At 39.1% G+C, this 59,527-nt stretch overlaps 4 protein-coding genes across 8 annotated transcripts; 2 read left to right on the forward strand and 2 right to left on the reverse strand.

Moving 5' to 3' along the window:
* Window positions 1-6,257: 6,257 nt before the first annotated feature.
* Window positions 6,258-8,358, forward strand: purbb (purine-rich element binding protein Bb). Its single transcript, XM_017693722.2, has one exon. It carries the CDS (start codon window positions 6,280-6,282, stop codon window positions 7,195-7,197), a length of 918 nt encoding a protein of 305 aa, XP_017549211.2. The 5' UTR covers window positions 6,258-6,279; the 3' UTR covers window positions 7,198-8,358.
* An 8,799-nt stretch (window positions 8,359-17,157) lies between these two features.
* On the forward strand, window positions 17,158-33,288 carry erap1a (endoplasmic reticulum aminopeptidase 1a). Its single transcript, XM_017693719.2, has 19 exons — window positions 17,158-17,388; window positions 17,524-18,042; window positions 19,664-19,802; window positions 20,344-20,478; window positions 20,565-20,685; window positions 21,711-21,865; window positions 21,966-22,079; window positions 22,588-22,719; window positions 24,514-24,645; window positions 25,033-25,116; window positions 25,280-25,437; window positions 25,524-25,603; window positions 25,693-25,876; window positions 27,314-27,470; window positions 27,728-27,912; window positions 28,117-28,278; window positions 28,406-28,546; window positions 29,033-29,114; window positions 32,532-33,288. Exons 1-19 carry the CDS (start codon window positions 17,369-17,371, stop codon window positions 32,679-32,681), a joined length of 2,850 nt encoding a protein of 949 aa, XP_017549208.2. The 5' UTR covers window positions 17,158-17,368; the 3' UTR covers window positions 32,682-33,288.
* oclna (occludin a) lies at window positions 33,285-43,654 on the reverse strand. Its single transcript, XM_017693721.1, has 9 exons — window positions 43,572-43,654; window positions 43,172-43,233; window positions 42,114-42,750; window positions 41,310-41,477; window positions 40,116-40,237; window positions 39,091-39,273; window positions 35,298-35,469; window positions 35,011-35,052; window positions 33,285-34,058 (listed from the first exon to the last, which is right to left on the reverse strand). The coding sequence occupies exons 2-9, from the start codon at window positions 43,222-43,224 to the stop codon at window positions 33,960-33,962; spliced, it is 1,476 nt and encodes a 491-aa protein (XP_017549210.1). The 5' UTR covers window positions 43,225-43,233; window positions 43,572-43,654; the 3' UTR covers window positions 33,285-33,959.
* Window positions 43,655-45,448: 1,794 nt separating this feature from the next.
* On the reverse strand, window positions 45,449-54,723 carry marveld2a (MARVEL domain containing 2a). Of its 5 annotated transcripts, XM_017693715.2 has the most exons (9): window positions 54,576-54,723; window positions 53,980-54,034; window positions 53,865-53,893; window positions 51,721-52,886; window positions 51,364-51,399; window positions 51,102-51,265; window positions 50,618-50,789; window positions 50,243-50,293; window positions 45,449-46,174 (listed from the first exon to the last, which is right to left on the reverse strand). In XM_017693715.2, the coding sequence occupies exons 4-9, from the start codon at window positions 52,867-52,869 to the stop codon at window positions 46,055-46,057; spliced, it is 1,692 nt and encodes a 563-aa protein (XP_017549204.1). In that variant the 5' UTR covers window positions 52,870-52,886; window positions 53,865-53,893; window positions 53,980-54,034; window positions 54,576-54,723; the 3' UTR covers window positions 45,449-46,054. The 5 variants fall into 5 exon arrangements, with proteins under 5 accessions (XP_017549204.1, XP_017549205.1, XP_017549203.1 ...); XM_017693716.2 differs by lacking the exon at window positions 53,865-53,893; XM_017693714.2 differs by lacking the exon at window positions 53,865-53,893 and having other exon boundaries at window positions 53,947-54,034.
* Between the last annotated feature and the right edge of the window lie 4,804 nt (window positions 54,724-59,527).

The following is a 59,527-nucleotide window of genomic DNA, read 5'->3' on the forward strand; positions in this document are numbered from 1 at the left end:
AACTTCTGTGAAATCAAAGCAACACTGATTGACAATCAATTTCACATGCTATTGTGCAAATGGAATAGACAACAGGTGGAAATTATTGGCAATTAGCAAGACACACTCAATAAAGGAGTGGTTCTGCAGGTGGGGACCACAGACCACTTCTCAGTACCTCTGCTTTCTGGCTGATGTTTTGGTCACTTTTGAATGGTGGTGGTGCTTTCACACTCGTGGTAGCATGAGACGGACTCTACAACCCACACAAGTGGCTCAGGTAGTGCAGCTCATCCAGGATGGCACATCAATGCGAGCTGTGGCAAGAAGGTTTGCTGTGTCTGTCAGCGTAGTGTCCAGAGGCTGGAGGCGCTACCAGGAGACACGCCAGTACACCAGGAGATGTGGAGGAGGCCGTAGGAGGGCAACAACCCAGCAGCAGGACCACTACCTCCGCCTTTGTGCAAGGAGGAATAGGAGGAGCACTGAGAGAGCCCTGCAAAATGACCTCCAGCAGGCCACAAATGTGCATGTGTCTGCACAAACGGTTAGAAACCGACTCCATGAGGATGGTATGAGGGCCCGACGTCCACAGATGGGGGTTGTGCTCACAGCCCAACACCGTGCAGGACGCTTGGCATTTGCCAGAGAACACCAGGATTGGCAAATTCGCCACTGGCGCCTTGTGCTCTTCACAGATGAAAGCAGGTTCACACTGAGCACATGTGACAGACGTGACAGAGTCTGAGATGCCGTGGAGAGCGATCTGCTGCCTGCAACATCCTTCAGCATTACCGGTTTGGCAGTGGGTCAGTAATGGTGTGGGGTGGCATTTCTTTGGAGGACTGCACAGCCCTGCATGTGCTCGCCAGAGGTAGCCTGACTGCCATTAGGTACCGAGATGAGATCCTCAGACCCCTTGTGAGACCATATGCTGGTGCGGTTGGCCCTGGGTTCCTCCTAATGTAGGACAATGCTAGACCTCATGTGGCTGGAGTGTGTCAGCAGTTCCTGCAAGATGAAGGCATTGAAGGTATGGACTGGCCCACCCGTTCCCCAGACCTGAATCCGATTGAGCACATCTGGGACATCATGTCTCGCTCCATCCACCAACATCACGTTGCACAACAGACTGTCCAGGAGTTGGCGGATGCTTTAGTCCAGGTCTGGGAGGAGATCCCTCAGGAGACCATCCGCCACCTCATCAGAGGCATGCCCAGGCATTGTAGGGAGCTCATACAGGCACGTGGAGGCCACACACAATACTGAGCCTCTTTTTGACTTGTTTTAAGGACATTACATCAAAGTTGGATCAGCCTGTAGTGTGTTTTTCCACAAATCCAGGCCTCCATTGGTTAATAAATTTGTTTTCCATTGATGATTTTTGTGTGATTTTGTTGTCAGTACATTCAACTTTGTACAGAACAAAAGTATTCAATGAGAATATTTAATTCATTCAGATCTAGGATGTGTTATTTGAGTGTTCCCTTTATTTTTTTGAGCAGTGTATTTGATCACCTACCAACCAGCAAGAATTCTGGCTCTCACAGACCTGTTAGTTTTTCTTTAAGAAGCCCTCCTACTCTGCACTCATTACCTGTATTAATTTTACCTGTTTGAACTCGTTACCTAACAAGACACCTGTCCACACACTCAATCACACTCCAACCTCTCCACCATGGCCAAGACCAAAGAGCTGTCTAAGGACACCAGGGACAAAATTGTAGACATGCACAAGGTTGGGATTGGCTATAGGGCTATAGGCAAGCAGCTTGGTGGGAAGACAACAACTGTTGGCGCAATTATTAGAAAATGGAAGAAACACAAGATGACTGTCAGTCTTCCTCAGTCTGGGGCTCCATGCCTCTTGGGGTAAGGATGATTTTGAGAAAGGTCAGGAATCAGCCCAGAACTACACGGGAGGACCTGGTCAATGACCTGAAGAGAGCTGGGACTACAGTCTCAAAGATTACCATTAGTAACACAATACGCCGTCATGGATTAAAATCCTGCAGGGCACGCAAAGTCCCCCTGCTCACGCCAGCACATATCCAGGGCCATTTGAAGTTCGCCAATGACCATCTGGATGATCCAGAGGAGGCATGGGAGACGGTCATGTGGTCAGATGAGACCAAATTAGAACTTATTGGTATCAACTCCACTCATTGTGTTTGGAGGAAGAAGAAGGATGAGTACAACCCCAAGAACACTGTCCCAAACGTGAAGCATGGGGGTGCTTTTCTGCAAAGGGGACAGGACGACTGCTCCGTATTGAAGGGAGGATGGATGGGGCCATGTATCGCGAGATTTTGGCCAACAACCTCCTTCCCTCAGTAAGAGCATTGAAGATGGGTCGTGGCTGGGTCTTCCAGCATGAAAATGACCCGAAACACACAGCCAGGGCATCTAAGGAGTGGCTCCGTAAGAAGCATTTCAAGGTCCTGGAGTGGCCTAGCCACTCTCCAGATCTGAACCCAATAGAAAATCTTTGGAGGGAGCTGAAACTCAATGTTGCCCAGCAACAGCCCCGTAACCTGAAAGATCTGGAGAAGATCTGTATGGAGGAGTGGGCCAAAATCCCTGCTGCAGTGTTTACAAACTTGGTCAAGAACTATAGGAAACATCTGACCTCTGTAATTACAAACAAAGGTTTCTGTACCAAATATTAATTTCTGTTTTTCTATTGTATCAAATACTTATTTCATGCAATAAATCATACAATGTGATTTTCTGGGGGGTTTGTTTTCTGTCTCTCACAGTTGAAGTGTACCTACAATAAAAATTACAGACCTCTCCATTCTTTGTAGGTGGGAAAACTTGCAAAATCGGCAGTGTATCAAATAATTATTTTCCCCACTGTGTGTGTGTGTGTGTGTGTGTTTTGGGTACAATTTATTCATTCTGGCCACTGGATATCCAACATGGCACCACATAGAATTGTTGCTCTCCATAAAGATCACCTAGGCTATAAGAAGATTGCTAACAACCTGAAACTGAGCTATAGCACAGTGGCCAAAGTCATACAGTGGTTTTCCAGGACAGCATTACATCCAGAGGTTGGCTTCAAAAAATAGATACACGTGTGCTGCCAGCATTGCTGCAGAGGTTAAAGAAGTGGGAGGTCAGCCTGTCAGTGCTCAGACCATATGCTGCATAATGCATCAACTCAGTCTGCATGGCCGTCATCCCAGAAGGAAGCCTCTTCTGAAGCTGATGCACAAGAAAGCCCGCAAACAGTTTGCTGAAGACAAGCAGTCCAAGAATTTGGATTACTGGAACCATGTCCTGTGGTCTGACGAGACCAAGATAAACTTGTTTGGCTCAGATGTCCAGCATGTGTGGTGGAGCCTTGGTGAGGAGTACCAAGACAACTGTCTCTTGCCTACAGTCAAGCATGGTGGTGGTAGCATCATGGTCTGGGGCTGCATGAGTGCTGCCCTGGGGAGCTGCGGTTCACTGAGGGAAACATGAACATTCTGAAGCAGAGCGTGATCCTCTCTCTTCGGAAACTGCGCCGCATGCCAGTTTTCCACCTCGATAACGACCCCAAACACACGTCCAAGATGACAACTGCCTTGCTGAAGGTAAAGGTGATGGACTGGCCAAATATGTCTCTAGAACTAAACCCATTTGAGCACCTGTAGGGCATCCTCAAGCAGAAGGAGGAGGGGTGCAACCTGCTCTGTGATGTTAACCTGTGCAGCTCTGGTGAATTCCATGCCCAAGAGGGTTAAGGCAGTGCTATATAATAATGGTGGTCCCACAAAATATTGACACTTTGAGCATAATTTGGACATGTTCACTGTGAGGTGTACAACTTGTGTTGCAAGCTATTTAGACATAAATGGCTGTCTGCTACTTTCAGAGGACAGTAAGTTTGTACTGCTATACAAGCTGTACACTTACTACTTTAAGTTATATCCAAGTTTCATTTCTATAGTGTTGTCCCATGAAACAATATAATAAAATATTTGCAGAAATGTGAGGGGTGTACTCACTTTTGTGTTTTGTGAGATACTGTGTGTACATACATTGTGTGTGTGTGTGTGTATATATATATATATATAAATATATATAGGGCATTCTTTTCAATTTATTTTTTTGTGTTTGATTTTCAGTAAGGTTGAAATATTTAAATTTCAAATTAATTCAATTTTTAAATAAAAAAAATTGTATCCTGCATTTCACTACTGAAACACAGACTTTTAATCAAAGAGTGGGCCTTATTTTCACCATGCCTCTGCATTTTAGCTACTCTGACAATGATCTTGTAAGATACCTTATTAAAAACTCTAGTAGCACAGCTGTGTCTGATCCACTAAGAACAGCGCAACACACACTAACACACCACCACCACATCACTGTTACTGCAGTGCTGAGAATGATCAAGCATCCAAATAGTACCTGGTCTGTGAGGGTCCAAGGAGGCCCTGACCAATGAAGAACAGGGTAAAAGGGGGCTAAGAAAGTATGCAGACAAACACATGGAGTACAGTCTGTACTTGTAGAACTACAAAGTGCCTCTATATAGTAAGTGGATAAAATGGACAATGAATGTAGAAATGAGGAGGTGGTCATAATGTTATGCCTATATATACATATTGCTTGTTTACACAGCCAATCACATGGCCGCAACTCAATGCATTTAGGCACGTAGAGGTGGTCAAGACAACTTGCTAAAGCACAAACTGAGCATCAGAATGGGGAAGAAAGGTGATTTAAGTGACTTTGAACGTGGCATGGTTGTTGGTGCCACACGGGCTGGTCTCAGTATTTCAGAAACTGCTGATCTACTGGGATTTTCACATACAACCATCTCTAGGGTTTACAGAGAATGGTCCGGAAAAGAGAAAACATCCAGTGAGCGGCAGTTGTGTGACAGTAACTCCTTGTTGATGTGAGAGGTCAGAGGAGAATGGGCAGACTAGTTCGAGATGATAGAAAGGCAACAGAAACTCAAATAACCACTTGTTACAACCAAGGAATGCAGAATACCATCTCTGAATGCACAACACGTTGAACCTTGAAGAAGATGGGCTACAGCAGCAGAAGACCACATCGGGTGCCACTCCTGTCAGCTAAGGACAGGAAAATGACACTACAATTCACACGGGCTCACTGAAATTAGACAATAGAAGATTGGAAAAATGTTGCCTGGTCTGACAAGTCTCGATTTCAGCTGTGACATTTAGATGGTAGGGTCAGAATTTGGTGTAAACAACATGAAAGCATGGATCCATCCTGCATTGTATCAATGGTTCAGACTGGTGGTGGTGTAATGGTGTGGGGGATATTTTCTTGGCACACTTTGGGCATTGTTTAAATGCTGCAGCTTACCTATGTATTGTTACTGACCATGTCCATCCCTTTATGTCCACAGCGTACCCATCTTCTGATGGCTACTTCCAGCAGGATAATGCACCATGTCACAAAGCTCATATCATCTCAAACTGGTTTCTTCAACATGACAATGAGTTAACTGTACTCCAATGGCCTCCACAGTCACCAGATCTCAATCCAATAGAGCACCTTTGGGATGTGGTGGAACGGGAGATTCGCATCGTAGATGTGCAGCTGACAAATCTGCAGCAACTGTGTGATGCTATCATGTCAATATGGACCAAAATCTCTGAGGAATGTTTCCAACACCTTGTTGAAAGTATGCCATGACATATATATAGGCATGTATGTGCGAAATGGACCATGAATTATAAATTAATAATAGTCATGAAAGTATAATTTTAAAAAGCCTGCCTATGTAACTTTACGATAAATATTTTCGTATAAATACAATACTGCACTCAAGAGCAAATCCTTTTTATATATAAAATTCAGCAATATTATACTGGGGTCTTCGCAATATGGTGGGGTGGGGTGAATAACAGGACTTTCCTGACATACCTACGTCATTCACTCAGCCGCTACACTAGCAGTGTAGAAGGCACTTTACACCGACCAGGCTGATCTGTGGTCAGTTTTCGCTTCGACGACGACGGTTTAACTGTAACGCTTTGGAGAATGGAAGCTGGTCCTGTAGCAGACCTTAGAGGGGCATTTCTCCTTCAGATGCGCCGAGAGCAATTACAGGAAGTGCTGTCAGAATAGTTAAAACCAATCGTAGACCACGACCCGCCCATGAGTTACGAGCGACAGGAGCTCTGACCTATGAGCGGCTTCGAATGTCCGGCACTGACAGGTGTGTGACCAATGGGATTGCAGCGATTCCACATCGAGAAGGGTGACGTCGTCGGCGTTCTCTGTCCGCCGTACGCAGGGAGAAGTTGGCTGGTGGCGGTGAAGATGGCGGATGGAGACAGCGGGAGCGAGCGCGGCGGCGGCGGCAGTAGCGGTGGAGGGGGAGGAGGTGGCGGTGGTAGCGGGGGCTTCCAGCACTTCCAGCGGGAGCAGGAGACCCAGGAACTGGCGTCCAAGCGTCTCGACATCCAAAACAAGCGCTTTTATCTGGACGTCAAGCAGAACTCAAAGGGCAGGTTCATCAAGATAGCCGAGGTGGGCGCCGGGGGCTCCAAGAGCCGCCTGACTCTCTCCATGTCGGTTGCAGCCGAGTTCCGTGACTACCTCGGTGATTTCATCGAGCACTACGCCCAGCTGGGGCCCAGCACCCCGGAGCAAATCGCCCAGTCGTCCGGCGGCGACGATAGCGGCCCGCGACGAGCGCTGAAAAGCGAGTTTCTAGTGCGGGAAAACCGCAAATACTACCTCGACCTAAAGGAGAACCAGCGGGGGCGGTTCCTGCGGATCCGACAGACCGTGAATCGAGGCCCTGGCTTTGGCGTGACAGGCCCCGGCGGCGGCCTGCAGGCCGGCCAGACTATCGCGCTGCCCGCGCAGGGCTTGATTGAATTTCGCGACGCCCTGGCCAAGTTAATCGACGACTACGGCGGCGACGACGAGGAGCTGAGCGGCGGCACGTCGGCCGGGGGGTACGGTGAGCTCCCCGAGGGCACGTCCATCATGGTGGACTCCAAAAGGTTCTTTTTTGACGTCGGGGCCAACAAATACGGCGTGTTCCTGCGTGTGAGCGAGGTAAAGCCGAGCTACCGGAACTCCATCACGATTCCTTTTAAAGCCTGGAGTAAGTTCGGCGGCGCTTTCTGCCGCTACGCCGAGGAGATGAAGGAGATCCAGGAGAGACAACGGGATAAAATGTACGAGAGGAGAGAGGAATCAGAGGGCGAGGACGTGGATGACGACTGATCCCAGTCAGCTACAGAGCTCCGATGAGATTCTGCTCCTAGAAGTTGTTACGAGATTGCAGAAACGACCGCGACAAAAAAGTGCATGACGAATCGGACTTAAAACAATAGCCTACTAAAATATTGTGGCGTGATGTTCATTTGACAGAAAATACTAGATAATAAGGTCTGTGAAGTTTATGTGATGAGGTTTGGGGGATTTTGGAGAGAAACCCGTCTAAAGCCATGGGGCGAGAAGTTGTTACATGATGTGAGAGGTAGGATTTATTACTGAAGCCGCCCCTGTCCTAAACCAGCAAGTTTAATTGTCTTAAGTGACACTTAAACTTTTGTAATGGCAAACACTAATGCTGCTGAATCTCAGAGGCAGTCAGCACACATGAACCCAAGCAACTGAAAAGTGCACATTGTTCAGTATAGTTCAAAAGCAAGGTGGGAGAGTAGACTGGCGTTCACTATAGTCTCAATGGTGGCCATAGACCATAATATAGCCTTGACCATAATATAGTCTGTGGTGGTCATAGTCCGCACTATAGTCTTGATTGTGGCCAAGACCAAGATAGTCTGTCAGAGTGGACCAGGTGAATTTAACAATGCTGACTTACAGGTTTGTAAGACTTACAAAGAATGCAGATAAGGTATAGGCCTAATGGATTATAAGCGTGTAAAATGTATCAAACGCATCTAAACTTATCATTGACATTGAGATGATGAACACTCACTGCTAACTGCAATGATGTGAAAACAGTTGATGAGAGCATTGTTTTTTCCAACTCTGGTCCAGATCTTCATGAGTACATTGGGATTAATTTGTCATTTCCTCCCTCTAGATAGGACAGAACAGCTGAGGCAATGCAACAAAACCACACTCCTTTTTTTATTTAAAGAGCAAAAAGTGCATAGATGAATGTTTTTCTTTTCTTCCCTTTTTCATTTTTTTGTTTAGAAAAAAATATAAAGACAGATTATTCTTTATGACAGAATTACTGAACAAACCAGCATATTTTTAATACATAAAATAATAGAAGTTATATGTGTATTGCAGAATAATTAAAGCCTAAGAGGCAAGTTTTTAAAAAAAAAAGTTAAAATATGGGATTTGAAGACTGTCCAGTGTATTTGTTTTTCAAAAAGTGTTGGAGTATAGCGCATATATGTATGTATGTATGTATGTATGTATGTGTATATATATATATATATATATATATATATATATATATATATATATATATATATATATATATATATATATATATATATATAATGTATATGTAAGTAAGTAAAGAACGTAAATATGATGTATCTCAACAGTTTATTTCGGACTACGTAAATCTCATCCCTTCTTGCACATCATCTGCGTTTACATTGTATTCATTGCTTTTTACATTTTTTTTTTTGTTTGTTTAAATGACTCCATTTAAAGGGGTAGTTCAGCCTGACAACACTATCATGGCTAATATTGATTGAAAATTCATGCTGCTGATTAGCATGACGTCATGCTAACTGGCAACACTAGTTTTCGTTCATTGAACAGATTATACATACCCTTTAATTTGACACAATGATATGAAATGGCACTCAAGTCTGTCAAATGGTCCTTTATTAATTATGTTGTTGTGCATGCCTGTCCCACATTGCCTTTTATTTAATTTATTAAGTTCTATAAGCATAGTGTATGTAGCGTTAATGATGCTACATTGTTTTGTTACTATTTTTTTCCTTTCTCCAGAACATGAATTCAATGGGCAAGCAAACAAAGATGTCAGTTCCTTTCTTAATCATGCTTCACAATTTACCAGTTGTGTAGGGGTTTTTAAAGATCTCACCATGTATATTATTATCTTGCAAGGTATATGTGAGTTACCATAGTAGACAGGTCGTGAATAGTTAAGGTGTGTTATGTTCATTTCTTTTTATACATTTCATTGTCGCACTTTAAAAAGAAGAGCCGAAATCCCAGCAGACATGGTGCATGGTTTATTGAGAGTGATGTAAGTTTTGATATATTTTTTTTTCCCCCCTCCTATTCACCACAAGGAATTGTGATGCTCTTTGGGCAGGGGAGGGGGGGGAGCAAAACAGTGTTTTTGCGCATATATATATATATATATATATATATATATATATATATATATATATATATATATATATATATAAAAACCATCTTTCATCATCCCTACTGACGTTTACTGTTTCATGTTAAATGGCAGCTGTTTCAGTCATTGTGTATCCTGCTGTAAATGATCAAGATCCTTTTCAGTGATGAATGAACACGTTCGCTTTATGCAGAAGATGCAGTCAAGTTCAACGGTGAGCAGAGCATGGTTCTGGGCTCTGGGCATCGGTGCCCCTGTTGTCTTTGCTCTGTTTTCTGTGCCCCGTCCATTTGACTTCTCTCTGAATCTACAATTGCAGCAGCTGTTCCCTTGCAGCAGTGAGCTGACTTAGCAGGCTGGTTATGTGAGAGGCATAGGCAGGCAAGCATTCCTGCCCTGGTGGCTGACTGATTCAGCTGTGCCGTTAGCTCTCAAGTGAGGAAAGATACAAGGGCTCGATTGTGGAGGCTGCTGCACACACACACACATACATACCACATGCACGCCTTCTGAAACCTTAACTGCATTAATAAGGTGGCCCAAATTGCACAGTGAAACTGTAAAGCTGTTCTTGCTATACCTTACAAATGAGAGGCGCTTGCAGCTGACAATGTTCAGAATGAGCTCTTTGGCATTTGTTGAAGAATGACAGCACAGCACAATAAGGTGCAGTGGGCTAGATATGTGAGAGGGTTTTTTTTTTCTCTTTTCTCAAGATGGGGCAAACCAAATGAAAGTGTGACAGCACCAGCAGCTGTTGGCAGGATGCTTTTACTCTCTTCTCAGCTGCTGGGCCACTCTTGTTTATTTTTTGTGCCCCCAAAGGGGAGCCACCGTCCAGAGACTGACTGCTATTTTTCCCCTCTAAGCCAGCCTCACTGATCCTTTTTGAACAAAAGAAAGGAAATGTGATCATTCTGTGGACCTGTGACTTCTCTGTGGTTGTAGTAATGTATGTAACTGAACTAATGCAGTTTTGTCAGTCTGTGTGAACCTATTTTTAAGACCCAAGTCACCATAGTAAGATGCTAGAACTATCAGTGCAGTTCAGAGGGGGTCTTGCTGGTTGCCTTTTAAGCAGGCATGGTTGCATTGCTGCTTTTAAAGTAACACATTTGGGTTATACTGCAAGACCTCTGTTAAACAGTAGAAACAGGCATTCAGCTAATTAGTCAACTGTATGCACTACAGTTAATTTGAGATGCTATACTAGTTAGGGAACTTGTTACAAAACCATGTAATGTCATTTATCGTTAGAAAGGAAGTGATGGGAGGCAGTACACACCCCAATTGATGGGCTTTTGACTATGTTTTTCGCCAGTTTCTTTACCATCTTTACCATAGTTGGTTCATTTGTCTTCCTTTGTCTTGAGATCGGGCAGTGTGCAAGCTCTGTTGGGTGTTTCCATCTGTTGAAGCAGTTTCTTCATTCCTCACTAGAGACAATACCACTGTTGGCGATTATTTGTTTTAAGTGTCTTGCTATTTCAGGTAATTTCCCAAGTCTTAACAGTTTCTTGAAGGACTGTTTTGGACATGCAAGTTTGGACTCCAGCAATTCATGGAACATTCTTTCTCAAGGCTAAGAAATAGTTATTTTTCAATTGATCTGATGATGTTAGTAGAGATTCTAAATGTGAACAGCAAGCCCATGTCTGGTTTCTACTCAGGTTTTAGGCATCCTCAAATGTATCTCTACATACTCATCATATACCTCCCTTCACTGTTGATGCTGAAGTGGTTAGGAGGCAGACTAGCTCAATATTCCTGCAACAGGAAGCCTCTATCTCAAAGACTCAGTTACACTTCTGCTGGTTCCCCACCAAGACCCTAATCGCAGCCTGCCTCCTACACACCACATGCTGGGTGGCCAACCATTTCCCCATGCCTACCCAGTTTTTCAAAATTGAGATTTACAATTCTATATTTAGAAAATGCTATGTATGTTTGTAACAGAATAAAGGCAATTATAATTGATGGAAAACAATCCTATTTTCCACTTGCTGCTGTTTTTTGCTTGCCATGTTCATGACTGACATTTCGGTTTCATTATGTGTTCAAAATCCAATATGATACGTCATCAGTAGATAAAAGAAATGAACAACACTCTTGAAAGGTTAGGGTTCCTAAATGGTTCTTGGCTTGGATTCACACTTGTAGGAAAAATATAATTATTATTGAATCTATATGATAGGTAGAGGTTCAAAGAAGATCTTAAAAGAAGGTCTCATTTAAAAATATAGTTCATTAGGGATCCACAATTACCATTGCCCAGTCATCCGCAAAGAGCTTAGGGGCTGCATGTTTTCATTTCAACCAAGCAGGAGCACACCTCATCAGTTGTGTAAAGACTGAAACTAACTGAATATACAAGAATCAGGCGTATTCCTGTTTAGAAGGAACGAAAACCTGCAGGCAGATAAGATTGGGCGCCCTTGTTCTATGGCAGTTTAAAAACACTTTTATTTTTAAGTGTAGAGAAGAAATGTAATATTGCATCTTTTGTATTTGCTGGTGGTTTATATGCTTTTCTCACATGTCCACCAGAAGATGTTGGGCACTGTGCTCCAAATGTCCTCCAATCTCCTCAGATGGCCTCAGGTTCGCCACTACTGCCATCACCCGTAAGGGCTGCAGAGTGCATCAGTGGAAGCACTGGGCGCTGTTGGGCATGTATCACCGCACTGGGCCTGATGTCAAATCACACTGGGATTAGTTCACACAGGAAGAGTGCCATGCTGGCATCATGTTAAGATCTAAACACTAACACAGCTTGTATCTGTATACCTACCATGTGGGGATCAGTGAATGCAAGGGTTTTGGTGATTTGGGGGTTAGGTTGGAGTTTTTCACAGCTATGACTAGTGAGGAGTAAAATCATACTATTAATATACTAGAGGGGCCTACTTGTTGTCTTTTGCACTTGCGCTTATAGTGTCATTATATGTAACGTTATGAAGGACATTGCTTCCACTAATTGAACAAATTTGTGGAAGGCAGTCTGATGACCACAAGCTGAATGTGCTCAGAGTTCAAAACAGATGGATTATGAAAGCACATAGTCATGGTCTCAGAATGAGGTTTATCTACATTATACAAGCAAAACAGAGAACGAGGCTACTACCATTTCTTTTTTAGAGCAAGAAAATCTTATCGGAATACTCCACAGCCTGATATCTATCTGGTGGATATCAAAATCATACCTTCAGTTTTCATGCAGAATAACTCTGAAGCATTTCTCTGTTCATAGAAAAGAACAGAAAACCCAATCACTCAAAACAGACTTTCACTAGAAGTCAGAGCAGATAGAGATTAGAAAGAAAATGCTGGACTATTCCTAATGTCGTAATGCTCTGAAACCACTGGCAACCAGATCAAGTTCCCTTGGAGACTGTGAATGGGAGTAAAACTACTACCCCAGCAAATGCAGATGGAGGGGGAGAAGGGGGGTTGGTTGTTGCATGATGGAGGAATCCTGTGTTCACAGGAAGAAACCCTGAGCTCAGTGCACTGCTGGGCTGCTGAGCTATATTTAGCCTGTGTGTTGCCATGTGCACTGAGTGTGCATGGCAACACTGAGACACGCAGCATCATTCTGCGCATGTGAACATGTGAAACTGCAGGAGGACCTAATGATGAAATACAGATGAGTGTATTTTGGAAAAAAGATGCAAAGGCATATGTTAAAAAATGAATCAGTCTTTGTAAAAACTACAACAGATCACTTCTTAAAAACTAAACTGCCAATAGTAAAGAGTCTTTGGAATCATGCAGTATTTAGGCATTGGTGTTCATTACTATTCATATCATCATTAAAATGAAATATTTCCATTATCCATGGGGTATTACATGAATATTAAATGTATGTGAATGACATACACACACACACACACACACACATATATATATATATATATATATATATATATATATATATATAATATGGTACTTGTGCTTCTTGCGTATACATGGTCATAAGTGAAATTCCAAACCTGCAATTAAGACTGCATCACAAACTCAGCGTGCTGCTTTCCCATAAATCATGTAATATGTTACATCACATTTTAAATGTTGTGTTTTTTTTACAATATAGACAACGCAAATATAAACAGAAGTAGAAGAAAGGGGTTTTCAAACTTTTGTATATGACTACCTATATTTCTGATATTGTACGTATTAAAACTGGACATTTACAATATATGTAGAATATATATTTAATTTACATATACCTTCCCTGGGCTTTTTCTTAAAGAAAGGCTTCATTTTATCTATACTCATTGTCCATTTTATCAGCTCTACTAAGTTCAATTTGTAGTTCTACAATTACAGACTGTTGTCTGTTTCTCTGCATACTTCCTTAGCCCTCTTTTACCCTACTGTTCAATGGTCAGGACCAAGACAGAGCAGGTATTATTTGGCTAGTGGATCATTCACAGCACTACAGTGACACTGACATGTTGGTGGCTGTCCACTCACCATCCACTCTATTAGACACCTCATTGGTCTAGATGGAAAGTCAGAGATAATAGCTCATCTGCAGTTTGTGTTAGTCATCCTCTAGTGCTTCCTCAGTGGTCACAGGATGCTGCACAATGTGTCGAACCTTAAGGTGGATTGGCTACAACAGCAGACTATGTCAAGTTCCACTTCTGTCAGCCAAGAACTAAGGCTGTAAGGCTCTCCAAAACAGGACAGTTAAAGACTGGAAAAATCTAGCCTGATCTGATTAATCTCAGTTCTGCTGAGACACACAGATGGTAGGGTCAGAATTTGGTTACAGCAGCATGAATCTATGGACCCAACCTGCCTGAGTCAACAGTCTAGGCTGGTGAAGGTGGTGTAATGTCAAGTTTATACAGTGCTTTTTACAACAGGTGGTGTCACAAAGCAGCTTTACAGGACCAAGCCCCAAGAGTAAGTCAGGGAGGGAAATGGTATGTGGTATTTTCTCAGCACACTTTGGGAATGTCACTACCAATCATCGCTGGAATGTGACAATTTAAGTATTGTTGCTGACCATGTGCCTTAATGTCCAGTCTCATTGCTTTCAGAATGATAATGCTCCATGTCACAAAGCAAAAGTTGTCTCAAAGTGTTTTCATGAACATGACAATGAGTTCAAGGTTCTTCAGTGGTGTTCATAGTCACCTGGTCTGACTCCATTAGAATATCTTTGGGATGTTGTAGAATGGGGAGATTTGCAGAAAAAAGTGCAACTAAAAATCTGCAGGAATTGCATGATGCAATCATGTCAACTTGGACCAGAATCACAAAGGAGTGTATGTGAATACGAGGAAACATAAGTACATATATTTTTCTTTGTTTGAAATTTTGGTCCTAAATCACCACATACAGTCATGAACAAAAGTTTAGGCACCTCAAATTATTTTTGTTGATTTTATAATTGAAAATAAGTGCATTATCCTCTATCAAGAACACACTTCTACACACTTTAACATTGAGTTTCACTTAGAAAATAAACAAAACGTAATTTAATTATACTAGTGAATTTAACACTTTAAGTTGCAGCCATTGCTGACACAGGGGATCAATAGCACACATCTCCATAAAAATGAGTGCCAGTAGAATGGGACAATCTGGAATAGCTTCAAATGAACCAGTGATCACAATGCAAAATGCCAAGCATTGGCAAGAGGGTTATAAAGCCACCTAGCCTTTACAGAAGAATAGAGATTATTACCTCAGTAAAGGGAAAACACACACATTATTAATAGTATTGATTTCAGAAGAAACATTTAGCAGGTGGATATAGTATATATACGATTACCTTTTCAAATGGGAGAAAAACCGAAAGTGAATTGCATGCAGAGTATGTCTCTGTTACAAGCTGTCTGTGCAGACAGGAACAGATCTGATCTGGCAGCAGTTTGAGACTCAGCAAAATGACCGAGCTCATAATGTTGCTGTGTAATCCTTTTTTTGGATGAGTAATCCTGTTTGTCTGTGGTCCTAGTGGACTGGGCAATGACAAGTATTCAAATTGGAATTTGTGCCTTAGGAGATACACTGAATGAAGCAAGCTACTGAATAATTTTAATGCAGCAATAGTCAGCCATGTGCTTTCCTCTGGGTTTTACCACTTTGATTCTCCACACGCTGTGGTAGGCTATTCTGAGCTCACGAACGAGTCCTAGAAGTGTCCTTTTAAAGCTTTTATGTTAAAACATGCTCTGTCTGTTTAATACACAGCCATCTCCTGGATGTTGTTTTTCCAGTAAAACAGGCAGACCAATTTCTTGGAAGCTTGGTGGAAAAAGCTCAGTGTGGTGTTATGACTTTCCTCAATGGGATTTGAACTTGTAGGGCTAATTATAGCAAGCTGCTCTCTGCTGACAAATATTAATCAGGAACATTTCTCATACACATGTACTTACTCATATACATAAAAATTTTCAGACAGTCCTTGCCATTTAGTAGATGTGAGAATCACTACAGGTCATACAATTCGATACTTCAGACATGATACGATTCTATTGGGCTATTTAAAGATTTGTGATATGCTTATTATTGCAAGTACTGCAGTGTGTCATATTTTGATTATACTATGAGTGCAATGATTCCCCCAAAAGAAATGTTTATTTGATCTTTATTTGTTTAAATGGTAGGATCAATCCTTTTTTCCCTCATTAAGGACAGGTGTGATATCTGTTCTTAAAGGAACTGTTTGGTAAATCTCATTTATATAAATTTCCACTTCGCAGATGTAATCAATCAGCCAAGATAGGGCTAAAAGTGCTGTCCACTGCTTTTAGAAAAATTTTGTTAATTTTTACAGTCACAAGTCAGTTGTAAGTCTTACTGTGTCCCAAACCAGCCAACAAGTCTGCACAACAACTTTTGAGCATGTATTTATGGAAAAGATTTGGGTGTATAGACTTCTAGTGTCTGTTAGCATTGTTAGACTTACATTTAGCTCCAGCACTAAAATAAAGAGGCACAATTTGGACACAAAACATGTCCTGTCTGTTTGACTACATCTGGGGTAAGTGAAAAAAACTGTAAATTAGATTTTTTGCCAAACCATTCCTTTAATAAAACTGAGGCCAAACAGAAACATTGGCCTTAACAGCAGCATTTCATGGCTTGAGACAGAAATTAATGTTAAAGTAATAGACAATCAATGTAATACTTAAAGTATTAAACAATATAATTGGGCCTCCATGTATCAATACTGTTGACTCCAATGTTAACTCCAAATATCACTCTACTATACTGTATCGATTTGTTTCATCCATATTAGTGCCATTTTGGGTGTCAGTGGGCCTTAACGCTTGACACTGTCACAAGCAAGTTCCAAAAAAGTAAAATACTCTATTTGATTGATTGATTGATTGATTGATTGATTGATTGATTGATTGCCTGATTATATTGTAATGTATTTTTGATATTCTGGTATGTAGATCCCAAATTATATTTTGAATCAATGATGGGAGAAAGTTATTTTGAATCAAGTAAACATGAACATAAAACGTGGCTAAATTTTAGCTTAAAGATACATATATGTATGTGTGTGTTTATATATATATATATATATATATATATATATATATAGAGAGAGAGAGAGAGAGAGAGAGAGAGAGAGAGAGAGAGAGAGAGAGACAGAGATTTACTTTTCATTAACCACGTACATATGCAGTGAGACAGCGCTCACACAAAATATATTTCAAATAAATAGGATATCAAATCATCGAAATGCATTTCCACATCAATACCTATACCTAGTATCAATACCTACAACACTTCAAGGCGGCACCATCACATAATCCACGTTTCCCTTTTTTAACGACAGATGGCGCTGTATCCATACCATAGACCTCTGGCTGTTTTTTTTTTTTTTTTTTTTAGTTTTCTGCAGAGGAAGAAACTCGAATTACGAATTTTACACTGTAAAAAGGTCTTTTTTAACAAATGACTCTTCCAGCCTTTAAAAGTTCGCTAATATTGATAACCTCGCTAGAAACCCGCCATTCCTACCTAGCCGCCGTCTAGCCGCCAAAAATAAAACGTTTCTGGAGGAAGCACGGCTCACTTTCACTTTCACTTAACACGACAGCGATGTCCGCGTTTTCATTAAGGTTTGTTTATTCTTTTCATTATAAACAATATTATATTGCCATACGCTACAGTAGTAAGACCTGTCGTTCAAATAGCTTAGATGTAGACTTTCCTGTAGTTCATGTTAACCTAATCAAACATGGTATCTCTTGCAGATTTCGAGAGAAAGCTGTCGATTGTCCCTCTGTTTCTCTTCTTGAAAAACAGGACAACAGAATAATGTTGCAGTTAAGCGTTCTCCTTTTGCTCTCCCTCGTCCCTCCTCTTGAGGCAAATGATAACGGAAACACCACATTTACCAGTTTGCCATTCAAGATGAGATTGCCAGACAGTGTTAGGCCACTTCACTACGACCTCCTGATCCATCCAAACCTTACTTTCCTCACCTTCACTGGAAGCGTACAGATCCAGTTGGAGGTCCGGCAGGAAACCAAACACATCTTTCTTAACAGCAAGAACCTCCACATCTCCAGAGCACTTCGTTTAGGATCCAGGCATCCCCATCTCCTTCAGCTCCAAGAGTCTGAACATTTTGAGCAGATTGCGTTGTCTTCTGAAAGTCTGACGTTTACTAGGGGACTGCATGTAATACAGTTGGATTTCTCAGCTAATCTCTCTGACACTTTTCATGGCTTTTATAAAGGGACGTACACCACACGCAATGGGGAGGTCAGGTAAGGCATTTTCAGTACGCTGAGTTGGCAGTTCAGCCACCTTGAATCTACCTTAACGGGCCATTTTATAAAGGTCCGCTTTGTAGGTGTACAATTAAATTAACAGGCCACCATCAGACTGTCACTGACCAGATATGACCACCGTGACCAGAAACACTATGTACACTTACTGACACACGTACATTATTATTACACCTTGTAGGGCCACATGGAAAACAAATATATTTCAAATGTATTTATCAAACATATTTTTGCAATTTTGAAAACGACTAAAAATATCGTTGTTAAATATGTTTTTATTTTAAAAAAATTAAATATATTCTAAATATACTCATCTGCCAGTGTATTTGTTAGACATACATTTAAAATGCATTTATTTCTATTTGTCAATGTATATTTTTTAATTGTATGTGGTTTTCACAATGGTTACAGATACAACTAAATAGTACTGACTTCTGGGTTTTGCATTGTACTTAACCATGTGTGTATGTGGTAAGACAGCACCTGCAACACTTGCTTTGCCATTTGAAAGGTTCATTCACTTAAAATTTAGTTACTGCAATAATTAATTTCAATGATATTCCAAACAGTAAAGTGCATTAGGCAATTATTTTGGCTAATTTCATACATGTTCAAGTGTATTTGATGAATACGTTTGCATACATTTGTTTTTGTATGGTACATTTATATGTGTAATATTTTCACATACATATTAAAATTAATTTCTTTTTAAATATATTTGGTTGATATGGCAGTATATTCTGAAATACATTTTAATGTTTGGATTGTATTTCGGCATGAACTGCAAAGTACTTGAAATGTAATACAAATACATAAAAAGACATACCCATATTTTTTCCATGTAAGGGTGTACTATTGGGACTGAAATTTGTTTATTGTTTTTCTCCACAACTTATTAGTCATTCACAGTTTCATCAGTTGTTGGTTTCTGACTACAGGACCACTGTGTTGGTGGATAATACTATTTGGCAGACTAGTCCAGCACCAGCTCTAAAATGTTTAAAAATTCCAGTAGTGCTTTGTGCCTTATACTCTTGCACTACACTTTCTGTAAGATTCTGAAACTGCTGCATTGTTTAATAACTGCAAATAATATCTGGTCCCTTTCTAATGATGGATGTGATAGAGGGTGGCTGGCAAATCGTGCAGCAACAGTAAAGAGTACAGTAAGTAACTGTACACCTGTATCGTAGGTGTTTTAGATAAAATGGCCAATGAATGTAGGACCAAATTAGGTGTAGAAGTTGATTTAAATTTTTTGAAGTTTGAATTGAAAATGATTGCCTCTGTCCATCTCATTCATTTTGTTTTATTCAAAGCATATTTATCTCAGTGGAATAATACTATTTAAATTGCTTTTTACCACTTGAAATCATTTATTTAGGTTGTAACAGTGTAGTAAACTTAGGGTATACTGGTTTTGTGTATAGACTAATATTTAGTTCTTCAATTAGTTCCAGTGAAGAATGACTGTTGGGCCTAATGTATTCTGAAACTGGATTTGCAGTAATCAATGTCAATGAAATTAGGGCTCTGACTCTTCGTAATCCTTGGGTTGATTTTGATGCATAAATTAATCATTGATTTATGTCCATTGCAGGGCATTGGCATCCACCCAGTTTGAGCCCACGCATGCTCGAGCTGCGTTCCCCTGCTTTGATGAACCAGGCTTTAAAGCCAACTTCTCTATTCGTGTACGCCGAGAGTCAAGGCACATTTCTATTTCCAATATGCCTAAGGTATTGCCTTAATTCCATCAAGACAATGTCATGGGTCAACACCAGTTGTACACTATATGTCCAAAAGTTTGCATACACCTGCTTATCTATCATATAAATAATTTATAATTGCCCAATAATAATTCATTTGTAATCCTCAATTCTTTTGGGAAGACTTTATACTAGAATATTAGTGTTGTCAGGTATGGATATTGAATGATTAGTTTTGAATCTATAAATGTTCATGTCAAAGATACTGTATACAGCTCTTTTTTACTTCAGAGAACATAGTTCTGCTTCACAGTCCAATGCTGGAGGGCTTTATTCTCCTCTAGCTGATGCTTGGCATTGGGCATGGTGTTATTTGGCTTATTTGTACATTTGCACAGCATTCCCATTCTATTGGCAAAACTTTTCAGTTGAGATCATTCAAGCTGGGTGTGCACAACTGAATGCTTCAGCAGTGGGTGCCAGCTAAAGTAGCTGTATTAGATGTAATTTAGAAGGGTGTAACTAATTAGAATGTATGTTTACTATGGTGCAATTGTTGTTTTTCTTGAAGCTGAAAACCGTGGAGCTTGCAGGTGGCTTGTTGGAGGATCACTATGATGTGACTGTGAAGATGAGCACTTATCTAGTGGCCTTCATAGTCTGTGATTTCCTTTCCATCAGTAAGAGAAGCCAGCATGGAGTTGAGGTATGCTTACTTTGCCATCTCTTGTAATGCTGCTTTAATTGACTGCTGCTAATTGGCATTTTTATGACAAAATGTTACTTGTGTAGATATCAGTGTATACAGTTCCAGAGAAGATCAGTCAGGCGGAATACGCCCTCAACACAGCAGTTACGCTGCTTGACTTTTACGATGATTACTTTGACATCCCCTATCCGCTTCCCAAACAAGGTGAGTAAAAATTTTGTGGACACTGTTCCAGAAATAATCAGTCAGGCGGAATAGGCCCTCAACATGGTAGTAACACTCTTGGACTTTTATGAGGCTGCATATTGTAGGCCTTAAAGGTGAGGTCTTCCATTTTGGCAACAGCAAGATAAAGCTAGCATTCGTGCTGCCTATGCTACTACACCTGAGCATTGGTGCTCACCAAAGTTAATTAAGCCACATATCTACCTTAAAATCCCTCAAAACCCAGAGGACACTTTGATGTTAGCTTCACATGTGCTATGCAAAGTTACTTCTCTAGCAGATACAGACTGCCACAGGTCCACACCTTGACCTTGAAAACCTTTAGCTTCACAACTTGCTCTTTTTTTTATTTGTTTGGCAGAATAAGTTGCTGTAGGTCTTGGGTTTTGTGTAATTTTATATGACTTTTTTTCTTAGAAGAATAAATCCACTGTCACAGTGCTTCAGTATATTCAGTGTCACAGCTCAGTTGTGTATCTATAGCTAGGTAGCATACGTAGGTGCTCTGCACGCACTAGATTGGCATGTAGAAACCTCCTGATTGGTTGGATGTTGGTGGTCCACATTATTTGATTTTCTTCCATTTACAGTTTGAGACAGCCACAGAGACTGTTTATTTTCTGTCTGAGCATATATTGCCAGAATGTAAAGATCATTTCAGCAAATATTATAAAAAGTATTTCACTGACAATGATTGACCACACCATTAATTCTCTTTTTGCTTTGAAAAAAATCCTGCCATTGTACAGATGTTTTGATGTGAGTAATATTTTAGACTGATATTAGATGATGTATTTATTGTGCTACAGAAGTACTGCATTTTTTCATTTTACTAAATTTGTAATCCTACATAAATAAAGACATTTCTCTGTAATACTAATCCAGATGGATCCAGTCTCAAATTATACATTTTGAAAATGTTTATGTATTGGCATCAGCAGATATTTACACAAAAAATCACTTTTAATTTTATATCAACTGTCATATTGAACTGTTATTCCCAGATCTTGCAGCAATCCCGGATTTTCAGTCAGGTGCTATGGAGAACTGGGGCTTGACAACATACAGAGAGTCAGGGCTGCTTTTTGATCCTGAACGGTCTTCTACCTCTGACAAACTGGGCATCACCAAGGTCATTGCCCATGAGCTTGCCCATCAGGTTGTGTATCTGGGATTTTCTGCTTGTCTTGATCTAAAGCACACTGTTCACAGCTATGTTTTGTTGACCGCTGCTTTCCCTTCATACCTCTTTTTCCCAGTGGTTTGGTAACCTGGTGACGATGCAGTGGTGGAATGACCTGTGGTTAAATGAGGGCTTTGCCAAGTTCATGGAGTTTGTCTCTGTGAATATTACCTATCCTGAGCTACAAGTGGTGAGGCTGAGAGAATTTTCTTTGCTTTTATACAATAAAAGAGTTTGATATAGTATGAAAACACTGTGAAAGTTTCAAAATGTACTATTCAACCCCCAGCCTTTAGCCTAAAGTAGTTTAGCTCCACTTATTGAAATTGAAGTTATAAGGAATGTGTCAGGCTGTGCTGCTCTTTAAATGCTACACAATACAGGGCAGCCAATCAGAACAAATACACATCATTTCTGGAAACCGCTTATCCTGCTGGGTTGCGGGGCCATTCAGAACAGATGTCATTTACATAAATTGGTCTTAAAGACTCTAACAAAAATGAATTATCAATGCCGCAACCCTATCTGCACTAAGCGGTTAACGACAACGATGATGATGATGGTGATGAATTATGAATTATGTTTTTGGTACATTTCTCATAAAAGTGTAAAAAATACAAGAAAATGTAGGATATGGGCTTTTTATTGATTTATTCCTTGATTTTATTGATTTATTTACAAAAGTTTTTCTGCTTTAGAATGACTACTTCTTGGAAAAGTGTTTCACAGCCATGGGGGTGGATTCTTTGAGCTCATCCCATCCCATCTCTACCCCTGTGGAGAATCCGGCTCAGATTAGGGAAATGTTTGATGATGTGTCCTATCAGAAGGTACTGAATCACATACATTCATATACTGTTCATATGCATTACCAACCATGTTTGGATGTTGCAAAAGTTATCATTTTTGCTGTCTATCACAGCATACTAAAGGGGAAATTACATTATGAACGTGAGCTCAAGTGTATTTACATCCAAATAGAGTGAATGCTGTAGGAATTAGAACCATTTTCATACATACACTATATAAAAGTATTCAATCATCTATCCAAATAATTGAATTCAGGTGTTCCAATCACTTCCATGGCCACAACTGTATAAAACCAAGCACCTAGGCATGCAGACTGCTTCTATAAACATTTGTGAAAGAGTGCTTCGCTCTCAGGAGCTCAATGAATTCCAGCATGGTACTGTAATAGGATGCTAACTGTGCAACAAGTCCAGTCGTGAAATTTCCTCACTACTAAATATTTCACATTCAACTGTCAGTGGTATTATAACAAAGTGGAAGCGATTGGGAATGACAGCAACTCAACCACGCAGTGGTAGGCCACATAAAATGACAGAACAGGGTCAGCGGATGCTGAAGCACATAGTGTGCAGAGGATGAGAACTTTCTTTTCATGCTCCCAACTTTGTGGGAACAGTTTGGAAATAGCCCCTTCCTGTTCCAACATGACTGTGTACCAAAGCAGGGTCCATAAAGATATGGATGAGCGAGTTTGGTGTGGAAGAACTTGACTGGCCTGCACAGAGTCCTGACCACAACCCGATAGAACACCTTTGGGATGAATTAGAGTGGAGACTGCGAGTCAGGTCTTCTCATCTCATTAGTGTCTGACCTCACAAATGCGCTTGTGGAAAGCATCCCAGAAGAGTTGAAGCTGTTGTAGCTGCAATGGGTGGGGTGACATCATATTAAACCCTATGGATTAAGAATGGGATGTCACTCAATTTCATATGTGTGTGAAGGCAGACAAGCGAATAATTTTGGCAATATAGTGTACATAGGCCCTCTTATTTTAGAGACAAAAAAGTAACTGGACAAACATAATAACTTAAACTGTTATTTTTAATACTTTAAAATGTTTTGCAATCAATGACTGCCTGAACTCTCAAAACCATAAACATCACCAGATGCTGAGTATATTCTCTAGTGATACTCTGCTAGGCTTTTACTGTAGATGTGCTCAGTTTGTGCTTGTTTTTGGGACGTTTTATCTACAGTTTTGATTTCACGTCTTGGATAGTGTTCATGTTCTGGCCAACAATTGTGAAGAAAAGGCAAGGGATTCTTCTGTCATTTTCTCTCATTTACCACAGTCACCAGTACACTCTTTATTTTTAAACAATGTATTAAATAGTTAATTTGGCCACACCTAATGTTTTTGCTGCCTCTTAGATAGGATTGTTTTGATTTTTCAGCCTCATGAGTGGCAGTCACAGCTCTTTGAACTTCATATTGAGAGTTAACAGCAAAAGATAACACATGCAAATGCAACTCTTAACTCTGCTTAAGACCTTTATCTGTTTACTTGTATGTGAAGTAATAAAGGAATAACACACTGAGTCATGAAAAAGCTTATCAGTCAATTGTCAAATTATGTTTGAGCCCTTAAAAATGGATGGCTGTGTAAAAAAATGTAATTCCTACACCACTTACCTGATTTAGATGTAAATATCCTCAAATTAAAGCTGAAAGTCTGTGCTTTGAGCTCATATTTATTGTGTAATTTTAAAGTAATCTCAAATATGCTATGGTAGACAACTAAAATACTGAAGATTTAGATCCTAATATTTATGGACCTGACTGTAATATAATATTTATTTACATACCTTCTTAAGGGAGCCTGTGTTTTGAACATGCTGAGAGATTTCCTGACCCCAGAAGCCTTTAAGATGGGTATTATACGCTACCTGAAGAATCACAGCTACCAGAACACTGTAAATGCTGATCTCTGGTACAGTCTGACAAATGTAAGTTGTTCTGCATTCAGAGACATAAAAGACAGATAATAAATGAATGAATCCTAAACTTCTGGGCACAAACCTCAGATGACCTCATCCAGATCTAAGTTACTGAGTTATAAGTTAATGGCTGAAGCCCCATGCATGTGTCCATCAGGCCCGATTGGTCATCTGTTCTCATCTGAATTGCATGGCCTGACAGTCCAAATGAATATGTGTAAGTGAAGTGTTTGGGATTTGATTACCTGTAGGTGTAATTAAACATTGTAGCTTTCAGTGATTTGAATGGATTGATTGAACTCAGCCGGGTGTGTCATCTAGTCTCTGTTGTTCCTGTTTACATGTATATAAACCATCAACAATAATCCAAGAAACTAATGATATGGCTTTTTTCAGATCTGTCAGTCAGACGATTTAGACTCTGGAAGACTCAAAGCAGATGGATTCTGTTCAGACAGCAAGTCCAGTGCCTCTGCCTCTGTATGTTATTCTTACTTACTTTGAAGAGGACATCACAAAATAAAGTTTAATTAAATAATCCTTCTTCTTTTGGCTGCAAAAGATTATCTGTAATACATAATGTCATAATTTTATTCATTAAAATCTTTTCATTCTTACCATGGAATTAAAACTGTATTAATAGAAATGGTATATGGATGATGACCTGAATGTGAAGGCTATCATGGATACCTGGACGCTGCAAGAGGGTTTTCCCATCATTAGTGTAGAGGTTAAAGGCCGAGAGGTCTACCTGAAACAGGAGAGGTACCTTAAAGGGGCAGATCCTGCAAAGAATTCAAGGTTGGTGAATAATACATTATATACAGTTTTTTCTACTGAAACTGCAGTATTATAATGTGTTTATTTTCTTGTACCTGTTAAACAAGTTTCCTTTGGCAAGTGCCTTTGACCTACATCACAAGCAGCTCAAGTTCTGTCCAGCGCTTTCTACTTAAAAATAGAAAAGGTTTGTACTGTGCCAACTGGAGTGAAACACAGAAAAGTATTTCTTTTATTCTTCTTTTCATTGTTAAAGTCTATCTCTGTCACTTCCAGATGTGTTATATCTGCCAGCAGAAGTAGAGTGGATTAAATTTAACGTGGACATGCGAGGGTATTATATTGTCCATTACGAGACCGGGGGCTGGGATGCTTTGATCAGGCAGCTTCAGCAGAATCACACAGTGTTAAGCGGAAATGACCGAGCCAGCCTCATACACAATATCTTCCAGCTGGTCAGGTGAGCCTTTTTCATATTTGGCTTGAAGTTGTGACCAATACACAATTTCATGCCTCTAAGCATGCCCCACAGCAGCATTAATAATGTCTGTGTAAAATTCTGACTCTGCAGTGAACGTGTAAATTAAATCTTCAATTAATTCTTCCAGCAATTAAGACAATTCCTATGTCTAAATTTGAACACTATGGACTACATACTTTACTATCTGTAGCATATTTTTGTGTAGGGTAGTATTGTCTTAAATTGTGAACAGAAATGACAAATTACTATGTATTACCTCCTCATTGAATTGTGTCTGTATAGCCTCCATAACCACACAAAAAAACTCTGGCCTTTTTACTCCTAAATAACATTGGCAGTTGTGACAAATAGCAATCTGACTGCAGCTGTATTTAATATTCCACACTTCACTTTTTGGTAGCTCTTTTACATTATCTAGGTATTTAATACAACCCCAATTCCAATTAATTTGGGACGTTGCATAAAACATAAATAAAAACAGAATACGATGATTTGCAAATCCTTTTCAACCTATATTCAATTGAATACACTATAAAGACAAGATATTTAATGTTCAAATATTCAAATATTTTGAATTTGACGCCTGCAACACGTTCCAAAGAAGTTGGGACAGGGGCATGTTTACCACTGTATTAAATCACCTTTCCTTTTATCAACACTCAATAAGCGTTTGGGACCTGAGGACAGTAATTGTTGAAGCTTTGTAGGTGGAATTCTTTCCCATTCACATTTACTTCCCCTTACTTTCCCATTCACATTTACTTCCCCTTACTTTTGTATTACGTTTTAGAATTAAATTAATGGTGGACAAAAAAACATTTAAGCAGGATGACCTCCTAACATAAGACAAACAGAAATGCACAGAAACAATACAGGTGGAGTGTAATAGTCTTCGCTTTATGTTTATTTGAAAATAGAATACAGACCTGCATCATTCACAGTGATAACAACAGCTTCACTTGCATCTGTCAGTTATAACTTAAGATTGTTGATAAAGCAAACATGCTGTTTGTGGTGTGAGTTTTTTTCTTTCCTATTTCCAAGTTTAACACTTGCCTTGCTACAGTGTTCTCCCCTCAGGAGAGCCAAAAAGAGCTGACTCCTCTCTCCCTCTGTGCTGCGGCGAGTGGTTAATGCTGCCTTTAACAGATAAATAAAGCTCATAGAGATGACCACAAATAAGAAAATAACTTTGATAAGTGTTTCAATGAAATCCTGCTTATTACCACGTTATTTTTAGAATGTTCCTGTAATCTGGTTAATGTATTTCTTCTGTAACTCAATGTATTTACTTTTTTGCATTGTGATTGCATTTCCCAGTGTGAACACAGTATTTGCACTAAAGTGGCTTAAACACTATAAAAGCACTTAATGTATTCCTACTATGGAATCTGATGTCTCATTTATTTATCTCAGCATTGGAAAGGTCCCTCTTGACAAGGCCCTGAGCCTAAGCCTGTATCTGAGGTACGAAACTGAGATCATGCCAGTGACGCAGGGCTTCGGTGAACTGGTGCCTCTCTACAAGCTCATGGAGAAGAGAGATATGGCAACATTAGAGCACCAGTTAAAGGTTGGTAGTTCAAGAAAACCTGATGATGCAGAAACAATTTCTATTTTCTGAATCACTTTTATTGAAAAAAGGAAATGACTAAACAGTAATGGCATATCTGAATCTTTGTTCCTGTCATACAAAAAAGCTAACATAGCTAACAGTGAGTGAAAGCTAACTGGAGTCTACTAGCTTTTATTCATTTTAGCATTATTTCTTTAACAATACACTAAGGACTGTTATTTGTTAAACTGACCCCAATGTAACTCTGTTTGCAGAGCTACTTAATGAATCTGTTCCAGAGACTGATTAATGCCCAAAGATGGAGTGATGAGGGCTCAGTGTCAGAGAGGATACTGCGCAACTATTTGCTACTCTTTGCCTGTGTACGCCGCTACGGACCCTGCGTCCAGACTGCCCAGGAGCTCTTCCAGAAATGGAAGGAGTCAGATGGCAAGATGAGGTCAGGATGTCCTGTTTGTCACCCCTAATGACATGTACTTTCTTCACCCTTGGGTCTTGGCTTTTTTACACTGTGTTCTAGTCTCACAAGCCAGAATTCTGGTTGTCATGCAAGGAATACCAGTCTTGGTCCCTCTATAGGCCATCTGTGTACCTCTGTGGGTAGAGCTTCTGAGGCTGAGACGAATTGTTTTTCATCCTCCAGGTTACCTGCTGACGTTCGTTTGGTGGTTTACACTGAGGGGGCACGGACAGAGGAAGGTTGGGATTTCCTCTTGGAAAAGTACCGCCAAACCTTGTATCCTTCTGAGAAGAGTCAAATCAAAGCAGCGCTGTCCTACAGCCCGCTGGCTGACAAGCTTAAGTGGTTTGTTGAAATTTGTCTAAATCGGTTCTTATGACAGTTTGAATGAAAACATCACCACCAAATGCCTTTTCTGAATTGGACCCTAATCTAAGAAACCTTGTGTATTTGTCTTTGTCTCTGAATCCAGGCTGATAGAGAGGGGTTTAGAGGGAGACATCTTGAAGACACATGAGCTGCCATCTCTAGTCATTAGTGTCAGTAAAAACCCACAAGCCTACAAACTGGCCTGGGACTTCCTAAGGACCAATTGGCAGAAACTGGTACAAAAGTAAGTTTGCGCAGACTACAGACCACTTTAAATGAAAACATCACCATGTTAGCAACATTGTCCTGTCTTACTGAGTGAAAAGATGTTTTTGTGTTTTGTTTTTTTTGTTTTTTGTTTTTTGTTTTTTTTAGATTTTATCAGTTTCCACATAAAAATCCGATTTACAGTTGTGAAATACAGTGTTAGTTTCATGACGTAGAATAAAATTAATCAAACTTACTTTTGAACAAACGTAGGTACCTCGTTAAGGTAAGTGTGTTCAGCTGATGGTGAAATTTACCTCACAGAGAAACCCAAAAGATAGATGCTGTAGTTGGGTAACTGTGGTCCCTTTGCACCTGTGATATTTAAAAATGCATTTTTTAAAAGTCATTAGTGAGAATTCCAGTAGTCAGTGGCACTTGTCAATGAAATATTTTTGGCTGGTTCTTGCCAGTATTCCTTCATTAGTGCAGTATGTAACAATGAACTGTGTTTTTCTCGTAGGTTTGATCTTGGTTCTTCCTCTATCTCACGAATGGTAGTTGGGGTGACCAATCAGTACTCAACCAGGGAAAAACTTGTGGAGGTACACATATTTCCAGATATCAAGCAAACCATTCTAAAAACAGTGAATTACATAGGTATGGTTTACTAAACAAGTATTAAGACCAGTCTTGCACTTAAAAGTATTGCCAGGAGATGTTCCCCATTTGCCTTATGTTTTAGTTAAGGTATTTTGGCAAATAAAATTAATTTACATCAAACATAGACAGAGGACAGATGTACAGCTATAAATCAAATGTGGTCAGTCAGCCAAGACAGCTACTACTGTTAAAAAAAATGGACAAAAATATGGACAAAATTTTGTCCATAATATGGCTGCCTCAGTTGTTTTAGCTGTGTTTTTAGATGTTTTTGTGCATTTTTATGGGTAATGGTATAAAATGCCAGTTTACATCACACAGTCTGTGTCTTGCTGTAGCTGTGCCTGTAGCCACTAAAAAATGCTGTAGCCACTAACAAAATCAGTAAAAAAAATGGAAAAGCCTGGAATTTTTTAACATGCTAATGACAAATATTTGATTACTTTCAAATTCGTTGATTTCATTTACATTGGTGCAATAGTACTGACATTTCTTTTACACAGAGATTTAAATGCTTTATGAGTAGCTTTACTTAAAGTTAAATGTATTTCCTGAGTACATATTCTTGCCTTATGCAATTATGCAACAACGGTTTCAGTATGATAATTAACTTAAATACACTGGCACTCTCTAATAATGTTTTTGAAATTGCATTATCAATGTGAACTCCAAACTACAAAGATGTCAAAATTCCAGTGTAAAAGGAGAACATGCATGCTCATTTTGTGTCCAAATGCTTTTGAAAATGCATTCGACCAGACTACATTTTCAATTATAGAGATATCCCACCATGTTAGTCGTACCATGAGGGTGGGTCAACTGCATGTTTAGCGGAAAAGGTTTTGTCTGAAACTGAGGCTGGACATAGAGATTCCAGTTAATTCTACAGAAACTCCCACTTTTGGAGTGGCAGGATGTCTTAAAATATATTTCTTTTTCTAACATTTAAACGTAGACTATATTATTCCATAATTAATAGCTGAACAAAGACACATAAATGACAGCTTAATGATTTTTTACTTTTTTGTGCATTTATTTAAAGATTGTGGTACATTTTTATGAAATATTATTTGCCAATCTCTTCAGCACATGTAGTCAGAGTAACAGAAGAATAATGATAATGCAACACACCAGGGGAATATTCTTTCATTTTGATAATTAAGGTTTATTAAAAGTCTGTTGGGTCTATTTTTTTCACTTGCACAACAATATATTTGCTATAACAATACATTTATTACCTTAAATCTGAACTTTTGAAAGTAGCAAAAGGCAATCAATATAAAAATATTACTTTATTTAACATTACAGAAAAAAACACACAGTAACACCAATGACACAACGTAACACCAGTGGCATACATAAAACCAAGGATCTCCCAAATCTAATCAAGAAAGTGAGACTAAATTGTCACGTTTGGCATAAAATCAAATGTTATCATTGATACTTAGTGAAAGCACTAAGTAAAAGACATAGGTAATAAACAACAGTTTAAAAATCCATAAATTTATTAGAAAACAACTACACCTGTCCAGTGAAGTACATTGTCTAAATTGCACTTTACCACTGCTATTTTATGTCATGCTGTGTTACAAGGTTTTGATTAAGAAGAGTAAAGCGCAATGGTCCCCATTTTTCATTTTATGGTTAGATCAATTTCAAACCTCCCTTTTTAAAAGTAAAATCTTAGCAAAAATTTGTTTTCAGAGAAATAAATGTGTATCTCATATTGACAAGGTATATATATAGTTTCAATCAGGTTTTTGTTTTAACCATAGTACTGAGACACCATTGATTCTTGTTGTGAATGACCTTAGGCTCAGCGTTGATGCACAAAATCCTTCAATTCTGGTATTTCCAGATCAGCTTTTGATACTGTTAACCACAAGATTTTAGTATACTATCTTGAATACTGGGTCACCTCTCAGGTACAGTTTTGGAATGCTTTAAAACAGATTTAGATAATAAACAATGAACAAAGGTTTCAGTGTGAAATCTTTCATCAAAAAATATAACATTTCTCATAGAATCCCTCAAGATTCAGTTTTAGGGCCTTTAAGGGCCTCTTTGTACGTTACCTCTCGATGTGATGTCATTACAAAACAAAATATAACATTTCTAAACATTGCTGATGACACCCAGTTATATGTTTCCATTCCTTCTGATGATCAAGACTCTGTAGGGAGACTAGCTGTGTGTCAGGTATTTCTTAATGGATGTTGCAAAATTCTCTACAATTAATCACAAAAAAAACAGATAATACTGTTCTTTGGCACTAAAACTCAGAGAAAATGCTTTATGAGAAATGTGGTTCTTTAGACTCTGAGCTGTTTTATCTGCTTGTAACCACAAATGCTAAAGTAGCTTTTTATCATTTGAGAAAATCTCTAAAGTTCAGCCTTTTCAATCTCAGAGTAATGCAGAGAAACTTGTTCATGTATTTGTTACAAGCAGAGTTGATCACTGTAATGCTCCTCTTACTAGACTTCCTTAGAAAATAATACATCCCTTACAACCCATACAAAATGCGACAGCATCCCAACATAAATTAAATATGGCATGGTACCATTATGGTACAGCAGCCAATATGATATGGTGGTTATGTGATTTACAATTGTCTACACCAGTACAGTTACAATACATTTTTGGTAACAGATATATCGAAACACATTATACACACTATATCCAAATCTCACTGTGTACATTAGACGATAAACTTTGATGATGGAGTCATCTCTATCTGTAGCCTATGATCGGCTAACACAGACAATAATGATGACTTGTGGCCACTTATTACATCAGAAAAATCTGTAACACGTTACAGATTCTTCATGGGTCATGTATAAATACATATTAACCATCACAAGTGGATGTTTCACTCCATCTTCTAATGTAAGACTGGCCACCATGTTCCAAACAAAACCTTTTCTGCTGAGCGTGCTCTTGGCCCGCACTGATAGGATAATTGAAAAAGATTGGGAGACTGTGAAAATGAAATGAGTTTTTCTTGTACTTTTGAAAATTGAAATTTAAACAGGATTACATGTTGCCATTTTGCATATTACATTTACATTTTAAGTTTAATACACTTCTACAGTGCAACCCCTGAATGAAGTCTGTTTGAGATTACTTAAAAACTCAGTGTGGCTTGAGGCAAGTATGCACAAGGCTAAACAGCAGTTATAAGCTTTCCATATATGTTAACTACATCACGCTCAGATCAAGCACAAAATGAAAGAACCTAATTTTAGACACCATTCATGTTTCGGCTGACTAACCACATTTTGGATAAGAGATCAAAAATGATAAACTAGATTTTTTTGTTAAACTATTGATTTCACTTAGCTCCCTCCTTTCTACAGGTACAGTCATTCTTTAGTTCACTGGAACAGGGCATGGGTGCAGGATTGCGCAGTGTCCAGCAGGCCGTGGAGAACATTGAGGAGAACATCCGCTGGATGGATAAAAATGTTCCACTTCTCACACACTGGCTCAACAGCCACAGCATCTGACTGAGGCCCAGGAACCATTGCTGATTCTGCAAAGTTCATGACACTTATTGTTGTGTGAAGAAATCCAAAAGTGCCAGTATGGAGTCCACTATGCAATGTACTGAATTTAAGTGGCATAACTGGAGAATCCTGCAGGTTATTATGTAATGTCAGCTGATAAACATCGAGATAAGATTTTTTTCCATGTTATTTGTGTCAGGTTATTCCCTTGTCTGAACAGTTAAAAACTAGAGAACCAACCTAAACCTGAAACATCTGTGCTTTATCTAATGGCACAGATCAATGAACTGAACTCATATGCTAGTAATATAAATTTAGGTTGAGGCCCTGATACTAAATACTAGATCCAGCTGCCTAAATATATTTCCTAATGTATGCCTGTCAACCTGATCACCAATGTAGTATGTACAAGTCCCCAGCTGGACAAATTCATCCATCTAGCAAGTTCATCAGTTTACTTGTGTGCAAAATTTGATCTTCGTGTTTGATTTAGACTTTTTTTAATTTTAACTGGTATTTTGCCAGTTTTGTCTGTGTTTACATTTGCAATGTGCAAAGTACAGAATTCATCAAAATAAAATAATTGGGGAAACACCTCTAAAATTAATTTTGTTAAAAACATTTTATTTTTTCTAATAAAAAATAAGAGTCAATCATTCATCAGAAAATTCAGAAAACTGTAGCCATGAGACTTGCATATTTACAGATATAAACAGATTCTGAAAAACAATGACATTACAGCATTCACAGTCTTAAACATTATGAACATAGAGCAGTTTGTACCTAAATGATTTTCTCCTTTGTACCTAAATGATCAAGTCCCAAGCAAAATAAATCTATTAAGTGAAAATACAGCACATTGCCATTTCCCCCTAAAACAGGAATATAATTATGTATAAATAAGTTAACAGAGGAAACTGATACATCAGCTTAAATCTAGAACAGCTAGAATATTCTATAGTCTTCAAAGAACCCCTGTAACCACAACATGTAACATCATAAGAAACTGGAGCTGCTCAGGTCAACAGACACATTGTTCTCTAAAATTCAGAGGTGAACTTTGTGCCATGTCCCATAATGACCAAAGCTGCTGTGACCACTTTAAAAAAAAAAAAAAAAATGATCGAGGCACCAGGAATATAAGTAAATCTACTTGTATTTACCAATATCCAGTAATGAAAATGGCCTCCCTCACATACAGCAAGCCCTTGGATGCACTACTCTGTCCAAATGCTCTTTATCCCTTTGGTATATAGCATGGTCTGGATTTCCAGACCCTCATGCACGAGCATCATAATCACTGACCATCCTCTTGATGTGGTTTAGCTTGGCCTTAAGATATTTGCATCTTCTCTTCTTCATCTGGTAATCAGCACTCTTTTCATACATTAATAAAAAAAAAAAAAAAAAAAGTAAATTAGTCTACAGTCATGTCACATTACTATAATTTCACACAGTGAGGAGAAAACTTGCTTTTGGTGTTTAATATTCTTCTAGTGCATATATCCAATTTAAATGTAAAAACAATACCTTTTGACTTTGTACTTCTAGATATGAAGAACTCCTCTGCTAAAAAAGAATCATCTAAAAGAAGATGCTAAAAGCATTTGCACACAAGTATTTGGACAAATCAGAACTAGTCAGACGAAACAAAAAGAACTCTGGCAATGATTCAGCTTATCAGATGGGTTGTGCATATGATCTCAAGAAGATAACACACCTAGTGAATTATGATGCTAGGAAGGAAAAATGATGGAGCAATGATTAGGGAGATACTTAGAAGAATTTAGTCTCAGCCACGAGTGGGAAGAAGACAACAAGACATCTTCAAACATACAATCAAGTAGCTCAAGCCTGGTTTCTAAAAAGGGCCTTGCATGGCCGAACCAAACTCCTGAATTAAAACAGACATAAGAACCTGTACTCTTGGGGAACATTATTAAGATATTTAAATACTTTGAATATTTTTCCCCCCATCCAATTACATTTTTTACACATCTTTTTTAATGCTTATGATTTTTTTCCCCAAAATTTATAAGTACAAAGTCAAAAGACCTGTGTGGAAATATGAAATGGTTATAGCACTGGAAGTATATTAAACAACAACAACAACAACAGTATCTGAATGCTTCATGTACTCACACTGTATTTGATACATTTTCTTTACATCAGTTCCTTTATTTATTAAGGAAAGACTTCTCCATCTAAGAATTTTGAGAACTTTGAAAACTTTCCTCCAGCAAAACAAATGTCTAGGTCAGCACTTTTTCAAGTGCTCTCAGAGTGCACTTTTACACAAAACTGTGAGAAACATTCAAATTGTTCCTACCTTCTTTTTGTCCTTTAGCGCATTGTACTCATCCATGGCATCCTGTTACAGGACAATGACAGGTCAGTGAAAAAGTATGTGAGACTTCAATTTCTTGCAGATTTATCATGATTGTGTTCATCAGGTACAATAAAATGGGAGCAATTATACAGCCAGTACAGCCACCATGGGTCAAATCAGATAAAGACGTATGTACAGGTAAACAAAGGAGTTTCATGTCACGCTTGACTCAGCTCAACCAAATTAGTGGAAACAAAAACACAGTCCAGAAAATCTTGTTTTCTTACCCGGAACTGTGGAGACCCTTCCTGGAGCTCATCCAGCTCATGATCCACCTCAGCCAGCCGCTTGTTAATTTCATCCATCTCTGCCTGCAGGCTCTTGTACTCTTGGTGCTCTCTGTCAAACTGGCGCTTATAGTTCTCTCTCTCCTCATCATAAGAAATGGGGGGGAAATCACTGTGAAAGAGTGAAGGAAACAAGCTTGTATGTGAGAAAAAAAAAAATTATCAAATATGTCAAAATTATGATAAGTGATGATCAACCATGTGACATAGACACAGCAGAGAGAAGTTAGGAAGCTATTCCTTTAAGGCAGTAGTTTTCAATCCTGCTCTTGCAATATCACATTTTCCGCATTTTAGGCCATTTTCACACCTAGTTTGTTTGCTAAATTCCATTTTTTGTGACATTTCATCTTTTGTTAATTTGATTCTGCTGATTTCATACTGCAGTGGTTAAAGCACACCAAATAATTCACTTAGATGTTCTTTAAATGGTCAGGAATTTGTCTGGAAAACAAAAGCTTTGTTACTTTCATGCTTACCTTCATTAGGGCTAAATAAATGACCCACTTTTTATTTTTACTTTCACTAACTTACCATAGTATTATGTCTTTTACATATTCTTAATATAATTTAGATCTTATCTATTAATTTGCATGTAAATACAGACAGTTAATATGTTTTTGCTTATCTTATCCTTATGCATTGCTGAGGTCTGAGAACCATATAGGTAAGATGCATCACAGAGTAATAAAAATGAACCATACTTGATCTCCATTTCTTCATGATTGATTATTTCAACTGTGTCATATAACCAGTCAAGTCACTGATGCATTAAAAATACATCCTGCACTCAATGTCTAAAAATCAAATGCAATGCCCTCATTTTCCCCCTACTCCCTACACACCTGATGCAACTGTTGAACTAAAACAAGTTCTTCGTTGTGGTGAGTTAGAACAGGGAAACCACTACAACATGTAGAGAAATGGTTAGGGCTGAAAGAGCAATCGTTTTTATTCCAAAATTGAATTTAAATGAGTGCAAATTTCAAATCGCAATTTTAAATGTAGCTCATGTTATTAACAATGTTGTCTTAACACGTAAGGAAATTTAGCCTAATAGCACAGAGTTAGTGAAGCGCTGAAATGCCTGTAGATCAACTAAACACCTATGTGTATTTCCAAGCCAGAAAAAGTGAATGCCTTAGTCGTCTTGGCGCCAAAATAAAAACAAAAAAAAAAAAAAAAAAAAAACACACAACTTAATTTTTAGACTAGGTAACCATTACATTAAAACCACCTCCTTGTTTCTACACTTATGGTTCGTTTTATCAGCTCCACGCACTATATAGGTGCACTTTGCAGCTCTACAATTACAGTCTGTAGCCCATCTGTTTCTCTGCATACTTTTTAGCTCCCTTACACCCTGTTCTTTAATGGTCAGGACTACCACTGAGCAGGTATTATGTGGGTGGTGGACCATTCTCAGCACTGCAATGACGCTGACATTGTGGTGGCAGCTTGTTGGTGGGTGTCACGCTGGTATGAGTGGATCAGACACAGCAGTACTACTGGAGTTTTAAACTTCTAAGTGTCACTCTGAGAAGTGAGAAGTCTTCCAAACAAAATTATCCAGCCAGCAGTGTCCTGCAGGCAGCATCCTGTGACCACTGCTGAAGGACTAGAGGATGACCAATAGCTGAGCTATCGTCTCCGACTTTACATCTACAAGATGTACCAGCAAGGTAGGTGTGTTTAACAGACTGGACAGTGAGTCGAGTTTAAAATTCGAGCAGCACTGTGTCAGATTCACTGGTACCAGCACAACACACACCAACTTGCCAACACCATATCAGTGTCACTGCTGAAAATGGTCCCCCACCCAAATAATACTGTTGGGGTCCTGACCTTTGAAGAACATGGTAAAAGGGTGCTAACAAATTAGGCAGAGCAACAGATGGACTACAGTCTACAAAGTGCACCCATATCATAAATGGAGCTGATAAAACGGACAATAAGTCTATCTGCCTCCATCTTGCCCTATCCACTGCCTCCTCTACTTTTACACCAACCATCTCCATGTCCACCTTCACTACATCCATAAACCTTCTCTGAGGTCTACCTCTTCTCCTTCTACCCGGCAGCACAATCTCCAACATTCTTTGACCAATATATCCACTATTCCTCCTCAACACATGTCCAAACCATCTCAACCTGGCCTCTCTGGCTTTATCTCCAAACTGCTCCACCTTCACTGTCCCTCTGATCTGCTCATTTCTAATCTTGTCCATTCTTGTCACTCCCAACGAAAATCTCAGCATCTTCATCTCCGCCACCTCCAGCTCAGCCTCCTGTCTTTTAGACAGAGCCACAGTCTCCAAACCATACATCATAGCAGGACGCACTACTGTCTTGTAAACCTTCCCTTTCACTCTTGCTGCTATCCTTCTGTCACACATCAGCCCTGACATCCGTCTCCACCCACTCCATCCTGCCTGCACCCTCTTCTTCACCTCTTTTCTACACTGTCCATTGCTCTGGATGGTTGACCAAAGATATTTGAAGTCATCCATCTTTACAACCTCCTTGCATATTCACCTTTCCACCTCCCTCCCTCTCATTCACACACATGTATTCCGTCTTGTCTCTACTGACCTTCATTCCTCTCCTCTCCATTGCAAACTTCCACCTCTCCAGATTCTCTTCCACCTGCTCTCTACTCTCACCACAGATTATAATGTTATCTGCAAACATCATGGTCCATGGAGCCTCCTGTCTGACCTCATCTGTCAACCTTTCCATCACCATTGCAAACAAGAAGGGGCTCAAAGCTGATCCCTGATGTAGCCCTACCTTCACCTTGAAATCATTTGTCACTCCAACTGCACACCTCACCACTGTGTCACTATCCTTATACATGTCCTGCACCACCCTAACATACTTTTCAGCTACACCTGACTTCCTCATACAGTACCACAGTTCCTCTCTTGGCACTTTATCATATGCCTTCTCTAGATCTACAAAGACACAATGTAGCTCCTTCTGACCTTCTCTGTACTTCTCTACCAACACTCAATGCAAAAATTGCATCTGTGGTTCTCTTTCTCGGCATGAAACCAAATGTATAATCTGTTTTAATGTATTGGCCAAAAAAAGTAATAAAATAATAATAATAATAATAATAATAATAATAATAATAATAATAATCACATTAGAAAAATCACAATCTGCCCCAAATTGTCAAGCTCTAGTGCATGGTACTCCCAAGACCAGGACCGCTTTAAGTTTTGAGCTTGTTGAACCTAAAACTTAAACTAATGTTTCCTAATCCAGCTCTGATTCAGCAGCAATGCCAATGTTAATGTTTTTCCAGCTTCCAACATACCTGGCAAAAATTCACAAGCCCTTAACAAGCATAAAATGGGTGTATTACAGCAGACAACAAAATGTGGTGTGCTACAGTAGGACAAAGATTAGGACTTTGGAAACACTACACTAGAACAGTTGTTCTCAGTTTTAGTCCTGGAGCATCAGTGCCTTGCATGTTATTGTGTTTTCCTGCTCTAACACACTCAATTCATCTCAAAAAAGTTTTGCTAGTCAGTAATGTGCAGGACAGTGGCAGTCCAAGACCAGGATTGAGGACTACGGTACTAAAAAATTTGCCTATAAGGGCCCCTCATCTGTCCCACTTATTTAAATTTCTTTTCTGACACCTGGGATTCCCTGGCATCAAACAAGCTATGATATGTTCCATTCTCATTTCAAGGGTTGCAGGCCAGGTGCATTAGCTTACCTAGAGAAGTCCTGATCATCCAACTCATCTCCAGATGATGCATAGTCAGTGTCATAGTCCTTTCCATCTGAACGACGGGGGCGTCCAGCGCGTCTTTTCTTGGGCCGACTTGCTGAACTGGCTACATCAGAGCTGCTGTAGTAGGGAGCTGAATTCTGCACTGGAATATTATGCTCCACTCCCCTAAACCACCCAAAAACACAGGTTCTCTGCTATAGCATTCCACTGTTTACTGATGATTGTGATCAACTATGCTCCATAGCTTTGTATCTACTTTAAGGATTCACTAGTTTCTAGAGTCTTCTGACATAGGGAAACTCACTTTAAGTATAAATCTAATTAAGTATAAAAAGAGCAACATATAAGCAACAAACAATATAAATTAAAAAGTAAAAATGTGATGTAAATGCACACTGTATTTGAAGAACAATTCCCTAAAAGTTATTAATTGCCTGTGGTCCATATAAAAGTAATTTTAGGCCATTTCATTGTCAAATTAGGATATCAATGGTCTGGATATTTTCAGAAGATGTGGTGCAGCAGTTTACGCATTGCTCCAGCCATCAAGAGAACGCAAATATGGTCCCTAGCAATTTCACAGCCACCTGTGACTGTGAGTCCAAAAGAGAATTATTGGCCTCACTCCCTCAGAGTGGCTAGGATGACTGTTCCTCCTGTTGTTCATCACTCAGCACAATGCTAGCCAACATGTCTGTTAACTTACGTAATATAATTGTTAGTTATCATTCTCCTCCAAGTACACTAATCTGTCCAATGACATTTGAAAAGATGCGGTGGCTGGCTTGGAGGAAGCTTGATAGCATTGTATGACAGGAGACCTACAGTATCAAGCAGGTGGAAATGGCCATGACAAAAAAGGGAGGAAAACTAGGGAGAAAAAAAATTTACAAATGAATTCTAGTGAAGACGCATTGGCTGGGTGCAGCTGATAATTAATTTAAGGAGGTAGGTAAATTTACAGTCAAAGTCACAGTTTCTGCACGTCACAAAAGAGCTGTACTCACAGAAGGCTGGCAGGAGGTTTGTCATAGATTGAACTGTTGTCATCCAGGCAGTTCCTTGAGCCTCCAAACTTCTCAGGATACTCATTCAGTACAGGCTCTGGAGCACCAGAAACATTATTCACCTTAGAGAAAAAGATAGTAAGACAAAGAGATAGGGAAAATTCTTTAGTGTTATGTAATGTATGTTAGTACTGTATAGTGTAATGTATATGTACTGCTTTTACCAGTGCTTAGACTCTGTCATATATATATATATATATATATATATATACACATATATACATACACATACATACATACATACATACACACACACACACATATATATATATATATATATATATATATATATATATATATATATATATATATATATATATATATATATATATATATATATATATATACACACATACACACACTGCACTGGTAAAAGCAGTACTATACTGAAGTTCTGGCCTATTTTCCTAAAATACTGTTAGATACTGGTTTGACCTGTCGGTCTCTAAACAGACAGGCAATAATATTGAGTGAAACTCATATGAAACAAATAACATATGTTCAGTTAGGTAAAAAAAAAATAATAAAATATTGGCATTCCAAAATATAAAAAGGCATTCATAGCATTTTCTAGCTAAAAATGTAAAGCTCTACAATAAAAAAAATGCAACCAGTGTTATATACTCAAGAGTGCAGTGCCCCTTTGATGATGTCCAAGTGGTTTAAAAACTAATATATTCCTATTTCTTTACAGTATGCTCAAACCATTTCAACAAAGTATCTGAGTGAAACTGTCACAACAAACCACACCCAGAAACCAGGTATGTGACTTCCCTTCCCCCACAAGCCACTGTAGACAGAAACTTGTCTTTCCACCTGCAACATTATCAACGAGCAACTCAACACACGCTACAACCTTCAGAACAGAACTCAAAAGGCTCACGGTTCAACAATTCAGGAAATGAACCTTGTTCCTGCTGATATACCACTGGGTCTCAACTGCATCATCCAAGAACATATCTCTGCCATTTCACCATCAGAGCTGAAGGCAATGGCTAATGGCATTTTCAAACACTTAATATCCATTAGGTGTTTAAAAAAAATACTTCTAAATGGCTAATAGTCAACAAAGCAAAACTAAATCTGATCAAGATAGAATTAAGACTATGACTGGCAAAAAAAAAACCTACATACCCAATCCTCTACATCTTGGGGAGGGTTAGGATCTTCAACAAATTTCTCTCGACGCCACAGAATATTCTCCTTCCCATAATAGTTGATTTTCTGACGGGTCTTGATGGCAAACACCATGATGATGATGAGGCACGCAGTGACTAGAAACCCAAAAACAATGGCCACTGCCTGAAAGAGTAAAGGACAAGCAAGAGAGGTCATGGGACATTCAATGCAGGACGGTCACACTTCCTTGGTTAAACTTGAATAAAAGAATATCACTGAGAAAATGTACCTTGTGAATAAATCTGCAATGATTAACTGGAAATATGTTTGATGATTACACAGTTTAAGTGTCTTTTCTGAAAGCCTAATGGTTTGATTAAAAGTACATTTTTATGTTTGGCCTTATTTGTGAAATTATGATTATTACAATTAATGGTGAAAATAAGTGGAATATTCTGATTGTAATACATTCCTATTTTATGGTAAATGAAACTCAATGTGTAAGCAAAATAAACTTCCTTATATCTTTACATCTGCCACAGATTCAAGTACTGATACTTTCATGGTGACTTTAAGTGAAATGAAAGCTGAATATGTAAGCATAAACTATTTTTTCTACATTTTTAAGACCATGAAAATGGATGAAAATTAAAACACTTCAGTTTTGTGCCAATTAATGTTGCCACAAATATGAAAAGCAACCAAATGATAAACTAGTTCTAAAACAAGCCACTGGGGAGAGCGCACTGTATGATTCACCATGAGAGTTGAGAGTCACCATGTAGTTAGAATAGAAGAAGAAAGCATCTGGGTGCTCACCTCCTGAGGGTCCACCACACAGTAGTGATACAGGTACTGGTTGACCAACAGTTGACTTGAAATCTGAGGGTCCTGGTACTGGGCACAAAGTGCTATTACCTGATTATATTGCAAAGAGCCTGAGGTTTGAGCCATTGGGTTAACCGCAACCAAGTAGACTATTGTGGCAATAAGCATGAACAGGGCCAGGATGGCAGAGACAATAATGAGGATTAGGTAGAACTTTCTGGTGCGTGCCCGATGGGAGATCAGTATGACGAACATGGCCAGAAGAACAGCGAAGGTGATGATAGCCATAGCAATCATAAAGCCCTTCGCCTTTCTGGGGTCATTCTGTGAGCCCAATAGGCCATAGCCGAAGTTTGTACCATAACCTCCACCAAAGCTTCCATAGCCTCCACCATAGCCTCCTCCATAGTTTCCTCCATATGCTCCTCCGTAGCTGCCCGAAAACCCAGTCACCCCTCCAGGGGTGTCCCAGGCTAAAGTGGAGGCCACACAGGCAAAAATACCCACACAGACCACAATACAGATGACCGCCATAATCTTAATGACGCCTGGTGGGGAAGTCCAGCGGTAGAAGTGCTGTAACTCATCATCAGCGTAATAGGAGTGTGCAGGTTGGGGAAGCACATTACTGTGAGAGATTTCAAAAAAACATTTTCAAAGATTTGTGTCGGTAAGAAGTGAGCAGCTTTAGCAATTACATTTCAAAGTCTGCCTTAAGACTGGAAGAATGATTGAACTTATTTAAAAGTAGGTATTGTGTGATCTAGGCTTAGTGATAAAACCAACATCGCAATAAGTTTGATAGGACACAATATGCAGACTATACAACATATATAACAACTTGTTTATTTATATATACACATACATACATACATACATACATACATAGATACACACACACACATACATACATACATACATAGATACACACACACATACATACATACATACATACATACATACACACACATTATATATATATATATATATATATATATATATATATATATAAACAAACAACTTATAAATACATGGCTACAATGACTTACTATTCATTTTCGGACTCATAGGGAGGCGGGCTTCCATTCGGCTTGGAAGACATTCTTGTTTTCTACAGCAGAAAAACAAAGGGAAGAGAAAACGAACGGGAGAGATTTCTTTTCTTTGTTACTTGATATAGTATAGCAGATACACTGGAACTTACATCATCATTATCTAGTTTTCACATCTAAATGGAAATGTGATTTTTAAAACTTAAGCTTGCCTTGTAATTAAAAACTGATTAAACTGTGTGATTTGCGTCTCGTGTCCTGTGAAGCCTAAAGCCACTACATCCTTTAAACTCGACGGCAAAGCGACAAATCATGTAAATAACTGTAGGGTTCTAAACCTCTAAGTTACTCTGAGTCACCTGAAATTACCTTATTATGTAAACTTAAAGAAACTCACCTGTTTGGACGGAGAGTTCACTCCTTCCAGTCGCTCTGTTCCGCGCTCTGTGGGCTACATATTCCTCCTCAGGTGGTTTAAGCTTGGCGACGCCCAAACTCGCCCCGCCCCAAATCAAGATGTCAGCGTCAGCCTCCGAACCCGCCAGTGTTCAGCTCCCCAACCAAAGTGTTCCTTATTCTCCACCCGTATTCCAGAAAGCCCCGCCTCCTGCGTTAACATTGGCTAGTGTTTCCCGCCCTCCTACGTTAGGATTGGTTAGTAGCTCATAGCAGCTCGCGAACCTCAGAGTTACCATCCAATCACAGGGGACTTGTCGGAATATAGGTCTGAAATCCGAGCAAAGCGGATATAGTAGAAAACATTTTTACATCTTTTTAATAAAAGAGTAAAAGCATATCTGAAGTCATATACTTTGGTGTGCAGTATAAAGAAGTACATGTTCTAGAGATGGCATGATGCTACTTTTTCAAGTTCTTCCACACCAAACTCGCTCATCCATGTCTTTGCTTTGTGCACTGGTGCGCAGTCATGTTGGAACAGGAAGGGGTCATCCCCAAAATTGGGAGCATGAAATTGTCCAAACACTCTTGGTGCTGAAGCATTAAGAGTTCCTTTCTCTGGAACTAAGGGTCCGAGCCCAACTCCTGAAAAACAACACCACACCATAATTCCTCCCTCCACCAAACTTTACACTTAGGACAATGCAGTCAGACAAGTACCGTTATCCTGGCAACTGCCAAAGCCAGAGTCGTCCATCGGATTGCCAGATGGAGAAGCGTGATTGGTCACTCCAGAGAACATGACTTCACTGCTCTAGAGTCCAGTGGTGGCGCTTTGCACTGCGCTTGGTGATGTAAGTGTTGGATGCAGCTGCTCGGCCATGAAAACCCATCTCATGACACTCTCTGCACGCTGTTCTTGAACTAATCTGAAGGCCACATTAAGTTTGGAGGTCAGTAGTGATCGACTCTGCAGAACGTTGGCGACCTCTACGCACTATGCTCCTCAACATCCACTGACACCACTCTATCTTTTTTACATGGCCTACCACTTCGTGGTTGAGTTGCTGTCGTTCCCCATCGCTTCCACTTTGTTATAATTCCACTTACAGTTGACTGTGGAATATTTAGTAGTGAGGAAATTTCATGATTGGACTTGTTGCACAAGTGGCATCCTATCATGGTACCCTGCTGGAATTCACTGAGCTCCCGAGAGTGACCCATTCTTCCACAAATGTTTGTAGAAGCAGTCTGCAGGCCTATGTGCTTGGTTTTACATACCTGTGGCAATGGAAATAATTTGAACACCTGAATTTAGTGATTTGGATGGGTGAATGAATACTTTTGACAATATAGTGTATATCCACAATTTACTCTTATTCTATTTTATGTAATTTGACCTGCTCCAAATTGTCATGTGAAAATGCAAAATTGGACAGTTGCCAAAGCAGCCAGGCAATTCTGTTTTTAGATTTGTGCTAAATAAGCCCTAAGAACATTTGTAGTAAAATAAGTTGAAAATTTCAAGTTTGAGCTAATGGGTTAAAATGAACATATTAAACTAGGTCATCCTGCTAACCCCCTCAAACACTCTACTACCCCAAATGAAGACATACACATCTACCAACATCACAACACAGTGTGAGCATATGCTATTTCAGGCAAGGTCTTATTTTGTTCATCAGTTCCTTTCTAGACCACTAGACTATTATGCAATTAGCCATCAATTTTGCAAGTGTTTTGAATGTATGGCTGTAAACTAAAGCTCTTCAAATGCAGACCTTAAATCTATTTTCAGGCTGTGGATTTTGTATTTATTGGTAGTTAATCCAACTGTCGTGTATGTTACACTTTAAATAAATGTATACATGCAGACAAATGCCCAAGTATGATTTATTTAATTCACAAAACACATGAGGAAACATATAACACTGTTTGCTTAGCAGATTTTTTTTAAACAAGAATTTGGGGAGGGCCATTTTTAAATATTCACTCTGTCTACATACCATATAAAAATGAGACAGCTGTAAATATGAGGACAAATGTCAAATCTTACAGTTTTAATCAAAGTGCAGCTTAGTTCTCATTGCTAACCTAAGCATGATACATTTCTGGGATGAAGCAATGAAATACATGATGGAAAATCACAGTTTTAAAAGTGGTTTTAAAAATGAACAGTAGCAAGTGCATAAGTTGAACATAATCAACCACAGCATTAAATTAACATAAAAATAGGCAGCACGATCAATATGCCATTACAAGATTGAAAAGGGAACTTTTCCATTCTTCAGTCAGTACCCCAATCTTGTGCATATTGGGATAAATTTGTAAAATTATTGGTCATGCTTCTCTTCTCTAAAGTCTTTGATGCACATCATCTGACATGTTTGTAGCTGCACACACAGTATAATGAGATGTTCCAGACAGAAATGAAAATAAAGGACTACTGCACAGACTACTGTGTTCAGCTCAAGAACTATTTCAACCATAGCCATCGTTCCATGTCATAACCTTGTCATACTCTTGAATTCGGTGCTTGATGTGAGCAAGTTTGCTTTTCAGGTAATCACATCTCTCCTTTTTCTCCTGAAATGAAGGATCCTGTAAGGAAAAAAAACAACAATTTAGTACGTCTGTGATAAAACATGATGCTAAGATTCAGTGCGCTGAATATTTGGCCCAAATAACAGAAAAAGAAAGGGACTAAAGGAGAAGAAGACCTGAATAAGTACTGCCATTTCCTCTGTGGAAGCAAAGTGGGCCAGCCCCTTTTCCTATCATTCCACCCTTCCTCCTCCGGTCATTCAGACAGTTATGCAACACAAAGCACTCATTCAAGAGGCAAAAAAGACCAGGGGATCTACCACTATACTGTAAACCAATGCATCCTGGGTAATTTCAAACCTTTCATAAGGAGATTAACCTATGTTATGGTAATTGAAACTGAATGTGTAAACATGGTAAGTTCCCTAAATTTGATAGGACCTTGACAATGGAACAAATATTACCCGAAAATTGCAAAAAAAAAAAAAAAAGGCAAAAATAAAACAAGCAAACCAAAAAACAGGTTGGAGAAGTTTATAAGCTGCTGGGACAATTCACCCCAAGAAAAGTGTGACATAAGACGTTACCCAGATTTAGTCTTTTTTAATGTACTAATGTACTTTTAATTATTGTTGTGGGTATTACAGAGTATGTAAAGAATGTTAGGGTTGGACAGGGTCCAAGTTTTGGTACTGCCTTCAAGTTTTAGCCCTGGAAAACATATTGAGTGTGTCTAATGTTGGTATGCATGAGTACTAAAAAGCTGTTTAGTTTGCTGCATGCACTGAAACTCACATATGTTACTAAAAGGGATGCAACAACCATAAATGTTTGACAGAGTCCAAAGCTGCAATATAAATAACATTATTTGTTCTATAATGAGCCAAACACACATTTTACATTTGAGAGGGGAAAAAAAAAGAGTTTCCTGTTTAAATTACATGAACCAAATCAAGTATCAAAGGAAGAGGAAACTGGCTATGTAGCACAATGACTCATGCCTAATTATGCTATAAGATTTTGGTACACAGTACTTTGCTAGAGTCATCACCAGCACAGTTGATTTAACATAATGAAGAGCTGATTACAAAATCAGGTGTTGGATGATAACTATAAAAAAAACACTGGGGTGTCATGGGGAGAGGTTGAGAAATGGTTAAACAAACTCATAAACAAACATAAGATCACTAATGTTTTGGGTATTTGGTTGTTTTGTATCTCACAATTCCTTCTGAGATCCATCCATCCTGCTAACTATTTTCGAGTCTTATAGGGTTTGAAGCATAAACTTTGCATCCTCTGCAGATCAGTTCCTGGCTCCCGCTATGTTAAATGTTATACACGGCTCAAAAAAATAAAGGGAACACTTAAACAACACAATATAACTCCAAGTAAATCAAACTTCTGTGAAATCAAACTGTCCACTTAGGAAGCAACACTGATTGACAATCAATTTCACATGCTGTTGTGCAAATGGAATAGACAACAGGTGGAAATTATTGGCAATTAGCAAGACACACTCAATAAAGGAGTGGTTCTGCAGGTGGGGACCACAGACCACTTCTCAGTACCTATGCTTTCTGGCTGATCTTTTGGTCACTTTTGAATGTTGGTGGTGCTTTCACACTCATGGTAGCATGAGACGGACTCTACAACCCACACAAGTGGCTCAGGTAGTGCAGCTCATCCAGGATGGCACATCAATGCGAGCTGTGGCAAGAACGTTTGCTGTGTCTGTCAGTGTAGTGTCCAGAGGCTGGAGGCGCTACCAGGAGATGGGCCAGTACACCAGGAGATGTGGAGGAGGCCGTAGGAGGGCAACAACCCAGCAGCAGGACCACTACCTCCGCCTTTGTGCAAGGAGGAACAGGAGGAGCACTGCCAGAGCCCTGCAAAATGACCTCTAGTAGGCCACAAATGTGCATGTGTCTGCACAAACGGTTAGAAACCAACTCCATGAGGATGGTATGAGGGCCCAACGTCCACAGATGGGGGTGTGCTCACAGCCCAACACCGTGCAGGACGCTTGGCATTTGCCAGAGAACACCAGGATTGGCAAATTCGCCACTGGCGCCCTGTGCTCTTCACAGATGAAAGCAGGTTCACACTGAGCACATGTGACAGACGTGACAGAGTCTGGAGACGCCGTTGAGAGCGATCTGCTGCCTGCAACATCCTTCAGCATGACCGGTTTGGCAGTGGGTCAGTAGTCTCCTGAGGGATCTCACTGTGCAGCCCTCCAAAGAAATGCCACCCCACACCGCCACCTCATCAGGAGCATGCTCAGGCATTGTAGGGAGGTCATACAGGCACGTGGAGGCCACACACAATACTGAGCCTCATTTTGACTTGTTTTAAGGACATTACATGAAAGTTGGATCAGCCTGTAGTGTGTTTTTCCACTTTAATTTTGTGTGTGACTCCAAATCCAGGCCTCCATTGGTTAATAAATTTGATTTTCATTAATGATTTTTGTGTGATTTTGTTGTCAGCACATTCAACTTTGTACAGAACAAAGTATTCAATGAGAATATTTCATTCAATCAGATCTAGGATGTGTTATTTGAGTGTTCCCTTTATTTTTTTGAGCAGTGTACATTTTCATAATGACACAAATGCACACATGCAGAATATACTTGGAATGTAATCAGATACAGGTGTTTATTATTAATGTATGTTTTATGTTAATTATTTACAGGATTACCTGTTTAGTTTGATTGAACAGAAATTGTATTCAAAAAGGCCTCAGACACGTCTACTTTGATTAGGGAGCATACATATACATATTTTTTTTCTGACCGAGACATGATTTGAATTATTAACGAATAATCAGGCTACATGTAAACGTGGCTAGTGTGGCAGTTCTAGCAAGTCATCACTTCTCTGACAAAATCGCTTAAAGCAGCTTATAACACTTTTCCACTGCTAAATTAGATCACCCACAAAGCTAGCTAATGCTATGTTTATTAATGGAAAGCGACTAATGTTAATGAGTTGTTAAACGGATTTAACTTGTTCTGCCTAAATGCAGAAAAAAAAATTAACCGATATACTTATATCTTCAAAACTGTCACTGGTCTTAAAAATGCTATATCAGTCAAGCTCTACAATATGGCTCCTGGGTGCTGCAACTGTGAACTGACCAACATGTGCTTACAATACAAATATGTTAACTCAAAGCCCTACACATACACACACACACACACACACACACACACACACACACACACACACACACACACATTTGTTTCAAGACTGAATTCAGAGGCAAAAACGAGAGCTTAACAATATGACCACTGAGCAATAATAAACAGTACAACATGTACCAATTATCACACCCATATAAACACAAGCATGAGGAAAACTAATATTTTCCTTTCTCTACACAGATTAAACTAGAGGACAGAACCAATGAGCCCTCGCAGAAGGACTTCAAATAATGCTTGCCATTATTCTATGTTCAACTTGGAAACACAACTGTTACATGTCGGTAGAGAAGAACCTGAACAAAAATATGTAGAAAAGATGGACTCTTTGCAGATGGATTACATGAGCAATAGCAAAAGTAGAAATACACTGTTGTAAATAATGGAATGGTTAATAAATGAGTGTCCGCAAGCTCCCAAACTTACTCAAGCGCAAGTAACTTAGCTAGCCCAGCTCCCTAGTAATTTTGACACTAATGGTGGCAAATTCATTGTCGTCATATTCAACCTGCCGAGTTTCAATAAGCTACAATAGTGGTTCTCAATCCTGGTCCTGGACTTTTTCCTGCCCTAATACACTTCAGGAAGGACTTGTTATTTAGTTCAATAGTTGCATCACATGTGTTGAGCATGGGAAACTGCAGGACAACAGTACTCCAGGACCTGGATTGAGAACCACTGAGCTACAATGGCACAGTCCAGCTTGTGGCATAAAATTATATTATTTTAAACTGGAAACCCAAGTAACTATAGCAACTCTAAATAAACTCTGTAGTGGTGTGTGGAGTGTGCTGCATTTTCTCATGAGGTTGAATTTTTGTCAATGTTCTAAAAAAGCTTGTTCAACAAAGGTAGGTACAAAATAATGAACATACATGAACAACTTATGTATTCTTAATAAAATACACATAAAACGTACGTTTTTCTTACGCTTGTAATCCTGAAGTATCCGGTTTATGCGGTCAGTTTCCTAAAGGAACAAAGAAAAAAATGTTACAACAGTTCAGGTAAGGCTAAGAAAACCTATAGGCTATAAATTAAGTATTTGAAATTTGAACTTCTTACATACTTTTTAATTAAAACGCATGAATGAATACTGCTGGGTGAAGTTACTTTTCCTTCACATTTTTCAAAAAAAGTGAAACCCTGAAATTACTATGCATACAAGTATTAATGTTTGCAGTATATGTAATCATTTTGCACAGTTTGGATTCCAACCCAGCTGTGTAAAAAATTAGATGACGTAAGAAAATTCAAGTGTGTAACATTAGCATCAGTGAAAAAAATTACAGACCATCTGATTAGAGGGATGTTGAGGTAACTGGCGCATCATGCTATCCATTTCATCAAACTTTTTCAGCACTGCACTAACTTCTGAATGCAGTTCTTTATATTCAGAGTACTGATCATTAAAAACAGCCTTATACTGGTCCCGCTCTTCATCTGTTCGAATGGCTGGGTATTTACTACAAGTGGAAAAAAACAAACAAAAACAACAAAAATAATACATGTGACATCTAATATGTTGGAATAAGCAAAAATAATCCTTAAAAATAATTTTAAAAATTTTTAGCAAAAATTATTTGACATTTCACTACATGAGCTACACCAAATCCAGTTCAACAGAACTAGTTATGCTCCCTTTGTAATTAAATATACAGTGTTCTTTAAGTACTAAAAATATTCATGATATGCAAAGAAAATTGAGACTTGTTGTGATGTAATATATCACGATTGTCCAGCCCTACCTTTAATAAGCTTAGAAAAAGAGTACTCACGATAGGTAATCTGGCACAATCACAGGTTTAGGAATGTATCCGGATGGAATAGGCCCTTTAACCAGTTTGGGCTTGGAAGATGTGGGGCCTGCTGAATGTGCATTCTCAGCTGGTGCTGCAGAGGAGATGACCACTGGCTCAGGAGCCCTAGGTCCAACCACTGTCTGGAAGAGAAGAGAAAAGTGACAATCTGAATGTGAAAAATGAGGAATAAGACAACAAATAACATTATTTGTAGAAAAGATAGTAATGCACTGGTTACCGAATACTGAATTGCTGTTAAGTCTGATGGCTGCATCTGAGCAGAAAAACAACAAACAGACAAAAATAACAAAAATATAATATCAAAAGCTTATCAATTTTAAATATTTTAAGCTTAAACTTTTCAGCATGTTGAAATAATTTTACTAATTTCCTCTGATGAACTGATGAATGATCTACTGGGACATGTGGTAATTTTGTGAAAGTGCCTCAGACTACACACAATAAATATAAAGGCAGGAAAGTACTTTCCATCAAGAATCATCCATGAACTAAAAAAGAAATTCAGTATGAAATAAATGAAGATAACCAGTGATGTCCAACACAGCTTAGAAGCACTTAAGCAAGTCAGCCTTACCTCATGGCCATATTTCTCTCTGTAGCGCCGTGCAGCCTCATGCCTCCACAGCTTTAGGCACACAATAGCTCCTATCAGGTACACCAGCATAGCCACAAAAAGGAAAATGATAGCTGCTGTCTGCCCTGCCTCAGTGCGACAGAAAGCTGCATTGATGCCATTACTGAAGACAGGGTAATAGCAAAGTCCGCCACGTGTTGTGTCTCTTACATACACAATGCCAGCAGCCATGTAAAGTACAGCAAGAACTAGGTTGATTGTAAATTCAGTTAAAGGCCACCAATTTGAGTCTAAAAGAATTTCACGATAGTACATGGTCATGCCTAGAACTAGCATGATAACAGTCACTATCCATGCCAGACCAGCCACAACAAGAACAAATGGTGTCTTTGGCCCAGTGTAATAAGTGTCTCCATAGCCATAAACACCACCATATCCACCATACATCTGTGGCTGCGAGTATCCGAACATGTTATACCACTCATTGTCTTTGTGAATGTATGCACACACACAGGCAAAAACTGCTGCCCCTAACAGCAGCTCAACACAACCGAGAATCCTCAGGAGTCCTGCCCAAGACTTCATGTAAGCGTAACGCTGGTGGTATTCCTCAACTCTCTCACTATAGGTCATAGCAGTGTGTGCAGTGCGACCATCTACTGAGTCTATATGGTCTCCTAATAGCATAGCCTCTCGTTCCTTGCGAGAGTTATAGCTGCCACCAGAGCCCCCATACTGATCTCTGTATGAGCCTGGGACAGAGGGTGAGTGAGGAGGAGAGCACCGGACACCCTCAGTGGTGGTGTTGTAATTATTGGATGCAGGCATTGAACTCTTGCTGCTCCTGTTGCTTCCACGAAAGAAGTTCTTCCAGGAGTCTGGGATGAACCGATGGACAGGTTTGATGTCAACGGCTGGTTCCTCGTTGTCTTCACTCTCACTTGGGTCAAACTCAGGCCCAATAGGAGGCTGGTCTGGTAGAGGAGGAGGTGGAAGAGGGTTTGAGCTCAGAGCCAGGTCTGATGATCTCTGAAGCCTTAAACCATTGAGGCCCTCAATCCTGTGTAAGGAGCCTGGAGGCACTTCATCATAGTAGGCTGCGTTTCCGTCACGCTCAAAGCGCCCGGGAGAGCCCCTTCCTGAGGACATGGGGAATAGAGTTTGCCCTGGACAGACGTGAAATCAGAATAAAATGACACAATAGTCACTCATTACTTTTACAACAGGGAAAATATTTGCCTTTTAAAAACCGTTTTTATAAAATAGCACATCTGCAGCGCAAATCAGTACATATTTTAAGCCCTGTGAAAGTGTACAAAAGTGTCAATATTGCACTGTGTTGTATTACAACATTATTTTTCCAAAATTTCCAAAGCCTTAGTAAAGATAGGCAGTCAACAAGCTTTAGACACCATAAGGAAGCAAGCAGAGACATACTGAGAAAACAAAGTTCACCATGGAAGAGATCATTGGATTAGTTAGCAATAAATCCAGCCCATGATACCAGGATGTTTTGAAAGCGATGGAGCCCAATACTGCCTTCACATGCTCCTCAGGAGCTTCTATTTTCCATTTGCCAAAACATGATCATTTGTTCAGTGTTTAACTGATAGGAAGTTAAAAAATCATTTTGAAAAGGTACTTCATGTTTGTATTTATCAGGACTTCCCCATTCAGAAGTTCATAATATTATAAATGTTCTGACACCACATGAAGGCAGCATAAGAGAATCTAGTTAGAAAAAAAAACACACCAAATGAAATAAACCTCATATATTTTTAAGTTAATCTATACAGAATGTGATGAATGTAAAGGAATGAGATCTGAGGACCAGCTGTAAGACAATAGGCCTATACCAGACACAGTTGCTCTCCAGGACAGGCTGTCAAGGTCTGTAACACGAAGAGATCTTTGATACTACTGTAACCAAACCCCACAGGTCTCTCACAGAGAAACAAGCTGTTGATTCCAAGCTTACAGAGGAAAATGCCACAACCCAAAGTTCTTCTAGGTAGGCAGAATCTAGAAAAATGTTAATCTGCCAAGACAGCGGATAGAACAAGCCCATACAAGTTATGTCAGATCTGAGGAGTCTTTAGTTTAGCTATTTCAGTGGCAAGAGTTTAAAGACATAGGTTATTGACCTCTTTTTCCTTAGTTAAGCAGAATTTACCTGGTGAAATAAAACAAACAGAATTATTTCCAAAAAAACATTTTGTAGAATACCTCTTTCACACGCAGTCACTCAGCAAGACTTACATTGGCTTGCAGTTCATTGGGCATACCTTGCCTGGCCATTCATTAACGCAGTGACCTGAGAGAACAAAAAGGCTATAAACTTTTTGCCTAAACTGGGAATAACATCATTTTAATAAGAGACCCACCTTGAAACTTACGGGGAAAAGACAGAATTCACAATGAACAATTTGGCTGCATGTGAACATTTTGTGTTTTGAAGCAAGTGATCCCCGCCCCCCCCCCCACCCACACACACACACACACACACACACACACACACACAGTATGACATGACTAACAGTTCTACGAAGAATGTAAACAACATTTGAAACATTTAAAGTGCAACTATACAAGAGTCCAGGAGCATCTTTACTTCAAAACAAAAAGTAAAGCCCTTTCTATCGTCTGTCAACATAAAGGAAAAGCAGGAGACAGCCAATGCCAGCATGCAAGACACGTTACAATAAACAAGTTACTACGGGTAGTAGCACTGTATCGACTTCGACTTGGGAAGTTACTTTCAGAGCAGATAAACAGGTAAAACTTTGATAGAAAGCCTGGCTTAAAGTGGTTCGTTTGCTTAAAAGACGACGTGAACGTGAAAAAAGACGACTTACATGTGTTTATGCTGTCCTACCTTTCCTTTCTCAAGCCAAATTGTTTAGCTACGCCTCTGTTCATTTTTTCTCCTGAAGCCAGCGGTCTGGAAATTCACACCACGTGACCAGCCTATCCCTGACTGTGACGTCAGAGACTGAAACTCGGAGAAGTACCTGAAGAGGGAAGTAAAGCAGGCCGGCGGTGTGAGAGGCGCTCGAGAGGATGTCTGCCTTCGTGTCTACATTTAGAGGTGTGTCATCATGACAGATCTGAGATACCTTTAGAGTGTAGTAAGCGCACATGACGGCAGGTGGAAAGTGTTGTGAAATGTTACCCTACTAAAAACGTACCCTTAGAACCCATTATAATTCAAACCTAACAATTTTGCTTTCTAATGGGAATTGGCGTAACGGTTTCCAACAGAGACAAATGGTTAACAAAATTAAGGAAAGAATTATAGCTTAGGTGTCAAACGATTTCGCTGTTTTGTAGGCATACTCATTTTAAGAAGGGTTACGCTGCATCTTGATCTCACTTTGCAGATGACGCCACATCAGAGAATTTTGCTCTGTCTGTTCATCTCAGAACGCAGCCTGTGCTCTCCCTCTCCCTCTCCCTCTCCCTCTCTCTCTCTCTCTCTCTGACTGACCTTATGTGAAAATGCATATTGAAAACTGTGTTTGATAAACTGTTTAACTGTCAAATGAAGTAAAACTAAATTTCAGATTTTGTTTACATTATTATTATATTTGCCATCCAGACAGTAAGAGGCTACTTTTGGCCTATTGATGACAGTTAAGCAGAGTTAGAAAATTAGACTGCTTTTCCGCACTCAATCAAATGTACTCATTTTTCTTTCTTTTTTTCTTTCTTTCTTTCTTTCTTTCTTTCTTTCTTTCTTTCTCTTTTTTATATATTAATTTTAGTTATTTAGTTATTAGTTATTTGTTTTATTGACTTAATTTATGAAAATTGGTTTAAGTAAATAGTTTTAACACTAATTTCATGTCACTTATATTCTTTAATGCACCAGATGTTTAGATTAACATTTTGATCATATTAATATCAAAATCATTAAAAATTAGCAAAGAAGCTAAAAGAAATGTCCATACAATCAATATTAAAAAAACTGAGCATACATGCATATGATATATATGATACATTTATTTTTCAGTTTCTGTCCTTTTATTGATTCCCTTTGGTAACATCCTTGCTATGAGGATTCTTCCTTCTGTTTAAAGAAAAATTCTGATCTGAAATACTGTGTGACATTACTGAGCAAAATTGTATTTGATAGTACATGATAGGCATGTTGCCATGTGTAGGACTGGGAATGCCTGCATTGCTCACAGACCTCCCCAATCAATAGGTGAGAGAGTATTTATTAAGCTGCATTTTTAAAGATAAATTAGATTTTTTTCTGTAAATCTCATCATTGTATTGTGATCAATCAAAATCATTATGTTCCAAGCTCCAGCTTATTTTCTTAGCTTAGCAATAGTTACTATCCAACATTGCCTCAAGCCTTCTCTTGGCTATATGCTCACCAGTGTTAGAAACCAAGGCTCCTAATGTGGTCAAAAGATGTACCTGTGGGAGCTGTAAAAGTGAGATCCTGTGTTTGACAGAGTATGTCATTTTCTACCCCTTCAAAGCCTAAAACATTTTAAAATTGTCATCAGTGTCCTGCAAATATGCTACTTACAAAACCTTTTAACCACAAAAGCTGAGGTCTTATTTGAGAGCTACTGTCTTTGAGGATTAGGTTTAGATTTACACTTACTGTGTTGATTTCCTTGTCTTTGTAAATTACATCTCAGCTGTCTGATTTTAACGAAGCTGTGTTGACTTCATTGGTCAAAAGTTGTGCCTTTAATGAGAGGACATATGCTTTATTGTAAAGGGTGCTGTTCATTAGTGAAATGTTGGTTTGGTTTATATGAATCCAGCATTTTGGTTATTGCATATGTAAGTCTTGCTATTATTTTCTATTGCATATTGTATCAGAAATAACAAATAGTCGCCAATAGCCTAATGTTATAAAACCACAGGATGTAGGATGCTTGGGAGTTGTATCTAGCAAATTGGACTACCCAGTAATCACAAACCTACCCCAAAAGTGTATTTATGCCACATTTTGAGCTGATATAAATCGTTACCATTAATACAAAAAGACATTATACAAACCAATGCCTTTAAAATAAGCCAACTAGCTAGCTAAGAAATGGTAATCTTACTGTGTCAGAGGTGTTTCTGTGTCTGTTCATGGACCTTTGAATGCTTGTCTTCACTAGGAGCAGCTTGTTCCAATGCTGCATGGTGTTTCTTAACTACAAATTTTGTAGCTAATAGCTGTAGCACCTACAAATCTTTGTGTAGCTATAGAGATCATTTTCGCAACAATTTCACTACAGGCTCCAGGCAGTCCGCGCAAAATCTGGGCTGGTGGCAACTGTGCAATTCTGACTGAGCTGCAGACAGTTTGAGCAAACAGGCACATGCTGGCCCCACACTCTGATTACTAGTAGGCTTAACTCAGGGGTCGCAACCAGAGTATTAAGAAGAGCCATTTTGTCCTTTCAACAAAAATGAGACCACTTTGGGAGCCACAACATTTTATGTCCGTTTTGTACTATTTAAGGCTAAAGAAAATATAATTCTCTGCGAGTTTCTTGTAAAATGTCTCTCAATTTTCAACTTTTTATGAGACTCAATTCTCTTCTCATCCTCCAGCTTCTCGTACGAATTGTTCTGTTCGGCCAGATTGTACTGCTGCGCCATTTAACATGGAACGGAAAAATTCATACAAGAAGCTGGAGAATGAGATGCTTTGCAGCTTGTTGCAGATTAAACGTATGAGGAAACCAGCTGAGTGCTAATAATGCAAATAAGTCCATTCATCTCCAAATCATCGATCATCTTAAATTTTTTCATTTCATTATCTGTTGCTGTGTGACCAGCTGTCTGCGCGTCACTCTTCAGCGGTAAAGGTTGGTGAATTAGCAGTTATATATATAACTTCAGTGTTTAAGACCATTTATTGTGAAAACTGTGTTAGAACTGTGTGTTATAGCAAATTTGCAGCAAAGGAGGTTTATGTTTTTTTTTACCTGAAATCTAGTTCTGCTGTGGAGCCGCAGTAGCTCTGCAGCAATGGATAGATTATTCATGCCTGATTCTCGCTCCCAACAGAGCCAGAGTCAATGATGAGGATTTTGAGGCTAAAGTTTTGCTGAAGTTTAATAAAGGACACTGAATGTCATGTTTGTACGTAGCTTGCTGAAATGTTAAAATTGGAACAGTTTTATTTCAACAGTCGACAATGATTTGCACAAATTTCTCTGGTTTGTATACGGTTATTTTTGTTCTGAAAAACCTGAATGATTGACTTTGCCTTTACTTTGTCTACATTTTTGCTGAATATCACACCTTTGGTTTTGTAAGTTTCATTGTTACATTTTGGTGATTTTTTTGCATATTTGCAGATTTCAATTGTATGTTCCTTTCTGGCACATGATTAAATGCAGTGTCTTGATCAGTTGGGCTTGTCTGGTGTGTCAGGTGGAGATTCACAAACGTTCTGACAGTTGCACTTTGAAAGTAGCTAGAAAGTAGTGCACTTCTTTTCAAAAAGTAGCTAAAAAGTAGCCACTACTTTTTTCTGAAAAAAAACCCAAAACTAAATAGTAGTTAGCTACAAATTATTAAAAAGTATTCATAACTAAAAAATGTTCAGTAGCTATCCCAACCCTGAATGTTGGTATGATGTTCCTACTTTAGAATGCAGAATTTGCTTTATAGCAAATAAGGGTCTATTCATAGATCATTATCCCAAAAAGCATAGGTATTATCCAGGTGCTTTTTGCAAGTGTGCAACAAGTATTGATGTTTCTTTTGGTTGTTTTCTGCCTTGCTAGTCTTCAATGAGTATCACTAATACGCTCCACAGGCTCTTCTGAGCGTCTCTCATGTGTCATCTTTCATGAAAACCACTGTCTGCAAGGCATCAGGATACAACATATCAGAGTAAAGTGGGCAGGGGCAGGGGGGGGTTTATTTTATGCTAAAGGTTATGATTTTATGCAGAAGGCATTAAAAAAGTTCTGCTGGGGAACTTTTATTTATTTAAGCTACACCATCTGGGCACTATATAATTAGCTCTGTTGAATACCTTTTAACATGTTTAACATGCAAAATACTGGAAACCAAATTGAATCAGAACCTCAGAATTGACAATTATATCAAACTTTAAAACATTTATGCTCCAAGTACCAAGAAGAGCTCAGGGGATGTGGTATGTAAAGCTGTACCGCTTTGGCTTCCTGTAGCTGCCCGCATCTTATTTACGACTCCAATGCTTGCCAACAAAGATAAAACTGAACCAGACCCCCACACCACCTTATGGCAATTGGTCAAAACTTGATCTGTACCTTGTGCCTCCAAGCTTCAAGCACAGCTTAGCTTGATCTACCATATTTTAAGACCCATGGAAGATAAGCTTCAAGGCTTCTCTGAACGTCCACTGTCCTTAACTGTCATCAAACGCGAACAGAAGACCCATTTCTTTGTGCAGCACTTAAGCAAGCACTTGAAATGCATTGTATTTTACTTATCGTTGTTGTCAGAACAAAACCTTCTATCTTTTAACTTTTTAACATGATTTTAAACTACCCCTGGTCCTATATATTTTATGTAAATGTCATGATGAATGGACCATTGACTCAAGAAATGACTCAAAATTACTTGGAAATACGTCTGGTTCCATTGACTTACATGAAAAGTAAGGTATGTTTTTTTCCTTCTCCTGTGAAGTTGGCATTTTGGAGATATGAGGTTTTGATCCAACAACAGCGTTATGCTACATCTTATGATTTTTTAATTCTAAAGAAATATGTTTCTTGTTGGGTTTCCACACTGGCTTTTGTTTATGGCAGTGTTTTAGCTCATAGGTAGTTTTGACGCTAACCTA

Source organism: Pygocentrus nattereri, chromosome 18 (assembly GCF_015220715.1).
Source record: "Pygocentrus nattereri isolate fPygNat1 chromosome 18, fPygNat1.pri, whole genome shotgun sequence".
NCBI classification, from domain to species: Eukaryota; Metazoa; Chordata; class Actinopteri; order Characiformes; family Serrasalmidae; genus Pygocentrus; species Pygocentrus nattereri.

Excerpts from the sequence above, each read along its gene's own strand:
- purbb (XM_017693722.2), top strand. The coding sequence starts at position 6,280 with ATGGCGGATGGAGACAGCGGGAGCGAGCGCGGCGGCGGCGGCAGTAGC.
- erap1a (XM_017693719.2), top strand. The coding sequence starts at position 17,369 with ATGTCCGCGTTTTCATTAAG. Across the intron at positions 25,117-25,279 it reads AGTCCAGTGCCTCTGCCTCT|AAATGGTATATGGATGATGA; the intron begins GTATGTTATTCT and ends CTGTATTAATAG. Across the intron at positions 25,604-25,692 it reads TCTACTTAAAAATAGAAAAG|ATGTGTTATATCTGCCAGCA; the intron begins GTTTGTACTGTG and ends TGTCACTTCCAG.
- oclna (XM_017693721.1), bottom strand. The coding sequence starts at position 43,224 with ATGTCTTCCAAGCCGAATGGAAGCCCGCCTCCCTATGAGTCCGAAAAT. Across the intron at positions 35,470-39,090 it reads GATGATCAGGACTTCTCTAG|TGATTTCCCCCCCATTTCTT; the intron begins GTAAGCTAATGC and ends ACTCTTTCACAG. Across the intron at positions 34,059-35,010 it reads CGCTAAAGGACAAAAAGAAG|AGTGCTGATTACCAGATGAA; the intron begins GTAGGAACAATT and ends ATGTATGAAAAG.
- marveld2a (XM_017693716.2), bottom strand. The coding sequence starts at position 52,869 with ATGTCCTCAGGAAGGGGCTCTCCCGGGCGCTTTGAGCGTGACGGAAAC. Across the intron at positions 51,266-51,363 it reads TAACAGCAATTCAGTATTCG|ACAGTGGTTGGACCTAGGGC; the intron begins GTAACCAGTGCA and ends CTTCTCTTCCAG. Across the intron at positions 46,175-50,242 it reads ATTACAAGCGTAAGAAAAAC|GATCCTTCATTTCAGGAGAA; the intron begins GTACGTTTTATG and ends TTTTCCTTACAG.